This window comes from Stenella coeruleoalba, assembly GCF_951394435.1.
Source record: "Stenella coeruleoalba genome assembly, chromosome: 8".
Classification (NCBI taxonomy): Eukaryota; Metazoa; Chordata; class Mammalia; order Artiodactyla; family Delphinidae; genus Stenella; species Stenella coeruleoalba.
This window is the reverse complement of record NC_137154.1, coordinates 23,281,203-23,347,063: the sequence shown is the minus strand read 5'-3', so window position 1 is coordinate 23,347,063 and position 65,861 is coordinate 23,281,203. Positions and strand designations below refer to the sequence as shown.

Below are 65,861 nucleotides of genomic sequence, written 5' to 3'. Positions count from 1 at the left end.
TTCTCTAGAGAATGACTCTCTGCAAACGGGATCTGCCTTACCCTGGAGGTTCTGCCTGCAACCCCTAAGTGGCCCACAGTCAATGACTGACTGATATGGGTGCCAAAGACAAGTCTCCTTTCCTCAAGGGGAGACAACTTAAAGTTAGACTTTCCCTGAAGCTATCTCCTTGCTCAGTTCTTTCCCTTCCGTCTCCTGCTACCCTCACGTCCTTACTGCATTTCCTGAGAAGTACTCCCTCAAAAAAATCATGTGAACTTGAATCTTGTCCAAGATTCTGCTTCTAGGGATGCTACCTATGACAATAGCTACTATAAATCATAACTCTCAGGCTCCTAAGATTGTGGCCGTGCCCTGCAGCTGCTGAAAGCTGTAGAGGGGTGTCATTTTGAGATGATGCTAGCATAGCAATGGATGAGTTCCCCAAACCAAAAGGCTGCAAAAAGTTTCTCCCAAGTTCTGTTCTTGAAACTGTTGAGAGAGAACAGGAATGTCATTCAGGAGAGAAGACAGGGCAAAGGAGAAAAGGATGATGGGAAGGGAAACTGCTGAGAATAGACTCAGCCAGGAGAGTTCTGGAGGGCCCTGTTGGGTTGGCCACATTCCATAGAAGCAGCCTTTCTCATGACATTTCTCTCTACTAGTACTTGCAACACTCTGAGCTAAGGACTCCTCGAGGGACTTCTCCAGTGAAGAAAAGGATTGCTTCATTTCTGAATGTCCTGTTTCTTTTCCCGTTGGAAGAGCCAGCTCAGGCTCCCATCCCAGTGAGAGGCCAGTTTGGCCAGGCTGAGATTTGCTTCCTGTCCCCAAAGAAATCCAGCGCCTTCCGTCACTGCCACGGATCAGAGCTTTGGCAAGTAACAGAAGAAAGAGTAGAGGGGCACCTGGAACACCCAACTGTACAGGCTTATAATGTTCATGAAGCTTCTCTAGGAGTAAAGAAAAGATTATCCCAGGCCGGTTCAGGAGAGGTCATGGTCCAGCAACAAAGCTCAGATTTTTGGAAGGCCAGCTGAGCCCTGGGTTATAGACTAGAGTCCATGTGATATGGCTGTAAAAGAGCCCAGATTGGGAAAGAGGAAGCCAGGCTTCCTCCAGCTTAGTCACTAAGAAATTGGGACTGATAATGCTAAGGATGATGATAGTGATGATGACGATAGCTATCACCGATTGAACATTTACTATGTGCCAAGTACTGTGCTAACTACTTTATGGATGTTCTCTATTAAAGCCCCTACAGCATAGGCATGATTAGCCCCATTTCACAGATGAGGAAAGTGAGGCTACATAAACACGCCAATGGTCTATAGCTAGGAAAGATACAGAACCAGGATTTAACCTTGGTTTGCCGCTGTATTGCCTCTAATTCATTTTAAATTATGGTACCAATTTCCTCATCTGCAAAAAGGCCCGGCTAAACTTCAAATATTTGCCCTCTGAGGTCCTTTCCGGTCTTACAGTCTAGAATGATCTCTATCCTCCTCACCGAGATGAGAGGAAAGTCTGGGATCAGGAGGGTAAGCAACCAGAAAGGGGATACTGCATTCCAGCTGAACTTTTCACTCAGATGAAGACAATTTGGAAATTCCACGGCCCCTCCCTCTGTGAGCAGTATGTTATCCAGGCCTGGAAAACATCTGAGAAGTGACAGAAGGCGTTGGAGAATTCCAGGAGAGCCAGGTCATGCCACAAAACGAGTATACCTCACACAACAGCAGCTCTATATATTTGCCTTTTTTTTTCCTTCACTGGAGGCCTCTAGATTTTTCCAGACAATATTTGGAAGGCTAAAATCTGATTACCTCAAATCACAGACAAAAATAGATCTTGGGGTTTTTCATATTCATTCTGACCCAATCAAGTGCATTGGAGGAATGCAATAACGTTTTATTTGTCTGCTCTCTGGAATTCAGAAGAATTTAAAGTCATTGCTTTTAAATGTTTGAGAGTAAAAACAGTATTCATATTGGATGGCTTTATTCTCCTTATACTGTTTTTGGACAAGCAGTGTGGACCCAACTAACCCTCCTGAATTTCAGCCTCTGTGTCTCAGTTTTTCTTATAATGACAAGAGAATTAAAGATGGCCTCTCACCGCCTCAGTAGGACGATGAATAAACGAAACTTAAAAAATTACCAGGAAGGAAAGTATTATTTTCCAGGGACTCCACAGTCCTCTCTTCTGGCAGGGCCCACGTCAACTGTGTGGGCATCTCCACCCATGCCTTCCTGTCTGGGCTGAGAGGTAACGAGCCGGGAGAGCACCTCATGAAAGTTTCCTTGGAGGTGCCTGAACCTTCTGTCACCTGTGGTTCTTTGAAGTACAGAGTCCTGGCTTCCTGTTTATGTCACTATGCCTAGAAGTAGAGGTGCCAGAAGGTTTCATGCCTTAGGTGGTAGCCACAGAGCTCTTCCTTTGCAGAGACACTACCCTTTACGTCTCTATAATCTTCCATTGCGGGGGGAAGGGAGTGTAGCTAATGGCAACCACTAATGTAGCTAGTGGTTCTTGGGGTAGGTGGAGAGATTTCTCGTGACTTCCTGTAACTTCTTCCGTCAAACTTCTTCTTCTTTGCATCATAGCAAACAACCTGCTGATGCTGGGTAGAGTTGCTGGGCCTAGCGCATTGTTGGTTAAAGAAGAGGTCAAAGACTTAGCAGGTCCTCTCTGGCTACCGTCAGAGCTGTACTCAAAGGCCGTACCATGTGAGCCTGAGGAAAGAAGGCTTCAGCTTTCAATTTAAATTCCCCTTTTAAAAATGCTCTGTGTTCCTGCCAGAGAGATGGACTCCATTAAACAGCCAGCAGCGTGTGGATCACCAGGCGGTCCAACAGTGTCCACAAGTGGGCCCACTGAAGGAGCCATGGACAAATAGGTAGAAGAGTTGAATAGGAACTTTTCAGTCATGTGCACACACACACATACACAGAGAGATACACAGACGCACAAATACATAATTTTTTTTATTGCATCTAGGAGCAATGCCCAGGAAACATATAAAAACGTTCATAGCAGCACTATTTGACATCTGAAGACAACCGGGAATGAGGCAAATGTCCACTGGCAGGAAAGTGAATAACCAAAGTGTGGCACATTTCACATACTATGTAATTATACGGCCGTGAAAATGAATGAACCACAGCTACTTGTAACAACATGAATGAACTGAGAAACACATTAGGTAGAAAAGAGACATGTTGGAAAAGACCACATGCGGTACGATACCCTTTTTTATAAAGCTCAGTAATAAGCAAAGCTTGTGGAGTCATGCATGCGTGTGAGATAAAAATATTTTTTAAAGCAGAAGAATGATAAACACAAAATTCCCATAGCAGTTTCCCATGGGGAGTAAAGCAGCTTAATGGGATAAGGAAGGAGTACAAAGGTCAAGGGAAGTTATTGGTGATGCTTTAATTTTCCCACTGGCTAATAGATTCGTATGATTCTATATCATGTGGCATCATGACTTAGATGTAGGTTACATATATTCTTTTGTATGTATATGACGTTAAAATAATCAGATTAAAAAATAAAACTATCTGTAGTCATGATGACTTACCCAGCTGATGGAATTCAAATTTCAGAGTTCAAAAGTTTAGAAATTATCTACTTCAAACCCCTAATTTTACGTATGTCAAAATGACTTGCAAATTGCAAAGGGACTTGACCACATTTGCACAACTCTTTAGTGACTGTGCAGAGATCAGAACTCTTGCCTACTGGTTCCTAGTCTACAATTCCTCCTTCCATTCTCACCCCCAAAATAATAGTAATTCTTCTTCTTCCTCTTTTTCTTCTTCTTCTTTAAGTTGAAGCAACATACAAGTGGCCTTACATGACAGTGGGTGGATTAAACACCTCTGTTCCAGAAGACAGGGTAAGAAATTAGAACATGGGGATCATACTCCCTGAACAAGCAAAGTCAAGCTTCTCTTGGCCTGTGTCCTCTTTTGAAGTAGTTGATAATGATCAAATTGTATCCATACGAATGTGTTAAGTTTCCCTTGACTCTGATTTGTGGCTCTTTGCTACTTTAAGACCAAATGGCAGCCCAGAAACTCACCGACAAGCATATTTTCTGTAAGTAAGATTTTAATAACATTTTGAATATGGGTGTGATCTACGCTTGATTCCAAAGGGATAAGGAAAAGTGCCTTTTCAAAGGAAGCGTCCATTTTCACCAACAATTTACATAAATTGCTGACACTGGTGAAAGAAATTGTGATGTATCACATACATGTATTTTATTTAGTTAAAATCAAATATTTGCTTCCTTTCCTCCCAAAAAACAATGAGAGAGAACAATTCAACTAATCCAAGCCATTCTATTCAATATGTGGGTGCCCTGGAGCGTGAACAGAAAACCTGTCACTCTCTCAGTGGGGCTCCTTTCCTGTAATATACACCTTTCACTGCATGAAAATCTTATGCTGACTGTGATCCTACTTTTGAAGACCATGCATTTTATTTCTACAACGTGACTGCTAAATGCTCGTCACTTACTTCCATAGCAATGATTTTCTCAATACTAGAGAAAAACTTGCTGTGTTGGACAAATGAAAAGACTATATGTTTGTATACTATCCTTTATGAATGATTTAAGGAATTTTTGACGGCCTAATAGTCATTAGAGCTGTTCATCAACTCTTTCCAGTTTTACTCCTGGGCATCTGGTAAGGTTGCACTTTCCTGTCTCTCTGAAGTTAGGTAGAGCCATGTGACTAGTTCTGGCCTTTGATAAATGAGCACAAGTGAGGCATACGACATTCGGAAGGAAGCTTTAGGAGGCAGTGTAAGATGTGCCATGTTCTCTTATTCCTGCATTTGGCAAGTGCAGAAGCATAAGGGGGAAGGGTCTCCCTCAGACCCCCCCAGAGAGGACGGCGTGGAACAGAGTCCCCCAGTCAAACTATGATGGACATATCACATGAGCAAGAAATCAACCTCAGTTGCTTTAGGCTCCTGAGATTTGGGGGATAACACATACTGACTGTTCACAAGGATAATTTTGATTATACACCATTTTTATTGAACTCATAACTTTTTTTTTTTTTTTTTTTTGTGGTACGCGGGCCTCTCACTGTCGTGGCCTCTCCCGTCGCGGAGCACAGGCTCCGGACACGCAGGCTCAGCGGCCATGGCTCACAGGCCCAGCCGCTCCGCGGCATGTGGGAATCTTCCCGGACCCGTGTCCCCTGCATCGGCAGGCGGACTCTCAACCACTGCGCCACCAGGGAAGCCCCAACTCATAACTTTATAGCATAAGATGTGATTCCACCATATATTTAGGCTTCCTAGAAAATATTCATTTAGACACTGTAGGTTTTGATCCACAAACTTCTCCAAAAGGAGCACTGGAGACACCATGTAACCAACACTAGTTTAAAATTGGAGTTGAAGGAGAGGCAACAACCAAGAGAAATTGGAATCCACATTTATTGATGAGAGATATATACATAAAAGTTAAAACACTTAGTGAAATATTGGATTTACAGATTATTTCCCGTATATAAAGAATATGCAGTTATTGTACACATGTAATGTTACAGTAATCAGTCCACATGGTAAGAAAGCTTAGAAAGCTAAAGGTGAGAACAAAATACTTCAACTACCCAAAATGTGCTTTGCCAGCAAGGCATTTCCTAGTACCATATGTAAGAAACACCCCCAAAATTAGTTGAAGTTTTTATCTTTTTTCATTCATTAGTCTTTAAACACTATGTGCTATGTGAGGGAAACAATTATTCTTATCTTTCATTCTGGACACAAAAAGAATCTTCAAAGGGAATCCAGCCTAAAGGTTAGCTTTCTTTCGGTAAGGTTTCATCCTGAATTTGACGGGAGTTGAAGAAGCCACATTTTCAGGAAAAAAAAAATGTGCCTGTTCCCATTTACATTCCTTCACTCCAATCATTGGAGAAGACACTGAAAATTAACGTGCTCTGTGCCCTCAGAGGATCTCTTAAGCTTCACTCCTCTTGTGAAAAGAGAGGGGCACTCAGTGTTCCCAGCTGCACATGGCCATCCTTCTCTGTCCTTACAGAGGAAAAAGGGGTTACAGGAACTATAGAGCCCACAGCATTCCATTTAGTGATAATTAGACAGGCTGTGTGTTTTGGAGTCAGGTATGTAATTGCATTGAACCTCCTCTTCCACTGCTTGAAACACACACACAAAGCCTACTAGGTAGAGGTCCTACTCCCTTCACATATGTGGGATCTGTGCTTCACCAGTTGTTTTTTTTTCTTTTGCAACCCCAAAGCTGTACACTGACCATCCTTGTGCTTCTCTTATCTTTCTAGAGACAACTGTGCAATTTACTACCAGAAGTGTGCTTTTGTGGGGTTTTGCCTACACGGCAGTTAGTCAGTGAATGTCTTTCCTACACCGTGACTCAAGAAACCAAGGAGGACGAGGCTCTTCAGAACCTTTAAGTCATGAGCATCATGGTCAGTATTTGGCAACCAAAGAGACAGACCTTTTCCTAAGGATATAATGCTAACATGCTCATGCTGAGAAGGAGACGAGCCTTTTGTCTCTGTGAGCCCAATCCGTCAAGTGAAGGAGGGCTGCAGATAAATGTCCTCATTCTAAATCTACCTAAGCCTAGATAATCAAAAGTTCCACAGTTGCACTCATTGGGCACTACATAGACTTCAGATGCCCTTTCACTAAGAATCATGACACATACCCAACCCTCCTTTGCCCCGAATTGCACAATTACAAAGATACTAGACACACACAGACTTTCAAACAATCATCGGTACAAAGGATTCATAGATAAGTTCTTCACTGATATACATTCCCAAGTCACTTTAAGAAAGAGGAAAAATTATTCACTACTAGTTATCTAGGAAGGAAAATTGGGTTTTCAAAACAACAATCAACATGTCTACTGCACTTAGATGAACGGCCAAAAATAACATTTAAATTAAATTACAATACATCTATATACCATTTCACTGAAATTACACATAGATACCTACATTATAGCTACACAAAGTGCATAGGCATTGTTCTTCATGCGTGAACCAAGTGTTACTGTGTACACACAAGAACTTCATGCTTGACAGCTATCTGCACTTGAAAATCACAGATACAGTCGTTGCCAGTTGAGGGCACATCTAATCTGTTTGCTTAATGAGGAGCGGGTTCAAATACACACCGGTACACTTTCTATGTAACTATTTTCCTAAAACATAGCAAAAATACTAGCCCTACAACCATATCAGAAAGCGTGTTTGGTGGAAGGAAGACCCTCCCTTGTCTTTGCAGTAGTTATTGATTTGCCTTTTGGGGAAATTTACATAGATTGTTACTCACCTGAGGACAGGATCTACCTGGGCTGCTTCTAAACAATTTCAATGTGACTCTAAGCCCCAGTGATGGAGTATTGCTTCAGAGCTGGTACCAGTATTTTTTTTTCTTAAAAATATGTGCTCAATTCACATAACAATGTGACATTTACTACCAATTTGCTTGGCAAGAACGAACTGCGACAAATCTGTCCTGATTTGCTTCCTTGCACTCACCCTCAATCTCTCTATTCAAAGTTTTCCTAAGCCAATTTTCACGTAAATTATTAGGAAGGCATGGGAGGTTCTGACATAGAAATGATCCAACTATTATCACCTTATTTCTCATTTTCTTGGAGAAAAGCAAAATTAGAATGCTTAGCTAGAAAAACAAGACCTGGTGTCAAAAATAAGGAGTCAGGGGACTTCCCTGGTGGTGCAGTGGTTAAGAATCCGCCTGCCAATGCAGGGGACACGGGTTCGATCCCTGGTCTGGGAAGATCCCACATGCCACAGAGCAACTAAACCCGTGCGCCACAACTACTGAGCCTGCGCTCTAGAGCCCGCGAGCCACAACTACTGAAGCCCGCATGCCACAAGTACTGAAGCCTGTGCGCCTAGAGTCAGCGCTCCACAACAAAAGAAGCCACCACAATGAGAAGCCCGCACACCGCGACAAAGAGTAGCCCCCGCTCACGGCAACTAGAGAAAGCCCAGCAATGAAGACCCAACGCAGCCAAAAATAAATAAATGAATTAATTTAAAAAAAAAATAATAAGGAGTCAGCACCATTCCTTGAGTTCAAAAGACTAATCGTTTAAATGCATATCCTAACCAGCTAAGGGATTGAAGTGACTCCTTGCTCTTAATGGTCATTTTGTTCATTGCATCGCAAAGGACTGGGTTCTTAAATTTTTCAAATGTGGCTGTATGCTCAGGAAACAACTGACAGCTCTAAATTGCTGTAGAAACGTCTTGTGCTCTAATTAGTTGTAATTCTACGTATGTGGTTATATAGAAAATACCATAAGAAGATATCTGTCTGCAAAATTACAGATACTAAATAGATCAATTCAGTCTACACTGAGTTCTTTATGGTTTATGAAGAATAGATACAAACCTAACCTATAACATCATTAAAGGCTAAATCAATATTAACCATATAATATCCAGGACTCTAAATATGTTTTCTCATGCTCTTTATAAATAATAGCAAAGAAGCCCACGGATTTGTTTAAAAAAGAATGTAAGGTTGGACCGGAGGAATTTGGGGGTAGATGCAATACTGATCAGAGGGCAATATGTTGTCCCTGGTAACATAGATTTTTACCAGGAAGCCAAAATATATCCGTGGGCAGCAAGACCAAATTAGATTCACAGTTTGCCAGCTCTCTCCTCAAGCCATAGAAAACAAATAGAAAAACGATATACAAAAATCCTCACAAAAGTAGTTTTTTATATACAAATCTCTGTAGTGACCAGATAACCTGATCTGTCTTGTGCAACATGGAAATGCAATGCTGAGGTTTCCCAGGGGAAGGAGGAAGGGAAGGAGTGAAGGTCATTTATGGAAAGATCTGGATGCCAAAGGATGAGTTCCTAGTAAGGAGAATAACTCTCCTGGAGAAGTGAGCAACCACAGTGCCAGCGTTCTGATCATACACTTCAGAGAATTTGCTCCATGGAGGCGAAAACTCAGAGATATGCTAGACTAACTTCCTTGGCTAGTGTGTGCATCTCTTTCCTACCGAAGGCAGCAGGCTGTTTCTAGGCAGCTAAATGGTTGCCATGAGAAGAAACGGAGCCCCAGAAGGAGCGAGTCTCCTGCTGCATCATCCCCATCCCCACAGGGAACGATGACAAGGGTCACAGTCAGCTGTTACGTTCCAACACTCACCCAGGGATGGGAGGTGTCTCCGGAGGAACTGGAGACCTGTTGCTACCCAGGCTCTAGGTCAACTGCTGACTGCAAGGTAGAGGGATCTGTTCCAGTAGCAGGTTTTATCCTCAGCACAAAAGGGCCCTGTATAATAATCAGAAGGACTTCAAAAAATATCAAAATGGATATTTGCACCAGAAGTAAGAAGGTGAGGCAAAGCTGGACATGGAAAAATAAAGGAAAAAAAAAGCTGATCAGAAATTACTCAGGATATTATTTAGAGTGAATGAAAGAAGAACTTGAGGGCTTCTCTTACTTTTCCATACATTCTTATATGGATCCGCTAAGAAATATCTTTTTCTTGATGCTCTAGTGTCAGGTCTTCTGCACTAAAAGTTTAAACGAACAAACAAACACTAACTCGATCCTTTTAGTACTAGCTTTACATCCCTCTGCTCCACATCTACAGAGCTGAAGTCTTCTCTGGCAATAAAGGTGCTCACGAAACAATAATACCAAATGTATTGCGTATTTAGCAGAAGTTTGGACAAAGAACAAGGATGCAAACGTGGCCCATTGCAGCAGTACCAGAACGTGCAAGAGATTGTTCAAAGGCCATGGCCAGTCGCATGCACCTTGCAGACAGACCATGCATTTGATCCAGCCTAGAAACTCTGGGCATTGAAAAAGGCAATGATCACCAATACAAGTCTATTCTTGTAAGACAGACCTTCTCCACCTGTGATGTGATGCCCACAGTAATAGCAAACCAAGAGGAAAATTTGAAAATGAACTCAACCAAATATCTCTGCATACCTCTCCAGAGAAAGGAGTTGGCCCGGGCCCACCCTGTGCATGGATGTACGTGTCTGCGTACCAGTGGAAAGGGAATATTTACAGACAGTCGCTGTTTTAGTGTAAGTCTTCCACCAGTTTCATGAGTGTTCAAGTTGATTTGCCAGATGCTCCCAAATTCCCATACTGGGTCGGCAATTAGGACTGTTTGGAGGAAACTGTGTGTTTAGGGTATTCGGGGTGGGCCCTGTTGCCACAAGAGGAATGATGCAAGACCTTGAGGGAGGCCAGAGGCTCACCCTGGCCCCTCATGATGACTCTGGCAGCATTTTTCCCTGAGCTGAATGGCTACTTCTATTAGGACAGTGCCTTAGGCAAAGGCCAGTTTTATAAAAGGAGGTTTGTTTGTATCCCCAAATACCAAACTGTGGATGAACGTGGCCATCTTCCAAGCTTGTTGTAAAACTTCAGATGAAGAGAGAGCCTTGAATCGAATTTCCCCCAAAGGGGATGAGAAAAATCCAAATTGATTATTCATTGTTGTGGGCCCCTCTGACCTACAATATAAATAGCTAATGTGTTATAGCAGTAAGCCTCTTATGAAAGAAGAAATTAAAGTAGAGATCATTATATGGTGGTTTCATAGGGCTATATGGGGGTTTTAATCATTTAATCCAGCACTTCACTTTTTTTTTCTTCAGTGGAGCTTGTGTGTAAAGTGACTTGTGTAAGTTATATGAATAAAAATGGGCAGAGTCTAAGTCAAAAGTTTCTCCACCCAACTGCATTATTTCTCCTCACCTCTAGGTCATTCCCTGAATTAGCTGTGCTGTGCGGTGAAATAAGACACTACTCAGTTAAGATTCCCTGTCATCTATTCTAAAACCGACCCTCGCGCTAACTTGGATGGTCATTTATTAAACTGTCTCTTAAGCAGCAATAATGATGGTTGGAATAAGAAGGGAGGAGAAGGAAGAGTGGAAATTGGGTTTTCTTTTCAGAAAAATCATAAGCAACTGATGCCTGGACAGCTTTGAACTCACTCCATCCAAGGAGACAAATCTGTCTACAAGGCAACGTCCCTGGCTTGGCACTCAGCGGTCCTTCTCGGTTTTAGCCAGAAATTACCAGATACTGAGACCATTTATCTTCTCTGACAACTAGATTTACAAAACTCTCACTTCAGAATTCCTTCAAGCCTTTTGTTTTTAAACTTAATCTTTTTAGGCCCCTAGACGGTCATATCTTATTTAAAGAGCAAGTATTACAATAATTGGAAAATCCCATTTGTTCCTTTTTCTTGGCTTGGAGTGAATTTATTTGGAGAAAAAGCAAAGCCAAACCAGCAACCCACACAATTGTATGGCCCCAAGCACTGAAGAGCAGCGAAGTGGGAAGAGCCACCTCCACTGGGTGTAACCGCTGAGCATTTAGTCATCACACCAGGCAAGAGCTGCTGAGGCTTGTTTATGAGGAGTCTGAACTATGGAGAATTCTCTCTGAGCATGTGGGTACCTATTTGGATTCACTGCCATATTTCTAATAGCTACTTGGTTCAGATCATGGAGATCTGTATTAGCTACATGATTGCCTTAATCCTCTGACCTTCTTTGCATGGAAAATATAGCACAGACAGAACCCTTGATTCAGACAAAAGTGAAATATTGTACCGTAACTTTTGCTATTGGGAACAAAGGGAAGTGTGGTATTTGCAAAAGTGTGGCAGGCTTGGGTTTCCTTTTGGGGACCCAGTAGGTGAGTTATCCAACTCCAAAGGGGCTTCTTGACTAGATATAAACTTGCAAATGACATATTTCTCTGTGCACGAGTGGAAATGACCTGAGACCCTCTATTCAACCAGTCGTTGGGATTCCTGACCTTACCTACCAGGAGTACATCTCCCCATAATCTGAATTTACGCTAAGCCTTTCTCAGCTTCCACCAGTTCAAATCCAAAAGCTAGGCATTTTGGCAACCTTTCTTTAGACTTTCCTGAACATCCAAAGCTGATGAGTAGTTAAAGAGAAGTAAATATTTATATTTTTTGGAACATGGCCACTTCTGCAGGCAACGAGGCTCTAGGTTGTGTTTCCACACACAATAGGAAGTGAAGAATCAAACCTGACAGCTACCTGGCTCAAAACTCATCATCTGAAGTTTTATATTGAAGATCTGCGTGATTTAGTTGATTGCCTTGATTGTCTGATGCTCTCTGCATGGGAGGCACATCCTCAAAGATCTAAGGTAAAGCTTTGCCTTGAGTGTGATTCTTTTCACTGATAGGACTTGATTCATTGAATTGTAATAGGTAATCAAATGATGGCTCCACTTGGGTTTCCCAAAAGACATAAATGAGAAAGGAGAGAATAAAAGTCTACCTCGTTGGGTTTCTCCTGACAATTCTGATTCCTAAAAATAGTGAATGAGTTCATAAAAAACGGTGTTGCCAACGCCCTGACTTAACAGAACCTAAGGGATGCAGTGTATGTACCTGGCCTGCCATGTCTGTATACAAGTATAACATTTATGCATGGTCAAACATTAATGGACTGTTACAAGCGTTCATATTTGTGTTGGACCTATTAAAATAAATCTATGCATATAACGGACAGGCTATAATATCCTGTTTAGAAAATGGCTGTTAGAGGTATATTCTGGATCTACTTGTTCTGTTTATGGCACATATGCTGGGCAAGGAGAACCCCAGTGGGTATGGCATGAGAAGAATGAATGAGGCCTAAAAAAAACAGAGGACACAGTCACACGTCAGCTCTACATACATCCTGGGTTTTCAGGCTAGTCCTGAACTTGAGACATTGCTTATTTTTACTGATTTGTTGAACTTCCAGATGAACTGATTTCCTAAGTATATTCTCACGAAACTTATTGCATAGATTCAAACCTGAAAAACCTGCTTTGCTAAGCTGTGCACCTAGTTTCTTCTGAACATGCTGTCCCCTTATATATTTGTAGGTTAACTCGATAACTAGAAAAAAGCTGAAGACAAACAAACAGGGAAGACTTTTAGGCAGAGTCTTCGGAAGACGATCCTGAGACCACTCCTCTGAGTAACATGCCAGTGTGTAAAAGTGCTAAGCTGGCATTAAACAGCAAAACCACAAGCTCCTAGATGCCTTGCCTAAATCCTTCTCCTCACCATAAAAAAGCTCTTGGGAGCACCACTTAACGATGATCCTTAACAGCTTCACAGTTAAACCCAGGAACTGTCCCTTTGACCCACAACATCTGCTGTAAAGGATGCATTTTCCACTACAACATTTCAGCATGCCCTTGGCCACCCTCTTAACTGTCCATCTAATGAAAATGAAGACAAATGTATTTAAAAAAAAAAAAAAGCAAAAACTACTTAATACTGCTCAACACTGATTCTTATCTCCCCCCCCACAAAAAAAACCCACTAGAGTTTAAGAGACAAAACTACTAGAATCTCATGTCTCTTGTGTGTTCCAAAGGTATCTGATTTGGAAGAGAAAAGTCACAAGGAGAGGGTAATAAAGGGCATGTATGTCCATAAACACCCTCTCCTAAGAAAATCTGGACTCTATGACTCTTCCTGAATATCTCAGCACCCATCTGCTGGCAGCAGATAAACACCTTACCCTCACATTGGACCAAGGTTCTACACACGTCAAATGTGCTTATTTCTCAATGATTCATGCTCAAGTCCTCAGCGAACTCCTAAAGCCAGCAACCTTAGGAAAATACTGTGGGTTATTCAACAGAAAATGTTGAAAAATGTAGCTTGGAGGTGCCTACAGCATGCAAGGCACCGACTGGGCTATTCCAATTCTATTATGTATTCCCTCAAACTTCCACAGCCTTGAGAAGATTCCATCTGTGAAGTCCTGTTGAGCCATCCTTTGTTCCTACTTCATGGTTCAAGGCTACCTTGACTTTGCCATAAGAATGTCACCTTTATAGGATTTTGCACCTATGTTTGTTTTCTGTTCCTTTCCACAGAGAAGACTGGGGGGAAAAGATGGGCTCTGCTTCCAACTGTGTCCTGTAACTGGTTTTAGGTGCTGTGATATAATATAACAAAAAGCTTTCTGCATATTAGATAACTAAGAGTGTTTTGGTTTTGTTTTTATCGTGAGATTAGTATTAAAAGAGGCACAGCCAACCCGACTACCCTCCATCTGTGAGGACAGTAGAATGATTAAGCCTTCTAGTCTGATGAGAACATGACTGAAATAAGTTGGGAATTAAGAACGTCTTTTTTTGGTAGAGACCCAAATAAGAATTGTATGAACGAAACAAAGACACTGAAGCCTAGACCAAATAATCTCACTTGATGTCACTATGGCAGGTGATGCAAACGAAACACAAACAAATTGGAATCTTTGAATCTGGTTAAAATTTATGCTGACTGTGCTCTCTTACGTTTGTCAATATATACAGAAGTTATATGTAAATTACATCCTAATCCCTTATCAAATTTAGAGCAAATGATGAAACCTACTTTGAAATTCAACAATTATTCCCATAAACTAGATGGGGTAGAGCAGAGACTCAGTGGGTTCCGTAACCGGCTACCTTTAAGATACAGCTCCCACTATGACTCTCTTTGAAACATTTAGCCATTTAACTTAAAGCGTATACGGAAGAGAAATTGTACCTTAAGATGGGTACTTTGTTTTAATCAACACAAGGACATACGCTACAAGACATTTAAGGGGATTTACTTCCGAAGGCTTCTAGCAGAATCTCTTGTGTGTTACAAGGTGAAGCATGGAGAACATTGGAAGGAGTAACACACTGACTGTCTGCTCATGAATCCAAATCCCTGGAATGTGCCACACGGCTTTAGTCGTGTCCCCTGGGAAGAGACCATCCACGGTTCTGCATCTTGAGAGAAAAGGGAAGCTGGCAAGAACGCGTCTTCAATTCAAACTGATTCCTCCAGCGACATCCATTCAAACAATAATACAAGTGAGAAAATTAGATGGTTACCAAGCATTATTTGGCAAAGACACAGCACCGTGCCTATCACTGACTCACAACAGATCCTCTAAGCCTCAGCTAACAGATTAAGTAAACATAGAAATTTTTTTTTTTTTAAAGAAAACTTGTTTATATCCTCTTTTACCATAAGATACGCTGGGGAGTTTATTCAAGAATTTGCTGACAGTCATATCCTTATTTTTCACGTTTCCAAGGTTCTTCTTCAACACTGCAGTCGGCTGACTTTCCGCTGGCTGCCAGAGTTACCTGAAAATAATTATCATCAATATCCAGCTTACGGGCCATGAACCAGAAAACCACTGGGGGGTTATGTGGAGGACCACCAGACCCAGGTTCTACTACACGACTTCAATATTAATTTTAAACGTTGTTCCTTCCAAATCGATTTTGAACTGGTCTTAGTTTTCAACACTGATTTGCGAACATTAAAAAAAATAATACATATTTGCCTTGGGGGGTATTGAGCGACTAGAGATACTTTGCAAGTTGGGGGATAAATAACTTCTACTATGATTTTAGGGTTATGAGGGTGTCTCGTTACCCATAGACCCCCCACACAACAATGCAGTCCTGAAAACATAGTGCCCTTGTGCTACTCCAAACAACCACAGAGAAAAAAAAATCCAGAACTAGGCAGCTAGCTCTACTCATGCATGTGAAAGGTTCAGTTGCAATGAGGCCAGGTGGAGTTTATGCACATCCAATTTTCAAATCATGATGGTCTGGCTCTACCATATAAACTATCCAGGCTTTAAAAATTAAAAAGGAAAGGAGGGAATTAAAAGGCTGAAATCAGTATCTCTAAATTATGTCATTGCAGACATTTATTAATCAGCTATAATCTCCAGACTGTCCGTATTATGCTTCCCTGGCTCTCAGCGAACTGAACCCTTACACAGAGTGGGAAGTTTTCCCCTCCACATCTAAGTCGTTTTCCTAGCTTACCTTCCATCTGTCTGTCCTCAACGTCATGTGCAAACTTAAACCCACGACTGATATTCCACATAATGGAGAGACTGGATTTATGGAAGCATTAGAATATGGAGACATGACAAACGCAGCAATGTTTGAAAGAAATCTGGCCTTCCTTCTTACCCAAATGGAAGTGAGAGGCATGCATTATGAACGCACACAACATGCTAGGAACAGAAAACCTTTCACGAAGCAAGCAAATGAAAATAAAAACTACTCATTCCTCCGGTCCCCATGAGGCCCCCGCATTGTTTTTTTTTTTTAAGACCGTGCAACAAGCAAATGAAAGCATCCCATGCAGTTCTTCTGATTAAAATTAAAAACATTGCATAACTTCAAACTACGGTTACAAGGCAAGAGTTTGAAAATAGAGAGACCAACATGACAGAACAATGCTTAGAATGGTTAAAGTTGTGACCAGAGCGGCAGCAAACTTGTTTCCCCTTCAGTGAACTGTCAGGAAAGACAGCCAGGGACAAACTATCTGCCTGGAGCAAGCTGCCTCTTCACCATGACCTTGAATGTACCTATTTGGCTTTCAGTGATGAACCAGATCAATAGCTGTGCAACATTATGAATCATGGTGCCTTTGGAAAACCAGACAGAGCTCAGGTGGCAGGGGCAGGGAGGCTGTTGTTTTCAAATACCGAGACCTGTGTCTCTGAAGTAGCTGGGACTGCAGCTTTTTTGGCATTTCCTTTTTCTGGCTGGATTAAAGGAAGCAGGGACTCCGCTCCCCCAGTCTATTCCACCCGGCTCCGTCCCAACACCTGGGTAATGGAAGAGCCAAAAGGGAAGAACTGGCAGTAAGCAGTGATGTCTCCCAACTCAGCTTTTAAAACAGTGAGACTGAGAATGGACCAGAAGGAGGTTCAAAGGCAGGAGTAGATGGGACACAGATATTCTGGGAAAGCCTTCAAATTCATCTCCACAGCTCTGACTGCCTCCTTTGCATATAGGTGTCAACTCAGTTAACTGGTCTAGAGCGAGAAGGGTCGACTGGCCTCGCCTCACAATCTTCACTGAGCTGAACCCATCACTTCACTAAAAACTGCAAACCGCCAAAGAGTTACTAAACCAATATGGCCGTTTCATCATTTCCATGATCTGCTCAGTTTCACCATTTGACCATCTAAACACTAATTCACCGAGTTTGCAGGTGGTTGGTTTGGTGGTCGATTACCTAGAAAGACTGAGCCACTATCTCTATCAAACTGTCCAGCAAAGAAGGTTATCTGAATTAAAGCATGGGGTCGAGATGCTAAACGTATACACTCAATAAATACTTCTGAACAGCCTACTGCATGCCTGGCCCTGCTTTAGGGCACAGCAGTGATAAACAGGGACACAGTCTCTCTCATGGGCTTACTTCACAGTGATAGAGACAGCTGACCAACATTTCCCTTTAGGGACTGAACTGTTTGCTAAAATAAACGAAGCACATCTGTCCTGATGTGCTTGATATGCTTTAAGGAAAAAAAAAGGTGCAGGAAGTCTGAAATCTAAAGACATCTCCATGCCTATGCACTTTCCTCAAAACTTGTCCTACACAATATCGTTAAGAAGCCTCTCCTGAGACGCTCCAAAAGGGCCGCACCAAAGGCAGTTAACCACGAGGACTCTTCTCATATATAACTGCAAAGTTAAAGAATATATGTGGTGATTTTATTTTGTTTCCTACTACTATTTTTCCTCATAGGGAAGTAATTGCGATCAAGCTGTTATCTCCACTATACAACTGCACGTTCATTTGGCTGTCCTCCAGTGCCTAACTCAGGGCTTTGCCGATTATGGGCACTCAATAAAACTTGACTAATAATCAAAATATAGGAGGTCATAGGAATAAGATGGGGGTGCTCAATTAAACCCCACAAGGCACACGATGAATACTTGTTAAATATAATAGAGCATAAAGCTATTCCATGGAATGTTGACCCTTGTTTACCAAAACTAACATTTTGATGCAGAATAAGCCAGCACAATCATCGAGATGTGGAAAACACGAACTTTCCAGGAGAATGGCGTATACCATTTAGGTGCGTCTGAATTTCTAACAATTTTAATTGTTTTCACTGAGCCACTTAATTTATGCAATTGCCTCTTGATGGGCGGGGTCCCTCCCTAATTTGCATCAGAGCCCTGGTTTACCCACACATGTAGCTTATACAGAGGGGATGAACCAAAGATGGTGGCTGCACCTATGATACGGTCCAGTAGAGGGGGTTGCTTCTGTGTCATCCTTCGTCGTCTGGCAGAAGCCACGGCATATAGTTGGAATGACCCAGAAATAACATAGGGAGAAATTAACTATTAAATGAGATCCATCAACAGGAGTCAAAAAGGTATCAGAAATCTGTGTTCGGTTCAGATTGGCCTCAGTTGCCACTTACAACCCTTAAGAGTTGACACTGCTCACCTGCCAGGGTTTCTCCAAGTTTGCTTCACTCTGGTCATGACACTTTGACAATGTCAAGTTAGTTACAATGAAGGCTGGACAGAGCCCATCAAGCTTGAAGACTTAGCATCCAACAGCTTGGAAAAGAGTCCGGAACATCCATGCTTCAGGAAGAATGGTGCTGCCAGGCAGTATGTGACATATAGTGTTTTTTTAAAGCCATCTACGGATAACTGTCCTGAAGGAGAGTTATTCTTTACTTGAAATTGCTTCCCCATTCGTGGGGCAAAGTGATTGCCAGGTGAAAACTCACCTTCCCACAAAAATAATGAAGAGAAAGAGAGCTGCACAAAGTCATGTGGGTACGCTTTTGACCAATACATGATGTACAGCAAGAAGGAATACTTGTGCTATGTAAATCAAATGATTCTGGGTATCTCTCTTGATGTTTCACTCGAACAGAATATTTGAAAGCCAGCAAGGCCCTAGAAACCACAAATTCTTGAGCGTAATATTCAAAGAAAACTGATTGAATTTGTGAAGTGGGCGGATGGGGGAGTCAAAATGATTGTTTTATATCACGTGGATAAAACAAGCAACCGATTGGCTCTTTCACCGTTAGACTTGTGGATTTCCTGCCACGTTAGACACAGAGTTAGATGATCTGGGACTCACAGACGCTTGAGTTACATGATTCTTTAGAAAAATAAATGTGACAATAATACATGCAGGGCTTTGTGTTTGCTTTAAGACATTGAGCATGCACTGCTATATACAGGTCTCGATATCCAGGAATGGGAACGGTACCTTGCACTCATCTACTATGACAGAGTTGTGTGCAGCATAGACACATTGGTTGGAGTTGTTTTCCCTGTGGTTCTTCATGTCATCATAAATGGACTGAGTCTTGGTCATTTCAATATCTTCATGCACTCGGTGCTGGGAGTCAATGGTGTCCAGCTCAGACTTGGAGAGGTGATAGACAATCCCAGCCCCAAAAGAGTCTCCCACAACATTGACGGATGTTCTCATCCTGTCCCTGGGGACAAAGAACAGGACATGTTTAGTGAGGAAGCAGTACGATGTGATGGTTGAGAGGTCAAAGGTCTAGAACGGAGAGACCTGGGGTTGAGTTCTGGCTCTACCTTTCCCTCTGCCTGGTCTGGGGCAAGTGACTTAACTTTTAGGAGCCTTGATTTCCTTGTTTGTCAACTGGAGATAACAATCATACTTCTCTCATAAGCTCGTATGAAAATTAAATGAGACAATGTATGTAAATTGCTTAGCAAAATGTCTAATGAACGGTAAGCGCCCAATAAACAACTGGAAAAGAGAAAGGAGGAGGAGGGGAGGAAGAATTAGAGGGAAATAATGTGTCCGGATCTCAGAATTAGCTCCCAGACTGCAGCCATTCCTAGCTGTGTCCAGCAAGTCCTCTTGATTTAAACTGTTCTTCGAAGATTCCAGATTACCTCCACTTATTTTATTTACTAATTCTACAGGAAAGTGCAACCACCTGTGAATTCCCCCATAGTAGAAAATTCATCTTTTTTGTAAGGATCAAAACAACACTGCCTTCCCCCTGGGCCCCAGTCTGTCCCTAGCACACACATACACAGACACAGCTGTTGGGTAAGAAACCCAGTCACAATTTCCTCCCTGACCTATATGTGTAGTGCCTATGCGCTCTCTGTTAATTAAAAAAAAAATAAAATCTTCCAGAGGGCCTCTTGAACCAAGAAGGGTTGAGAAAAATCCTTCCTCAAATCTTGTTTCTCAGGTTCTGGCTTGAAAAAAATAGGATGGTTGATAACATCCCCTCTTAGAACGTCAGCACCAGGAAAACTAATTAAGTTCTTAAGAGTAAGTTGTAGTCTCTCACCCATAAGTTTAAATCAGTGTGAAGAGTCCTTTTGACCAGGCTTATGAGACACTCAAAGCTCTAAAAGGAAGGATGCTGGAAAACCACAAAGAAAAGAAAGAAAAAGAAGGAGTTTAGGTAAAAATGCTGCTGAGACATCTTAGTTCAGGGCACGCTAGTCTTCAATTTAAAATAAATAAATAGGGCTTCCCTGGTGGCACAGTGGTCGAGAGTCCACCTGCCGATGCAGGGGACACGGGTTCGTGCCCCGGTCCGGGAAGATCCCACATGCCGCGGAGCGGCTGGGCCCGTGCGCCATGGCCACTGAGCCTGTGCATCCGGAGCCTGTGCTCCACAACGGGAGAGGCCACAAGAGTGAGAGGCCTGCGTACCACAAAAAAATAAAATAAAATAAAATAAATAAATAAATAAAGGAAGATACTAGAATTGGTTTAAGGCAAAGTGGAAACCTGAATAGGTTCTTGGAACTAAGGCCTAAAATAAATTCTAGTTGCTATGATGAAATCTATTTCTCATTAGCGAATAGTAATTATGAAGTTGTACTAGGAGGAGTCTGGCCTGGTTCTCTTGCAAGGAACTTGGGAGCCAGCTGGCCTTCTGGTTTCAAGCAGGAAGATGCTGTCCATGAAAAAATAAAGATCAAAGCCCAGCTTCCACTCTCAGGGGCATCTCTCCATCTGAGAAGGCTCTTCCCCTCCCTTCCGCTTTAGAGAATCTGCCTCAGCGTGATAGTCTTAACATGAATGAAGACTGGGTCTTGAGGTCATCCACAGAATCAGGCTCTTGAAATCAAGATCACTAAGAAGCCCCAGTATAAGGAGGTGAGCAGGAATATGTATGAAGAAAAGCATGGACTCTGGAGGCAGGCTGACCTGGATGAAATGCCAGCTCTTCCCCTTACCCGTTGGACAACCTTGATCATACTTAACATTTGTGAGCCCTGGTTGTCTCATTCATAAAATGGAAATAATAAAAGTGTTCCCTACATAAGGGTTTTTGTGAACAAAATGCTTAGCACAGTTCCAGACATTTAATAAGAACTCACAAAACATTAATTTTACATGATGTATACTTTTAATATCACTATTAATCTTATCAAGTCAATTCATATATATTTTTGGCAGCTCCTAGGTAGAACATCCAAACATGCCTGCTTAAGCTACTCTCTACCCTGAAGACATCAACCCTATTTATAGCCCAATTCCTGTGGCAGCAAACCCAACTAAACAGCTGAGTTATTTGTTCATCGTGCAGTTGTAGTCTACTTTGTTGCTTTTCAACTATACTTTCCATCCCTCCTGGCCTGTGCTCTGAGCCATGCACCCAACACCCCTGATCAATTGCTAAATTCCAAAGAGCACTAAAGTCTTGGAGAGGAATGCTTTCAATACTCACTTATCTCATGGCCCAGAAGAATCTGCCTTACTGGCAAGTAGAGGGACCAAAGGTAATGGTGGTGGTGATGATGATGGTAGCTAACTTTTATTTGTATAGGAATATACCTTATAGATATTACCTCTATATCCTCATTTAATCCTCACCACAACTCTATAAGAAGGACTATTATCCACATTTAAGAGATGGAAACACTGAGGCCCAAAGAGAATAAGTGGCTTCCCAAAGTCACACACCCTAGTAGAGTCACAGAACCATATTTGGACACAGGCAACGTGACTCCAGAATCCCCGAACAGATGAACTGGTTTGCAAGGCAGAAAGAGAGACACAGATGTAGAGAACAAACACGTGGACACCAAGTGGGGAAAGCAGGGGCCGGGTGGCGGTGGTGGGATGAATTGGGAGATTGGGATTGACATGTATACACTAATATGTATAAAACAGATAATAAGAACCTGCTGTATAAAAATAAATAAATAAATAAAATTAAACTAAAAAAAAAAGGATCCACTGTCTGCCACGTGACGCAAAGCACCCAGGAGCCAGGCAGTCCCGATTCTGAATCTAGCTCAGCCACGTACGAACGGTGTGACCTGGGTGACTTCCCCAACCAGAATTTTTCTCATCCAGTCAAAATACCTACTTTACAAAACTTGGGGAAGATAATGCCAGTTCCTGATCCACAGCTCATACTCATTATGTGCTGTCTCCTGCCCCTTTTGGAGATAAGCATCACTCATATCACATCACGGGGACAAAAGCACAAAATACTATGCTCAAGGGTTAATTACTTTTCCAGTGTAATTAAGCCATTTCCACTCAAATGAGTGATACAAGTTCACAAACTCCCCCTTCCTCAACTCTTGGCTTTCTCTGACACCAAACTCCACTCTCCCGAGCCGTCACTGAACCACGTTTGGGGAACAGCATTTCTGGGTGAGCTCTCTCCAGACGGGCACGATGCTCATGTCTCTTCCATACGCTCAGGTCTCTTTGAATTTGAAGAGGAACTCTAGCCAATGGAAACAGTCACCAGGACAGTAACGGATGGAAGACAGAGTGGGGTGAAATCAAAGCAGACTAAGGTTTGATGCCCAAATCAACACACAAAGGGCCCTGGACTTAGGGCTAAAACCCTAACCCAAGTGTTCTAACTCTCTCTCTTCTTACCTGAGCATGAAATAGGGAATGAGGCTAATTCCAACTTCACAAGAAGTTGCGAGGGTTAAGTGAAATGAGAGACACAATGGGAATGCCTTAAATACTCATTAAAGATTGCGGGAGCACATAAGCCTGAAAATGGCTACGTGGAAACAAGAGAAGAATGTGGACTCTAATACTTGCTGAGTTCTTTGTTAGTTCATTGATTCATTCAACAGGTGTATAACGAGCATCTTAGTGTGTGCGCTATGCCAGGTGTCCAAGCAGTAAAGAGCAAGAAAAGACCCTTTCTTTGTTCTCTTTTCTGGTAGGACCCACACTCTCTTTACTTGTCTGTATCCCCCACTAGAGCAAGATAAATATTCTAATAGGAATAAGTGCTGCGTGTTCTTGGGTTTTGTAGGCAGGACAGTTTATCTACACTTGGGCCCCAGCAAAGGCTTGAACAGAAGTGTCTTGAGTCAGGCGCTAAGGGTGGGTCTGAGATAATGAGCTAGAGAAAAGAGAGAACTAATACGTGTGAAATCTAAGAGGTGGGCGCCCTCAGGAGTGTTCAGGATGACTAGTGAGTACAGTGAGAGGCAGCAAGTAAGGACTGACCAAATCATGTATAGCCTTATCAGTCAAGTGCAGGAGTTAGAACCTTATCCCGTGTGTGACAAGGAGCCATGGAAGGGAAGGATCACGCTTGTTCCATTATAAAAGATGGCAAGACTGAAAGAGCAAAAGCCACTTAGTGAAGATGTGGGGAATACGGAGAAAGATGAACTTGAGAGACATTTAGGAGACAGAATTACAGGACTTGAGGACTGATTGGTTATAGAGAATAAAAAAGAAAAAGAGTCAAGAATTCCTCCCGAGTTTCTGGTTTGGACAACCAGTGGACAGGGCTACCACATGTAGGGGACACAACTCGTTGGGGTGAGAAAGATTCTGGTATCATGTCCCGCAAGTGGTTGGGAATACGGACTAAAGGTCAGGAGAGACAGCTGAGCTACAGGTAGGAAATTAGGAGTCAACACCTAGAGAGGCCATGGATGGGTGCCAAGGCAGGTTCAGCTCATCCCTGGGGAGAAGTAGAGTGAGACAAGCAGACAATCTAGTCTAGAACCCTGAGGGACACCAACATTTAAGGACTGGGCAAAGGAGTAAGAGCCTGCAAAGGTGGCAGGAAATTAGAAGAGCCTGGGGGAAGAGTGTTTCAAAAATAGAGGTGTGAAGGACAATACCCATGATTGCCTGGAGGTCGGGTGAGATAAGGGAAACCAGTGTCTCTTGGTTTCAGCAACGAAGAGGCCATGATTGACCTGGCAAGGGTAGCTTCGATACAGAGGCAGGGACAACAGAAGCCTGCTCTCCATCGCTAGAAACTTGAATGAGAGATGAGGAAGAGGGCGTACTATGTAGAATCAACTTATTCAAGAAGACTGACTGAGACGGCGAGGAGACGGAACGGTAGACAGAGGCAGACGGAAGACAGAAATTTCAGTTTGCTTTTGAGGCCACAGGGGAATATCTGACCAACTCTGGGGAAGTCCGATTCTGGCCAAAAGCAGGATATGGGGATTTATGGTTCACATGTGGAAAATTTCTCCACAGGCAAATACTTTCATTTTCTCTCCCAACAGCCCTGACCCGTTCATGAAACCCTGCTGACCTCCGGAGTTTTTAGGCTGCTTGGTAAGAAGAATTTTAGAGGGCTTGCTGTTATTCTTGGGTCTGGATGTGGTGTGTCAGGACCTTGAGAAGGGGACAGAGGTGAAGGCAGAATCTTTAACTGAATGAATTCACTACAGATGACATAGCTATTCTTTGGGGACTACCGGGAATCAGAACCAAGAGGGGAGCTTGACGAAGCCCCTTCACGCTGCGGCACCGGGTCTGGTGCCCTGGAAGAAAAACATTTGCCAAGGTGCTCTCTCTCCTTCTCCTCTCAGTCTAAATCTTCTGGCAGGAAGATGGTGGGATTGTCTGGAAGTCCTGCTCACAGACGAACAGAACCAAGGGGGCAGGGTCACTCAAGATTCATCTGGTCCCTGGTATTGGAGTGAACCACGTGAAATTCCCATTTTAATGAGTCCAGAAAGGCCGACTATTGGCAATTTCATACGAGTCAGCTTAATATTCATAGAAACAGATCACTGTGTCTGCGTCTCAGAATGCAGGGTGCACAGTGTGGCAGGTGGGTCGCCTGAGGCCCCAGACCTTGAGAAGGCTGGCACGGTTCCGGGCAGCTGCGAGCTCAAACCACATGGGATTAGGGAAGGGAAGAAGGACCCACAGAAGCATTGGTTAAGAGTGTGAATTTTGGACTCAAGCCTGGATTGCAATCCTGGCTCCAGCAGGATTAGCTGGGAAAACAGCTTTTTCCACTCAGTTTTCTCATTTGTAATACACGGAAAGTCATGTCCACCTGCAAGCATGTGGACAAGGTAACAACGGCTAACCCATATGGAGCGCCTGTCCTCTGAGAGGTCCTCAGCCAAACTCTGCCTACAAAAGGCTTCACAGGGCGCCTGACCCAAACTCAGCGCTCAACCTTAACTGCTCACCGCCATCATCATCATTAGTCCAAGCGAAAAGGGGAGCAAGTCACTTCCTATCTTACTCCTCCATCACGTCTTATACGTTCCTCTTTTGCACCTAGCGCTGTGGGGATTTTTTGACCACATCTATCCCCATTACTAGACTATTAGCCCTTTGAGAGTCGATACCACATTCGTTTATGACATGGGTAGGACCTGGGGGAAGGAGGTAGGCAGGTATGTGAAGGACGCAGGGTGGGGATGGATCATTATTTAAGAAGTGGCAGATTAACTCTAGAAGGAGAACTGTCTTTTGTTTAGCGAACATCCAGTTGGATATTTTGGTGGTGAAAAGTTAGGATGCAGGACAAGATCTAGAAGAAGGAGAGAGACGCCGAGAGACACAAGATTCCCTTGCAGAGGAGAATGAGAGAGGTGTCTTGAAGCTGGGGGAAGACACAGAGGAGGAGAGCCAGGAAGCCCAGCGAGGCAGGCAGAGACTGGAACTAAACAGGTGTAGGGAGAGGTTCCCCGTGTGGGGGACACTAAAGGATTTTTTTTTAAAGAAAATAAATGCCTATTATTAACATTTTACTTTCTGTAAATTAGTATTAGCAGTGATTACTTTAGAGAAACAAGACCTGAAATTATAGGGGTGGAAAAATTTTCCCTTCCTCCCTTCTAGATTCTTTGGCTGGTCTAATAATTATATTGAAAATTTAATTTTGTACATATACAATCGCTTCTCGGCCTTACGGCTAAGATCAAGTGTAATTTTGTACATATAGGAAAATTTAATTTTGTACATACCTGAGCCTTATAAAAATAGGAGACTCAAAAGCAGTCAGGCAGTTGAGGTTTATATCCCATCCTAAGCTAAGGAAGGGGATAAGGGTCTGGGGCTTGAAAGGGGGGCGGGGAAACAATTCACAGGAAGAGCAAATATTCGGTAAAAAAATGTTTGCCCTGCCACGCAGGTAAGTCTCTCTGGTGAAAAAGTTCTCTCTGGTAATAGCATTCTTCCTGGTATAGTCCTCCTTTCTAAATTCTTGTAGGCAGTTAAGGGGAGGTAAAAAGCTTGTCTTGAGTCTGCTGGGTCTTGACTGCTTTCAGCTTAAAATAACCCACATGCCAACTGGCATTTTGCAGGGAGTCGCATATTCTGCTCCTTTTCAAGATTCAATTGTAGGTGAAGGGAGACTTCTCTTTCTCATTTTATAACTCTCCCGAGCTTGGTCCCTCCTCTCCCTTCCAGGAGCACATATTTCTTTTGTGAGCATTAAAACATGATTTCGCTGTGTGGAACTATCGCCCCGCCTCCACCCCACCCCCCGATGGGCAATTACACTGTGTTGAGTCAGGGACATTTTAGCAGGGGAAGAAAAGACTTAGTCGAAAAGGATAAGGATGTCATGCTAAGGATGACAGAGAAAGAAGATGAGGTAAGATGCAGAAAAACGGAGAAATCAGTGGAAATAGGAAATCAAAGCAAAAGGCTTAAACATGAGCCCCTAGACTCTTCAGAGATAGGGTAGATGTAGGGATTGGTGTCCACCAGACATGGAATGAGGGTTAAATCAGTTATGTGTGTCTTAAATAAGAGAACGAGAACACAGATGGGCAAGCCTGGAACATCTAAGAAATAGCTGGATTGTCTGACTTTCAATTCCAGTTCAGCCCTTTAATATCTACTAAACTGAGATAAGTTTCTTGGCTCTCAGCCTCAGTTTTCTCAACTGTAAAACAGGGATAATATTACTAGCTGCCTCAAAATTTGCTGCAACTTTTTAAACAAGTCTGTGTAAAGTGCTTAGAACAATGTCTGACGATGAAGGGGCACTCACTGAGCATTAGCTGTCAGAGTCCTGTGTCCTTTTGATCTAGTTTCATTGCATGGACGCACATGATGTCAACCGGTGCTCAAAAAAGAGTAGAGATGCTCATATACTACAGTCAGGAGCTGCTGCTCCCTAATTCTGGTCCATTGCTTCTGGAAGTCAGGTCCCTGGACCAATCATCAGCATCCCCTGGGAACCTGTTAGAAAAGCTACTTCTCGGGCCCCTCCCCAGATCTCCTGAATCTCCAGGAGGTTTTGGTGCACGCTTGAGTTTGCGAACCAATGCTCCATTCCATCCTGGGAGGCTAATGAGGGAGCCTCTGAGTGCCCGCTGCAGGGTGGAGGCGCCCTCAGGCTTCCTTATAAGTGCCGTCTCAAGTATACCCCCTCATGAGCAAATATGTCCCCAGGAACAATCTCACTAGCAGTCCCATGTGATAAGTGGGCCATAGATGCACTTGGCTTTCCTTTTCCCAGACCCAGTTATTTATCATCTCTTCCTGGTATTGGCCCACAGTTCTCCTTCCATCCTGAATCCTTCAGAGAGAGAGGGGTGTCACAAGATCTCATAAACACCTGCCAAGGACTCCTGTTACAAAGGGCTTCTTAGATTCTGGGGAAGGTTCTGTTTTTACCAGCCCCACCCATCCGGTGTTCTAGGACTCGGATACTTTTCAGGGCTCAGAATCTTGGTTTCCACCATGACATTTACAGAGCAGCTAAGCCTGTTCATTGAAAAACGTCCAGGGCTCGGCGGGCAGTAATGAGGCTGGCTGATCTCCAGCAGCTGGCAAACACTCTGGCACGTTAAATGTCACTGCGGGCTTTGTTTGGTTTTAAATTGAAAAGTTGAAAGCTTACAAATTGAAAGCTTACAAACCTTGCCTGGGGAGGAAAAGAAACGCCCCCCTGTTCTTTGTCTCTGCTCTCCCTCCACAGACTACGTGTCACCAGGGAATCCCTGCACCCCCTCTCTCAACTCATGCCCCTGCCCCACTCACACGCTGATGGGCACCCAACAGCCACGGCGCCCATGACCAAGAGCGTGTTTCCAGAACTCCTCTTGCTGGTGACAAAGAATGTGGAACCATTCCTAATTCAAAGCAGATCTGACCTAGCTACAGACCCCTATGCACACTTTCCCAGGATCCTCTACCCTCCCTTCTTCTTTGCTTCTGAAAAGGAACGTTCATGCTTATTGTATACAAACATCCGTCACCAGCAGAAGCCTAGTCTGGGTCTTAAAACTAGAAGGGCACTCAAGGGCATGGGGTCTAGACTGTGCTTTCAAGCCGGTAAGTTACTGTTCCCATTGTACACACGACACAGCTGAATCCAGAGAGTGAGTAACTCGCCCGCAGCCCCACAGCGACCAGGTGCAGAGCTCAGACCCAGGGCTCCTGCCTCTGCCTTTCTTCCCTTGATCACGGTGCCTCTTTCCATCTGAGATCAGACCCCAGAACTCGAGGCGAGCCTTCAATCACTCTTCCCTTTCCAGCTGCAGCCTGGGGTAGAGTTTTCTCAAATGCAATTTCATCAGTAGAGTTAATCCAAATGTATCATCATTTTCTTGTTGTTCTGCCAGCACGTTTCAGCCCCGGAGTTGAGACGCCCTGCTCTGGGTGCAAGTGTGAGCACCTGAGCGCCCATTCGCTAACATTTAGGTCAGGAGGAGACAGGGTCTGGAATGTTTCATGAGGTGACTCTCCTCCAACAGGCTTGGAAGCACGTGACTGTCAGAAAGACAGGGCCCACAGTGAATGACCTGGGGGGGTGGGGCTGGAGGACTTGAATTCTAAGAGTGGCTGAGACCTTGATTGTATCCCATTTGTCCCCACTTAACCTGTTTGTTTTGTTTTGTTTTAGTCCTGGGAGAGGGGAAAAACCAGGTCAAACAAAAAATTCTCTGATTAGCATGTAGAACCGGGGGTGACCCGAATCGGTCTGTTTTCCCCAACGTCTCTGACTCTGGACCCCTCTGTTCCTCCTCCCCACTGTTAGATCTGCTGGGTACCAACTAGGATGCTGTGTGAGGTGGCGTGAAGGGCCCTGACCTGGCCACACAAGCTCCCCTGTGCCTTTTGATGCCCAGTTTCCTCATCTGTTAAACACACCATAGTGATCTTTAAGGATTAACTTTAAACTGATGTAAAGAGCATGGATGGGGAGGGGGAAGGGTAAGCTGTGACAAAGCGAGAGAGAGGCATGGACATATATACGCTACCAAACGTAAAATAGATAGCTAGTGGGAAGCAGCCACATAGCACAGGGAGATCAGCTTGGGGCTTTGTGACCGCCTAGAGGGGTGGGATAGGGAGGGAGGGAGGGAGGGAGATGCAAGAGGGAAGAGATATGGGAACATATGTTTATGTATAACTGATTCACTTTGTTATAAAGCAGAAACTAACACACCATTGTAAAGCAATTATACTCCAATAAAGATGTTAAAAAAAAAAAAAAGAGCATGGTGGTACCACCAAATATCTGCTCCTTTCCTTCATTCCTGATAACACAAGTACATTTTTCCACTTAAATGCATTTGCATTATAATGGAGGCAGCATCTATAATAATAACTGTTAAAGAGATGAATCTCTAATGGTGGATTTCAAGCCTCAGCAACAAGCCCAAGAAGAGAATAGGCAATGTAATCGGAGCAGGCAAAGGACCCTCGATGACAACGAAAGTTCAAGGGGCAAAGAGGCAGGGGGCTCAGTAAGCCGAAGCCACAAGGGAAGCAGCTGGGACTTTAATAGCTTCCTCTGTCTTTCTTCATGTGTAGAAAGGCCCCTGGTTATCACGCAGCAGCTCTGTGGGTGACTTTTAGCATGCATTTATTGAGCTCCTGCCGTGTGCTCTGTCCCCAAGCGGTTGCCACTGTCTTCATTTCCTCTTTGTCCTCCTCCTAACCAAATCCAACCCCACCCCTCTGTCTCCATCCTATTCCCTCCAAATCCTTCCACGATTCACTGCCACCGAATCTCAGCTGCCCCCATGACTGCCCTGTCTGAATGGACCTCATGAGAAAGATTGCCCCTTGGGGCCAGCGTAGGGCACAGAGGGCAACCAAGGTGGCGCTGAGGACCCTGCCATCCCCGCCTGAGAGAGACAGGCAGGGACAGATAAGAGTCATTTCCTTTGCTCGTCACCTTCCCACTAAAGGCATTTCCAGAGCATTTCTCTGGTGACGGAAGAACCAGTCAGGAAGATCCGTGCCCTTCCTCGCAGCCCTCCTGAGTTGAACAGATTCAGTGCACTTCTCAGTTCTAACCTAAACTTCAACAGCAAGCAAGCTTTCTGGAAAGACCAGGCTTCCTTCTAGCCTTCCCAGATGTCCTTCTTCCCTTCAGTCACTTGCACGTTTCTCTCTTTGGAAGGGTGGTTGTAGAAGAGTGCAACTTGTTTTAGCATCGAGGAAACTCAAGTCCATAAAATGTGGCTTCTGGCTCTTAAAATCTTTGTCAATAAATGTCAGAAAGATTGCTAATGGAATGTAGGGTAATAAAAAGAAAATAAGTGTGAGCACTTTGGCCTTGGATCTCTGCACTTGTTACTCCGAGCCTCTGACTTTGAAGCCAATGGCATCCCCCAGCTCCTGTCACTTAGCTCCAGTGCTGGACCAGAAGTATCAGTGTACATCCCATAGAATATCAGAGCCCCAGTGAGACCTTAGCAAGAATTGATTCCAACCTCCTTTTGGGGGACCATCTGGCTAGACTGACCCACCTTTGGGAATGGGCTGAGAGTCCCACACTAGGACAATGCCCTTCACTGGGAAAGGGAGCTGGGCTATGTATACACTGTCAAGTTCAAGCATCTCTGCATGGCCTCAAGGCTGTCCATCTTGCCTCACCTTTTACCACTCCTTGCCTTACACTTTGTGCTCCAACAATATCAAACCACTCATAGGTCCCCATACGATTTGTCGCCTCAGTGCCTTTGTGCGGGCTGGCCTTGACCAGAAAGTCCTATTGCCCCCAACACAGTTATGGACACCTGGGTAACTTCTACTTACCCGTTATGATCCAGCTCAGCTGTCACTGCCTTTAGAAGCTTGAATGCGGCCATGATTATGAATTGGTGGCCTCCAAAGCCAAGCAGACCTAGGGCCCAATCTCCACTCATTCTCCCTAAACCTCAGGCTTCTTATCTATAAAATGGCGGTTGCTAGAGGCAGCAGCTGGCGCATCGTAGGCCCTCAAACTCAGCAGCCATCTTCCTTGTTTTCTGACTTCTCCACTCTGCCCTTCCATCCTAGTCTGGGATGTGTGTCTGTCTCCATCGCTATTCTTCTATGTGTGTGCTCTTTTAAAATCTACTTTGTTGAAGTGTAATTTACATACAATAAAATGTACCCATTTTAAGCGTGTGGTATGGTGAGTTTCGACAAATGTGGACACCTGTGCATACCTGTGTACGTGGAACATTTCTATCCCTCCTAAAGCTTTCTTTGTGCCCTTCCCAGTCAATCCTCATGCCTCTACTTCTGGGCCCAGGCAACCATGATCTCTTTCTATTGCTAGAGATTATATTGTCTTTCCTAGAGCATCATAGAAATGGAATCATACCGTATATATTCCTTTGTGCTTCGTTCACTCAGCATAGTGCCTTGAGATCCTTTGCCTGCTTTGGTAAGGGTCCCTTATAGCACAGGCTCCGGATGCGCAGGCTCAGCGGCCATGGCTCACGGGCCCAGCTGCTCCGCCGCATGTGGGATCTTCCCGGACTGGGGCACGAACCCGTGTCCCCTGCATCGGCAGGCGGACTCTCAACCACTGCGCCACCAGGGCAGCCCCCATTATAGCGTTGCTTTTAACTTTGTCTTATAATTTACCTGCTTCCTCCGCTAGACTCTGAAGCCCTCAAAGATTCTTTTCCTTCTCTGGTTCCCAAATAAGCACTCAGCAGATGTTGGAAGGAAGAAAGGAGGAGGGAAACAGGGGAGTTCTCAGGGGGATTGGTGAAGATCCTGGCTGCAGCCCTGCATCTTGTCCACCCCTGGGAGGCAGTGTTCACATCCCCAGCAGAAGCACACACACAGACACTTACAGCAGCCAGTCCACAGCCACCAGCAGGCTGATGTCCTCGGTCGGCAAGCCCACAGCCGTCAGAATGAGGAGCATGGTGACGAGCCCGGCACTGGGGATACTGGCTGCCCCAACGCTGGCCAGCGTGGCCGTGAGGCTGTGAGAACAGAAAAGGCCGGGTCAAGGGAAGAGAAAGTGGTCTTGGCAAAACCATCCCTGGCAGGCAATTCTCGGCTCTCATTTCTGCCGGCAATCATAAAATCCCCTTCTCCTCCCAAGGAATAAAGAAATCTGGAGGACCAAGACCCAGGAAATAGGGTCTATTTGGATGCTGCTTAACCTTGGTGGAAACTCATAAATTCATGGATGAGAGTCTCACCCCCATCACGACATCCAGTTCACTGGATATATCACAGGGCTCAAACAAGGTAAGCATGGCTCTAAAAGCAGGCAAGGAAATATTAAAGAAGAAAAACAAGTCACCCTTAATCCTTCCACAGGAACACCACAGCATTCATTTCTGCTTACCCCTTTACGTCTCTGTGAGAAGCAGAGACTTCTAGTCTGCGTGGCAAGAGTCTGAGAAGGTTGCCAATGTTAACATGAGAACTCATAACAGCGAGTATCCAGACTCAGCTGAGTGGACATCGGGGGAACAAACCAAAAGAATTCCAAAGGGCATTAAGGTTCAGATGCCTGGACGTTCCACCATGGGCTGGAAGATACATTATTCAGAAAGAGGGTGCCAAGACATGACAATAAAATAACAGGAGGCTTTCCTTCTGAAGCATCTCATCCCTTGCTTTCCAAGCAATGCCTAGGGCATACTCAGCACCATTTTGAAGTCGTCTCCGGAAGAGGGTTTAATCTAGGGTTCAAGGGCCCTGTCTAGACACCAGAGGGCCTCTGTGGTCCAGCAAAGGGCAGTGACTTTTTCTCCTCTTTTCTGGATGTTAATTATAAAAGCTATCATCATTTCTAAATGGAAGGAGGCTTAGGAAAACATGGATTTGCAACTTGCTTTTCTAGCTGCTGAAAAGAAAAAAGGGGCTGCTTTCTTTGTGGTTATATGATTCCAGAATTTTTTTGGTAGGTCTTCGGGCTTGAAACTAAGAATCAGACTCCCAAACTGGTTTGCCAACTGGTGTGTCCAAGCTCAGAATCCTGGTCTTACGGTCAAGAGGAACCCAAATTTACCTACTCTTACATATGAGGAAAGAAAGGTCCTGGGAGGTCTTGTGTTTTGCACTGGTTTTTCCACATTGCCATCCTTCCCACATTTAGGCTTTCACAGAATAGACACTTCCACTAGGTGGGATCTAGAACCCATCTTTGCTTTTCCCCTGCTCCATTAACATGGAGTTGTTGTCAGGGTTTAAAGAACTCCATTTTGGTGGGAGATCCATCTAGGTCATAGGAGGTAGTAGCGTGTAGTGGTTATCAGTGAAGGTTCTAGAGTTGAATGACCTAGGTTCAAATCCCAACTCTGCCACTTAACCACATGACTTTGGGCAACTTACTTAACCTCTTTGTGCCTTGATTTTCTTATCTGTAGAAAAGAAGATAACAATGGTGTCTCACTTGTAGAGGCATCAGGAGCTCAGAAATAAAGCACTTAGAAGAGGCCAGCACATTGCAACCGGAGCTGCTTTGCAATGAAAACATCCTTAGTCCTGAGAGATGGCAGGTGGGAATTCTCAGTCATTTTCCCAAGATGGATAGAACACCAGGGAAGGGGAGCTTCCCAAGTTCCAATGATCTTGGCCTAGGCAATTTTGTTTACATCAGTTGCTTCTATTACATGAGTCACTCTTACACATCCCTGTGTACTGTGGCCACATTGTCTTGTTACCCCTTGGTTGTGTGAGACAAAATCCTATAAAGAAATCTTCCTGGTGGCTGGTTCTCTTTCTGTTCCTCCATCCCAATTATACCCTCACCTGACCACAGGTGGAGTGTCTGGGGCATTGTAAGTCCTGTGAAAGCTCCCTGGGCGGTGATCTCCCCATGTCCTTTTATCCCCTTCTGCTTTTCCTGTCCTTCCCTGACTCATTTCCCTATGGCTGGTTCTTGGATGTTGTACAAGTTACCACACACACACATTAATCACAGCAGAATGTCACAGTAACCCTGCAAGGTACATACGGTAGTACCACTGATTGGAAGGGTGGAGAAACTTAGGGTCACACAGCTTGAACATGGTCTGCTGGGATTTGAACACTTGTCTGCTTGATTCCAATACCACACTGGCTTTTGATGTCCCTTGATTCCTCCTCACATTGAAAACGCTATGACTTAATGAATTTGCTGAGAATTCCTGGCCACTGTTCTCCTGCCTGCAGGGAAATGAAAAGATGAGGAATGTACTTGGAAGCACAGCAATGAAGCTGGACTTGGCTATATTTTTCTGACTGAATTGAAGACATTGAACTACATACACTCCATGGAGAGGGGGCGGTCCCCCCAGAGACAGCCCTTGTGACATGTACAGATATGGCAGATTCAGCTGAAGTTGCCAGGGGCACAAGTATTAAATATATTTGGCCAACTTTATCCTTTGTCCAGTGAAAATTCTCAGTCGTATCATTGTTAAAATAAAGGATAAATTTAAATAATCCAAGCACAGTCTCAACCACCTGGTCACTCCCTGGTACATCCTCCCACCTCTATGTCCTCATCTAATGGTGTGAGCTTGATGCGAAGCATGGTTGCTTCATCAATGGGGAGAATTCAGGGCCATTAAGAAGCTCTATTTGTCTTTGAATTTTAAAGCAAGGGAGATTGGCAGTCTCACATGCAATCTGTCAGGACAGGACTTAGATGGCTTGATAACCTGACCCAAAGCACGTTTTCCACTGAGTAACATCACGGCACTCACTATATCATAGTCACATTTTTCTTTCATATCCTAGGAGTACTGTATTTTATTAAGCATCAGTAATAGTAATAATACTAGTAGCTAACATTTATTGACAGGTGACTATGCTCTCAGCCACACTAGAATATATGATTATTGTACCCATTATACAGGAAACTGAGGCTCCCCTACAGTACTGCTATGGGCTGAGTTGTGTCCCCCCTGAATTCATTTGTTCAAGCCCTCACCTCCAGTGTGATGGTGTTTGGAGATACAGCCTTGGGAAGTAATTAGGTCATGAAGGTAGAGCCCTCATGATGGGATTAGTGTCCTTATAAGCAGAGATGTAAGAGAGCTCGCTCTCTCTCTCCATGCACCAAGGTAGGGCCATGTGAGCAAACATCTAGAAGGCAGTCATATGCAAGCCAGGAAGAGGACATTCACCAGGAGCTGAACGCGCCGGCCCCTTAATCTTGGACTTCCCAGCCTCCAGAACTGTGAGAAGTAAACATCTGCTGTTTGAGCCATAGTCTATGGTATTTTGTTACAGCAGCCCGAGCTGACTGAGACAAGTACATACCTCATAGGGTGGTTGTGAGGATTAGATAAATTAATGTATGTAAGTAGGTGTGATCTTTAAGTTTGCAGAGAAGCGATGTGTTTTTAGTGACGTCTTGGAAAAGTATTCTTTCTGAATTTTTTAAAATGATGAATACATATGGTAAAAAATACCTTTAGTAAAAACAACAAAAAATATTTGCTGTTTATTTGTAATATAATGTTATGCTATATTGAGGAATCTCTTCCTCCCCGTATTTCATCATTTTTGCCGTCACTCCTCGGAATGCTGAAGGGAACATATTTTAATGAAAGAGAAATTGGATCCAGAGTCAGTCGATGTTGGCCCCAGTGACAGCCCTGCTGGCTCGTTACTGATGGTATTACAGCCTCAGACAAACTACCATGCCCCTTGAAGCCTGTGCTTCCTCATCTATTAAATAATAGAAATAACTGCCTTGCAATGTCACAGGATTGTTAAAAATCAAATAATATCAAATTTCTGAAGCCATTTCACATGGGCAATACAAACATAAGGCATTAATATGAGCCTGATTCCTTCTGAACCAATCTTCCCTTTGAGCCTGCCAGTAGTTCCTCTTCTCCTTTACTTCCCTCACCATTCTTCTAACCGGAGAACAGCAGTTCAAGTGGCCTCTGTGAAATGGAGTTAGCGTGGAAGGGGATAAGGTCAAAAGTTGTTTCAGTGCTTCAACCACCCATTTCACTCACCTTACGGTCACAATCTGGCCTCCATCTAGGATGACGCCATTCATCTGGGCTATAAAGATGGCGGCTACGGCTTCATAAAGGGCTGTACCGTCCATGTTAATGGTTGCTCCAACTGGTAGGACAAATCTGGTTACACGCTTATCAATCCCCAGATTTTCTTCTAGGCAACGGAAGGTGACGGGCAAAGTTCCGGCACTAAGGGGCAAAGAGAGAGAGAGAGACAAGAGTTATGTCCATTTTAGAGAAGCAAGACAAAGCACAAACCGAAATGCCACCACAAAGCTTTCGTTCTTTTGTTCCAATCAATGTGACTTGAAAAAAGCAGTGTCTGGAGCTAAATTAAAAACCATCGATTTGCCATATAGGCCATTACAGAGTATTGAGTAGAGTTCTGTACTCCAGTAAAAATTTAAAAAATAAAATCCAAATAAAATTTAATTCTAATAATAAAGATAAAAAAGCCCATTGATTTGGGGTCTCAAATACAATCTTATTAACATGGTAATAGTCAGCAACATATTTTTGTTGGTTCTAGCTTTTGAGATCTACTCAGAGCTTCAAGTTCTCCTTTCCCTTTAGTCATTGTTTCCATCTTGGATTAAATATTGAAGCCCATGTGATTGCCCACATCAATTGGGCTGCCAAAATAAAGTGTCAGAAAAGGATCAGCTACCAACAGTAAGATGGAATGAGGAATTCTTGAATGACCCATAATTTCATGCTAGAAACACTGTTTCCAACAAGATGACTACACGGGTTGTATCTAGCCCCTGGGAATTGCCCTGAGCCAGGCCTGCTAATGTTGAGAAGGCTGGACAAATATGTTAATGACCATTTAGCAAGAGTCCAAGCTTCTAGCAATTCACTGGGGACCCTCACAGACAGTCCAGCTCCCTGATAAATGGTCATTGCCAATTCTACAGTCTCTCCAATGACATAGGGCAGAAAAGCCTGTGCTCTGGAGCTAATCAAAGACCCAACATGGAGTGACTTCACCCCCACTCCTCCCAGGCATGGGATGGGAATTCACGACCATATGAATCAATTTCAAAGGCCAGAGCTCCTGACATGTTCTGTGCCTTCTAAAACAGGAGACCTATAAGAGTAAGTGTTGCTGAAAGCCAGAATATTATTTCCATGTGGATAGAGGTGATAGGAGGGCAGGCAGATTTGCTTCAAAGTTTAAGTGATATGGAAAGCAATGTAGAACATTCCAACCGCCATGGGAGTACCTTGTGGTCCATTCTCTTCTCTCTTATTCAAACGTTAGCAAACTGTCCCCAGTGCAGACAGCACATTTTTCTCTCTTGCATTTACAGCCTTAGTCATAGCTCCCTCCTTCTACTTGTCAGAATTAGGGCTCCAGCCAAGCTGGACAAAGACATCTGCAGAGGTGTCAGTTTCTCAGAGAGTGGGACAGGACCGTCAGCTGCAGGCACGCTAAGTAAAATGCAGATTCCAGGGCCCACGCAGAACCATAAAAGTCCCTAAAGTTCTAAAATTAGGGTCTCCTAGATCTGCATGTTATCAACCCATGGACCCACAAGCCCTATTAACAACCTTAGGGAAACCAGAGTCATCTTACTGGAACATTCTTTGTGATTTTAGGTCAAGGGTCTTTCTCATGCCTCCTCTTTGGTCTTAGGTGGGGAGAAGAAATGGATGCTTGGAGATCTCTCATTACCAAAGCCTTATAAACCCAGGGAGAAAAGTTGGAGTCTGGCCTCATTCACATGCTGGGCTGCCATCGTACCTGGCTTGCTGCCCCAGCTGTTTTAATGAGAAGTAGTGTCCCTTTATTCCTCTCTCACACACTCCCAGCCCTTTCCTAAGACCCCTTTGAGGTTACCAGGACACCATGACTAGCCTGAAATGGCAGCAAGGCTATGGTTGGCAGCTGAATTCTCATCGGTATGAATCTAAGGACACTGCTGGGAGGACTGGAACATATCCATTATCATTACTGCATTCATTTTCCCACAGTGTCATCAAAGGGTCTTTAGACAATTCAACAGATTGGAAGAAACAACTGGTAAGGCATGAAAATATTCTTAATGTCACTACCGGACAGGCTTTGTGTCTTAAAAATCCATATGTACCCCATCAGTCCAAACTGGGACTTGAGAATTTTAACTCTTTCCTGTGTTAACAGGCTGACATTCTGACATTGTTTTTTTGGTTCCTGCCTCAGTGGCCATATGACAGTCTTCAAACGAATAATAACTGTCTGGTACTTGAGATTCTTCTTGTTTTTATCCAGATTAGTTTTAACAGCGCACTCGGAAGTCAGAGGGATGCAGAGAGACGTGTCGCAGACCATCCCCACTCCATTCAGCTGCCCTGACACCAGCCTCTGTGCCTATTGAGAAAACGGGGTCAACCCTTCCCCTGCACATCCCCATTCAGTCCAACGTCTGAGGAGGTGGAAAGTATATTTAGCACTGGCTGTCCCAGGGCTTTTCCCCTGTGGTCATAAGGGCAAATAAACCCTGAGTTAATTCTTAGTACGTGACTCCTGCTACAGTGACTTTTTTTAAAAAGAAATTCCTCATCTAGGCAAGAGCCACATTTTAACCAAAGATTAAAACCATATTTTTTTTTCAGATGAAATACAGGGCAAGGGGGAGATATGAGTCTAATGCTTGTGGTCTTGGTCAGATAACCCAAGATTTTGTCTTTGATTTAAATATGATTTTGGGTTTCCCCTATGCTTTTAAGATTTACCTTTGTCTTATAAAGGGGCTAGGATAATTGTCTAGTCATTCAAAAGAAAAGATAATGATAATATTTTGAAATAGTGTAGTATCAAAACCATAAAGGTATTGGAAGAAAATATAAAGTTATATTTTATAATCTTTGGCAGAAAAGATATCCCTCAGCAAAATCAAAGTTCTAAATACCAAAGGAAAACACTGACGACTTTGACTACATACAAATTAAAACCTGCTAGTGGCAAAAAGCGCTGTAAGGGCTTCCCTGGTGGTGCAGTGGTTGAGAGTCCGCCTGCCGATGCAGGGGACACGGGTTCGTGCCCCGGTCCGGGAAGATCCCACATGCCGCAGAGCAGCTGGGCCCGTGAGCCGTGGCCGCTGTGCCTGGGCTCCGCAACGGGAGAGGACACAGCAGTGAGAGCCCGCGTACCGCAAAAAAAAAAAAAAAAAAAAAAAAAAAAAGCGCTGTAAGTTTTTCAGACAAATGTCAAGTGAAGGGGGACACTATTTACAACATATGACACATGAGTTGATATTTCTATACATGTAGAGAGCTGAAAACCAATCAGGAAAGGATAAACACCCCAACAGGAAATTAAGCTCACAAACAATTCACAGGGCAGAAGAGGGGAGGGAAGGATGGTCAAAAAGAACATAAAAAAGATGTCTCCCCTCACTAGTAATCAAAATAATGCAAATTCAGTGAGATCACTTTTCACCAATAGGATTTGAAAGTATTAAAGTGACAGATAATGTTCAGTGTTGATGAGCAGGTGGATAAAGGCACACTCGTACCCAGTTTGTGGGTACATAAATGAGTGTACTTTTCTAAATAGTAATCTGGTGACATGTTTCAAAACCATCAGGGTGCTTACCACTGGATTCAGAAATTCCACTTCTAGAAATTTATCCCGAGGGGATCACCAAACATCCTTGCAGAAATGTATTTACAAGGATGCTTGTCACTGCCCTGTTTAATAGACAAGGTTTAAATGTACATTTGGGGTGGGGGATGTATTGTAGTACCTACAGTATATTATTATGAAGTTTAAAAATAGTAGTAATAGATATGTAGTAATAGATATAGTAAGAGCTATATTAATAGATATAACATAACTTTTATGATATGTTGACCAGTGAAAATAGCAGTGTACAATATCTATACATAATAAGAACTGGAAATGTACATAACTGTAAAGATTAACAAAAAGGTTACTACCAGTTATCAGTGGTGTTGCCCATTCTTCTTCCTCCAAAATTTTATACACTGTCTGAACTTTTTCATAATGACCAAATACCATGCTCATAACCAGAAAACAAAAATAAAACTAAACATGATTGTTTTTATTTTTGAAAAAAAAGTTAACTTTTTCACCAAAATGAGAAAATCTTTATGGATAGAGATACTTAGCGATAAGAAATGTATAGGACCAAGAAGGAAAAAGAAAATTTTGAAGTGTTTCCCTTCATCTTGGGAAACTGAATGCAGAATCTAGATCTCCCGAATTGTATAGATTTTCGCTTTTTCTGAAACCTCACACTCTACTAGTACAGAATTCTCACTGATTTGCAAGATGGAAATATAATTTGGCTTTCCCAGGTTGTCACCACTATTGGCCTGTTAGGTCACTTAAGAAAAACCTGACTGACTGCTCAGTAGTTTTGGAAAAAAAAAAAAAAGCAGTCTCCCTGTGTCACAGAGCGGCTGCCTCCCTGGCAGTGAGTGGTCATGGGTTCTGTAACAAGGACCTGCCAACCTGTGACTCCAGAGATAACGCTGAGCTATGGGTTGCAGAGTTTACTTGCCTCCCTGCCACCTGCTTTATGGCCTCAGTCTTTGTTTTGTGACCCAAGGATACACATGCAGAAATAAAAGCAACTATTGCAGGCTGAAAGAATAAAACTCTTTTAGTCTTTGAAATTCTACATTGCTGGCTGTTTCTTATGTATCTGTTTTTGTTGGGTTGTTGGTTTTATTTTTGCTAAATTCAGTCCAAGATGATATCAAAAAAAAAAAAAAAAAGAGGTTTTTTTTTGCTTGCACATCTCTGGAGTCCTCACTGGCCTCTGGGAGGAACTGGGACTAGGTAATGAAGAAGGAACTGACTCTCGGTCAATGTTAAGTCAAATCAATGCCAACCTGACTTTCCTCAAAGTCAATGGGGCAGAGTAGTTCCATTACAGGTTCAAAGACTTGTCTGATTTCCGGTTTGTCTGAAAAATCTCACCTAACCTACCGTTTACCCTGCAAAACCTTGTTCTCCTACTTTTGAAAAATTATTCCAGTACAGTGATATAATAGCCTTTCTCAAATCACAAGTGAGAGAATTTCTTAAATAAAATAACATCCTGTTACACCCTTTTGGAAAACACTTAAAACTGAACTGATGCTATATGTGGCAAATTATGTCTAGAGATGAATAGCATGTATTCACCTGGGAAACAATATGAGATCATAGTTCCAAGACAGTTACATACCAGCAAAAAGTTCATCAGAAAGCTTAAAAGTTCCTAAAAGGAGTGAAGAATCTAAAATGTTCCACTTTTTCAAAAATATTTTAAACATATGTGAAAAGCGTTCTCACTGAACGCTGTGATGGGAAGGTTTTGAAAAAGAGGAAGTGACAAAGAAGGAAAAGGAATGAGCAGAGAGAAACAACAGTGATTTCTTGTGTTCTCTACCTGGAAGCGGTACCCAGGGCAGTGATCCAAGCTTGGAAAATTCCAGCAAAAAAAGAGAAAGGGTTTTTCCTGGTCACTAGAAAGTAAATCAAGGGGAGAAAGATGCCCCCATGGATGATGAGGCCGACAATCACCGTGATCATGTACATCCCCAGTTGTCTAGCAACCACCTCTAAGTCCTTGATGGCAATGATCTTCCCACAAATTAGGCAGGCGATACCTAGGGGAGAGTACCTGAAAAACATAAAAGAAAAAAAAAAAGCATTGAAGAGCTGGTGATGGGATTCAGAATTGAAATCAGGGCCCTCCTTCATACCACACCCTGAGGAAAACCCTTTGCATTCTTGTAGAGTGTTGCCAAAAGAGGACTATGAGATTCAATAGATGCTATAGTTTGCTTCCGACTAACTGCATTATCTGAAATATTTCCTATGGACCTGGTGGCCCCTGCTTTGATGAAAAATCCCAAGGCAAACTTTGTTGCTCAGGTAATTTTTTAGGGCTAAAGGAGACATGATTTACCACCTCTTAAGTAAGCACCAAGATAAAAGTTGAGAGACACCCAGGTTACATCTTTGAGAATCTTATTTGATTTCTCTGTTCCAGATCTCCTTCCTTGAAAATTGAGAATAAACTTAGAGCTTCTCAGAAAGCTCATTAGAGTTTCACCAATTTACAAACACTGGTGTTTGCAGATAGTGCTTTGTTTTTGCCTTGGAAGGAATCTAGGAAATACATTGAGAGAGAGAGAGAGAGAGAGAGAGAGAGAGAGAGAGAGAGAGAGGGAGAGAGCTGCCCAAACAAGAAAACCATCTGAGCCAAGAAGCATGTTTAGAAAAATGTGGTTTTATTCTTCCAAGTCTGAAAGTGTTTCTTTCCATACCTACTCCAAGAGTAACGCTGGCTGCCATCCATCGTGTTTCAAGAATATGGGGACACATCCACACACTTAATTCTTACAAAAACCCTAAAACCAAGGAATCATTATGCCTGTTTGGCAAACGAGGAAATTGAGGTTTGGAAAAGTTAAATAACTGGCCCAAGACCATGAAAACAGGAAGGAGGAGGAGAAGAATCTCAGATCTGTGAAACTCTGCCACTGGGGGTTTTCATCCCTGTCAACCAAACCACTTCCTTGAAGGAGCAATTGTAGCTTTCTGTACATAAGCAGACAATTTGTTCTCTACCAATCTATCCTAAAATAGACTTATTTTATATTTCTATATTATTATTATTTTATAGCACGCTTGGAAACAATCTACTGTTGTCCTCACTCTTGAGTCAGCTAACCACGCTCTCTCTCGTCTTGGGTATACTTTCTGTTTGGCAACACCCTTTTTTTATTGCCTAATCCGGTGGTGTTAGAGCATGAACTTGTTCAGCCTGTAACACTTCTGACTGAAATGAAAATGTTTGTGGGAACGTGGACACCTTATTAAGAATTATGAACATATTTGAAAGAAAGACTGTGGGGCAAATGAAGTCACGCTCCCAGCCTGGGGAGGGGAGTCAGGAAAAAGAGAGGGCCAGCAAGCAGATTGGGTGGCTTTTGTTTTTTCAGTTGTTTGGAGCAAAAGCACTTCCTGGGTTAAAGCAAAGCCATGAGGAGTAGACGAGAGTCATATACACGATTACACGAGACACGGAGCTTGTCCAGCCACTTACCAGCTATATGACCTTGGTTAGTGACTTATTCCCGTTTTACAGATGTGCAAGTCGAGGCGTAGAGAGGCTACCTGCAACCTCATGGGATTGCTGTGAGGATTAAGTTTTTGAACATGCATAGGTACGCGCTATCAAAAGTCCCTCCCCCATCCCTGTCAGTGCCATTAGTTCTCTGACTTCTGACACAGGAGTCCCTTGCAGGTTCTATTTTCACACATCTACCCCATGTCCCCTCATCACCTATGCGTCATGAGTCAAGTCTGAGTTGAAGAGGTTTACTAAGGCATCTCACAGGCTACTGCCACCCAACTGTGCATGTTTTTATGCGCAAACTATTTTTTCAAGAGGAATCTTCTCCTGAAAGAGCTGATTTGTAACTGACACTAAGTAGCTGGTGTCAGTTACGTGAGCGTGGCTACTCTCCCTGAGGAGCATCTAGCCTGTAGTCTCCGTTTCTCCATTCCTGGAGGTGAAGCCTGGCGATGTTTGAGGGCTGCTTTCCCGGGAATTAGGGAGTCAAGTCATTAAACCTTCGGCTTTCCCACCATTTTATATTATCTTGCGGTGCCCATAGTCACAACATCTCATAGATCCGTCGGGTGGTCTCAGGGGCCAGCTCTGTGTTCCCTGCGATTGTAGACAACTAAGCAGAATGCACTTTCTGATAAAACCAACAAGCATCCAGCTTCATAAAGCAGGAGACTAATTCTTTCCCAAGCACCAGTTGCCCCTTAAAGATGTCCAGAAAAACGCAAATACGAGCTGTTTTGGGTGCCATTCAATTTTCCTGCTCTTCTAGGACAAGCGATTTGTAGAATGGAGAGAAAATGTGTTCAAGGCTCTTTGCCAAGCAAGACCAGCTATAGAGACCCCTGGAGGACACATCTGCCGGAGCCCAATGTTAAAGAGAGGTGACAGGTTATCTCCAGAGCACTCAGCTCACTGGGAGAAACCTGAGTCCCCACTATCAACGGACAGTGTCATTCAAAGGCCGGAAGGTAGAGTGTTAGGGTAAATAAATATGGCAAGCAGGGGCCCTAGTTAACCCAAACACTTTGGTCTCTGGAGCTAGAATGAGCCTTAATTAGGACAGGGAAAGAGACTTTGTTCTATGATGTTTTTTAGGGTCATGACTTCCCTGCACCTGTTTTCAAAGCAGGTAGCTTAAGCCTCCACTCAGGAGCTGGAGCTTCTGAGTTCCTGGGTTTCCATATGAACGAATTACCTTGTTGAAAATATACTCAATGGAAAAGAAAAGGCAAATGTTCAGGGCTCAAAGTCACCATTTAAAGTTTCTGAGATGAAGCAAACAAAGCCATAAACTAAAGTGCATAAAGAGGCTGAGAGCTCCCTTGAGTGTTCTGAAGCCAAGTGATGGCCAGTAATTGTTGGACCAGTTTCTAAGTTAGAAGGACATAACTACAGAGCTGGGAGAGGGAATGGCTCCCTTGCTGCCCTGAGACTGGCTATATCCTCAGCTCTGGGCTTCATTTTCAAAGCCACTGATTCATCCAGGACTGGCCTGTGGCATCTTTTTCTTACTGTTGCATCACCCATTCTTGCCTCTGCCCACTTTGCGCCTCAGTCCTTGTCATCCTAAGGTTCCAGCCAAGATGCCCCCTCAGGTCTGCTCTCTACTCCACAAACAGACTCGTCCACAGCACTAACATACCCTGAACTCAGTCAGTGCGTCCATAGACTTCTGCCTCAGAATTACCTGGCCTGCCTGAAACAACATGGATCCCCTGGACCCACCACATACCTATCGAGTTAGAATTTCCTGGAGCTGGCCTTGGGACATTTATATTTCAAACAAGTTCCTGGGTAATTCTGATGCGTTTGGAAATCAATGTTTCCAAATAAATCAATGTTTCCAGGAATAAAATCTGATCTGCAGCTGATGAAATACAGATAGTCCTTGGTTAGTCTTTGGAAACCATTTACTTTATTTAGCTGCATCTTATTCAAGGCCTTTGGTTTTAACCCACTAAAGTGATAAATTTGGGACTTTCAGGCATAGGACAGATGGTGGGCCAGACACCTGGAGTGGAGGTAAGTGGAGGGACTTTCTCAGTCCTGCCATAAAGCCACTCTGGTTCTGTCCCACATGTTGCCAACAGCAACACCACTCTGCCAGTTTGGGACAGATTTCGAGAGAACTTAGAGTTGGAAGTCTGTCAATAAAGACTTAAACATGGGCTTTCCTGGTGGCGCAGTGGTTGAGAGTCCACCTGCCGATGCAGGGGACATGGGTTTGTGCCCCGGTCCGGGAAGATGCCACATGCCGCGGAGCAGCTGGGCCCGTGAGCCATGGCCGCTGAGCCTGCGCGTCCGGAACCTGTGCTCCGCAACAGGAGAGGCCACAAGAGTGAGAGGCCCGTGTACCGCAAAAAAAAATAAAAATAAAAAAAATAAAGACTTAAACATACATTCCAAGAGTTACCTAAGGTGCTCTCGGTACTCAGGGTAAGGAAGTAACACAAATCTCCGTATTCCCAGTCCACTTAGGGAAAGATTCTGGCTATCCAAGGAGTGACTTTTGCTGGGAGTTACCATATGAGGATTAGAACTTTTCATCAGGATAGAGTGAAAGTCAGTTCATGGAGCCTCCAGGCTCCATTATATCACCAGTGCCTAAAATTGTTGTCAGCATGGCAGAGGTGCTCAAAAGTATTTAGGAAGTGAAGGAATGAATGGATGGATGGGTGGACTGGTGGATGGATGGATGGTGGTGGTGGTGGGTTAACTGGGAGGGAGAATTGAAAGAGTGAGCAGAGATTTCACTTCTCACTTTATGTTTCTATGTTGGTGAGATTATGAAAAGTTTTACTTTCTATTTAAGTTTTGCAAATTTTGAAAAACATGTTTTAAAGTACTTTGTGAAAAAATGAGGATATGAAAATCACACCGAAATGAAGGTTTTTCTTATTTTTTGGTGATTCAGAGGGCTTTGCGGGGGCTTCCCTGGTGGCACGGTGGTTGGGAGTCCGCCTGCCGATGCAGGGGACACGGGTTCGTGCCCCGGTCCGGGAAGATCCCACATGCCGCGGAGCGGCTGGGCCCGTGAGCTGTGGCTGCTGGGCCTGCGCATCCGGAGCCTGTGCCCCATAACGGGGGAGGCCACAGCAGTGAGAGGCCCACGTACCGCAAAAAAAACAAAAACAAAAACAGAGGGCTTTGCGGGATTCTTAAGGAATTCACAAATACAGAGAAGCAAAGGGTTACAGATTGAATTGATAATAATGGTAATTACAGTGTAACAACAATAATAATGCTAGTTCATACAAAATGCTCAGACAGGTCCTGGCACATAGGAAATGCTCTATAACTGTTGGTCACAATTTCACTTAATTCTCACAGCAGCCCTATGATATGGATTCTATGATCAATCCATTTCACAGATCAGGATGAGGGGTTTAGAGTGTTTCTAACTTACCTAAAGTCACACAGCTAGTAAGAGGAGGATCCTGGGTTCAATCCAGTCTGAGGTCAGATGGAAGTTGATTAAGGTAATGCTTCTCTATAATTCCAATTACTTAGGCTGTGCAATGAGTTAATCTCTGTGCTTAGTTTTCTCCTCTGGAAAATAGGGCTCACCAAAGTACCTATTTTTGCTAGGTATTATTGTGAAAAATAAATGAGTCAATGCATGTAAAGTATTGGAATAGTATTAAGCATACAGCAGGAATCTGGTAAATCTTAGTTGTGATTTAATAATAATTATAATATTATTATCTTCTCGATAATAGGTACAGGACAGTAATTGAAAAAGTATTGAGCATATAGCAAGAATTTAATAATTCTGTTATAATCTTATAATAATTATTGTTAGAATAATAGTAATCTCCTCAAAGATGCATTTTGCTATTACTACCCTTCTTACTACCACGTAGAGAAGACTATGAAAGAACTCTGATGATTTAAGCTTTGAGGGTGTCAGTTAAGGAGTGGTTGGTTGTTTTATCCAGAACCTTCTCACACACATCGTTTTCACTTGTTGATGAGGCAGCTAAGGAATGAAAGAAATGTGTAGGATTGGCATCTCACGTCATATTACATCCTCCGGACTGTTAGCCTAGATGAGGTAACCCAACAGCTGTCAGAAACTGTTCCATGGGTCTTATTCCTGACTCACAATTGCTCTTCATCTCTTGGGATATGATGCTAAATCTTTAGGAGATTTGGTTTCATGAAGAGGAAACTTCTCGATCCACACCCACTCCATCCCTGCAGAGAAGGGAGGCTACACTTTATCCCATGACTCATCTGATTTCCTAGAAGATTCCCTCTGCTCCAAGGGCTCAGTGGAAATGACAGTGGTATGGATAAAGGAAGGAATCTTCATACATTACCCACATCGCTGGCGTCATTAGACAGAAAAATGGACTGCCTATCTAGAGCTAGGGTGCTCACTCGGCTAGGAATTTCAGGAAATGAAGGCAGATCCTAAGGTTTAAAACCAAGAGGCCTATTCTGCTTCATGTATTACCATTTATTAATCTCTCAGCAAGCTCAGAATGGATTTAAAAATATTTTTACAGCATGACCTCGTGTGTGACTTGAAATCTTCACACAAAAGAAATATTCAGAAATCTAGCATTGACTGGGAAGTTGAAGAATCAGTACAATAATCGAAAAGAACACACTACGGCACTAGCATCCTTTCCATGTTTCTAAAGTACAAGAAAGCAATGACCAACACCAGCCTGACCTATTAAATACGGTTCGTGAAATCACGGGAAACATCTTCGTGATCTAGGACCCTGGGGCCTTCAGCGAGCCCCTCGCTCCTCAAGTTTCCATAAGAATTTACTACTGGCACCTCATCACGTTTGGAGACAAAATACAAGAGAACAGATTGTGCCCTTGTAAGTTGGGAGGAAGGGTCAAGGAAAGGAAGAAGAGAGAACGCAGGTGGAATTTCAGGGGAAGACACGTGGAATCGGAGGAGGACCAGAGGCGGAGTGGGGAGGCTGGTGGGGAGCACAGGGAATCTGTAATGCGGAATTCCTGGGGCAAATAGAGCACACATGTGGTTTGGCCTTATTTCTAGGCAGGCATACGGGACCGTCATAGGGGTCTGAAATGAACGTATGTAAAAATCTTTCTGTCTGAGAGATACCGGACACGAGAAGTTTCCAGTGACTGGAGATGACACAACTTCCTTGGTGAAGGAGAGAACACCTGTGCTCTGGGCTTCCCTATACTTCAGAACCACTGACCATAAACACACATGAAATGAAGTGGAGACAATATTGCTTACATGATTCAAACAACAACAAAAACCCCCCACCCGCTTACATATCAAAGGTTTTGATATCAGCATAAACCCCAGCTCTTCCTCTCCCTAGCGCTACACTCTTAAGCAAGTTAACTCACCTCAGTGAGCCTCAGTTGCCTTTTCTGTCCCATGGGGACCATAACACCATCTTTGCAGGGTTGTGGGGATTACATTTGATAGGTATGAAGCACTCTCATGGCTCTTGGCAGATAAGAGGAAATCAATAAAAGATAGTTTTTATGATGATGGTGGTCACGATGATGTTAAAGAATCAGGATTTAGTGTCTCTGGACCAGTTTTCTCTGCTGTAAAACCAGAGAGTGGGACCAGATTTCCAAGAGCACTTACAATTCTAACCTTTTGTGATTTCACTTTTTCTTGCACGGCCTGAGAACTGCCTTTTCTTTTTATATGAGTCACGAGTAACCCAGGTCTAAGGTGCATTGCTTTTGGACACCAGAATACTGGCGCAATGGTTCTCCCAGACACCCTGGGTCATGCCCTATCCCTGAGATCTTGGCCCTGTCTTGGTGTAGTGTATCCTGATACCGCTCACCTTCAGGATTACTAATTGGGTTTTTCAGCTTTTCTGTCCTTTCTTTCTTTCTTTTTTTTTTTTTTTAACGTCTTTTCTTCCAGGGCAGGGATGGAAGGGGCCATCCCTTTTTATGTAAGGGGCCAAGTACTAAATATTTTAGGTTTTACAGGCTACGCAGTCTTGGTCACAGCTACTCAACTCTGTCTTTTTGCACAAAAGTAACCCTTGACAATACATGAACAAATAGGTATGGTTGGGTTCCAACAAAACTATTTATGGGCACTGGATGTGAATTTCACATAATTTTCACGTGTGGTGGAATATTACTTCTCTTTTGATTTTTTTTTTCAGTCAAATAAAAACATAAAACCCATTCTTAATTCACGGGCCATACAAAACAAACGGCAGATAAGATTTGGCCCACAGGCTATAGTTTTCCAGCCCAGTTTCTAGTGAAAGCTCCAAAAAAGAGATTTGCATCCCTTTCTCAAAGTCTTTCTGGAGAGCCCTTTGCTTGGTTCACGCCTGCCCACTCTTTCCTGCTGGGAGGGCTCCAGTGTCCTCTGGCGACCCCAAGGCCATCTCACACGCCACCACCGTGAAGTAAGAACAAGCCCACTTACCACATGATCATGATCACTAGCTTCATTACAATCTCATTCAAAATGTTGAAGAATTCCACCATCAGCTTGGCCTGCTCGCCCATCTTCCCCATGGCAATGCCAAAAGCAATGAAAAACCCTATCAGACCTGTTGGGTGAATCACAGGACACAGAAGGACAAATTACCAAGTATGTGTTTCTTCTCCCTTGTTCGTTACTATCCCCCGTGTGTGGAGCCACATTCTTACCACCTGTTACCCTATGAATTAGGCATTAAAAGACAAAAGCATTACGTTTCACACTTCTCCCCTGGATGATTATGGCTTTCCTGAATACTTTCCATACAAGCAAGTTGAACTGTAAGCAGGTTAGTTCCTTGCAGAAAAGGAATTCATTTTCATTCCAAACTGAAAAGTACTCTCTTCTCTCTCCTCCTCACTTACGAAATCATGTGGAAGCAGATTCCATTAGTACACAGATTAAAGAAGGAAGCCTTGTTGGGACTTGGGGATTATCATGCAAACTTTGGAGCCAATATTAGAATAGCAGAGACCAATTAGCCAATTCAGTCTCTGCCAGGGTTATGTCTGTATTAGTTTGGTGTTATCCCAAGTTCATGCGTGGCTGGTGTGTTTCACTCTAGGAAAATCCTAAACATAAAATATTTTTCCTGTTGCTGTGTGCCTAATTGGAGAAGGAGGAAGAATCTCGAAAAATCCAAGGGAAAGCAATGAAAAATCCAAAACAGTTGGGAAACCCCAAATGACCCAATTTGTTTGGATTTAACCTGTTATTTATTAATTCATCATCATTGTTTCCATGGTCAAAATGGTTAGAATGCTTTCTTTTTTATTGTGGTTTTTTTTTTTCAGGATCATAAAGTGAGAACATAGTCTTTGTTACTTCCTAGCCCCTTGGCCCTCTTCTCCCTTCACTTGATATCCCTTGACTTCCATCTAAATGCAGCCCCCCTCCCCCCAGCCCCCAGGCTCAATCTAATCCCAGGCCAGCAGGATTTGAGGAACCCTGTCGCCAGGTCTTGATGCTGGCATCAAATTGCACTAGGTCCTGGACCAAGCCCAACAGCCAACCTTGGGTCTTATTTCTATGTTACCTTTTACCTCATTCCCTGAGTATCTGTCCAGGGAACCTGCCTGATACGGTAGCTCCTCCTAGGCAAGACCTGGCTTCTCTCTCCCCAGAATAGTTTCTCTGGCTCCACTCTGTCCCACCCCTCTTCCTCAGCCTCTCACCCTGGAGTCTCACCCAGACCCTCCCAGGGACTGGGGCACACTACATGGCTAACGGATGTCCCTGTTACTGCCTGAAGGCTCTCTGGATTTCTGATAACCAGTCGTCATGCGCCCCCCAGCTCCCAATCTGTTATTGCCAATCTTGGGGCTCCAACGCTGAAGGCTTGCATGGACTATAAATCAATGTCATTGTCCCCTTGGCAACAGTCCCTTGCTTGCCCATCTGACTTTTTCTCTGACCTGCAGTACGGGCCATCCACTCTTCCCTCTCTCTCCCTCCTCTCCTTACACCTACCCTGTCCCAGTTTGGCAGACTTCATTTCCGGTCCCTCCCTATTCCATCCAATTTCCTATTGCGTCCGTCCTTTTATGCCTGCAGTCTTGAGCTGTATCAAAGTAAATGATAGCATTATAATATGATTCTCTTAGGGGAAAATTCTTTCTAAACCTCTGCTTTTACCTTTTCTCTAGTCACCGAAACCACTCACCTCCCACACCAAGCACACGTCAACCCAGACTGTTCAACTACCCTTTGCTCCCCTCAGCAAAAAAAATCTAGCACTTGCACTGAAATTGTTAATCCTCGGGAGTTAATATTTCCCCTTTTTAGCTCTTGGCCAGAAAGCTTAACTAGTGACTTATAAGTGAGTTATTGGCCATAAACACAAAGGCTTAATGAGAATTAGCATGACCTAGAATCAGAGTGACAGAAGAGAGTGACCTAGTTCTGTGGTAATGGAGGAAATCAAATTCAGGCTCTCGTCAAGCCCATGGAGAGGAGTTTGCTAGGTGTGTGGTGAACATTCTGGCTGAGAATAGCTAGTATCACTTGGTTAATTCCATTTGGAAATTTTAAGAGAAAATGTTCAAGGTCTCAAGGTCCCCAAGAACTAGAATAAAATAGCTTCCCTGGCAGGGTCACCAGAAACGGGCCATCTCTATGAGTGTAAGAGAGAGATGTTGAAAGGAGCTGTCTCACACAGGAGTTGATTTAAGTGGTTGGGATTGAAGTAGAGCCCGGAGCAGTCTGGAGGTTTTGGGGGTAAAGAAATGAGTCTTTAAAGAAGTGGGGGGCCAGAGCCAGGATTTTTATCTTCACTCTTGCAATGCTTGATCCTTGGGACTTTCCAAAGCCAAAAAACAAACCAAAACCAAAAAAAAAAAAAAAAAGGCCACCATCTCTGCCCTTGGAAGACAATGGAAAGAACCTTATTTCAGCCATGATTTGTAAATGGGAAGTTTCTCAACAATCTAACTTCCCTTAGCTTTCCAGAGCTTCAATTTGCACTTGGAAACCCACAGCCAGCTTGTGCATTTCCCTCTGTAAACACTGCCTCATTGAAGTCGCTGGAACAGGGGTGTTTCATTTGAACAAAGCCCTCTTAGACTTGGTCACTGGGGTTGAGAGAGTCCTGAATTGTGTTGAAACTCCCTGGTACAGCCAAAGGTCATGTGACTTCCCAGAATCCACCAGAACTCTGGAAATGACCACAAAAGTCTTCTGAATGATTCACCCCAAAGCACTGGCCCCATTACGCATGGCCACAGTAGAAAATAGTGGGGCCACTTTGACCATAGGGTCTGTGGGGCAAGGGGATTTGGGAATGCCTGAAAGGGTCACAGATATCTGGACAGTGGGAGAGAAGAGCCACTCAGGGTTGGATGCTGAGGATATCTGCAAACCCTCCTTCTCAGAGGAACTCTCCTATCTTCTCCTCACTCCCTCCTCCTCTCGCCTCTCACTGGTTATCAGCAATGTTTATTGATCTTCCGTTGCCTGGCAACCTGGTCAGCTTATCTCTTCCCTCACTCTCTGCTTCCTGCCGGGTCAAAGAAAAAGACACTTTTCACTGGTCAGGCAATCCTTCTCCCTCCGCCTCTGTTTCTCCACCGTTCTGGATAAGTAAGGAGAACGGTTACCAAATTTAGAACAAACAAAAAGCACTCCCAGGTAAAATCTGAACTTCAGAAAAACAATGAAAAACATTTTTTAGTACAAGTATATCCCATGCAATACTTGGGACATACTTAACACTTGAAAATTATTTGTTGTTTATCTGAAATTCACATGAAACTGGGCACCCTGTATTTTATCTGATGCCCCTATCAAAGAGACAAGGGCATTTGATCTCCTAGATGGTAAAGTGAGCTCAACCTTTTCTAAACAGCTCTCATTCAAATCCTTAGAAATCTCGCTTGCATGGATCAACATACTTCTTCCACATAGATTTCCCATTTCTCGCAGCTTATGACCAAATGTCTTGTCTTGGGACACCATTCTAACAGTGGATGGGGGTTATTATGGGTGGGGGAGTGAACCCGGAGGGTGGATGGGGAGTAGAGTGAGCAAACTGGAGTCACCACACAATGGGGAGTCTCTATCCCCTGTGGGGTGTTTTCTACCGAGCCGCTTAGCACTCCACCCCCGGCCATTAATGATGACAGCGGCTCACACGATAAAGCATATGGCGCGTACCATCGTGCCTACGTGCGCAATCTCATTGAATCCTCACAACGATCTACAGGAGAAATGCCAACCCCATGCCCGCTTTACAGATGAATCTTGAGAAGTGGAGGAGGCAGCCCACGATTAGATAACCGGTGAGTGGTCCATAAGGGATCCAAACTGGATACAAACCAGTCTAACGTCAGAGCCAGAGAACCCCTGGGATGACACTCTCAGAAGGTTCCAAGCTCACTGAAATCCCAGAAAGTTAAGCCAGACAGTCTCCTTTTGACAAGCTCGTTCTGGCACCAGCGCCAACACGTTCGCTCCTGATAGCACTGCATTTGTTTACAGACTGTGAGGGCTGGGGAGGGACAGCCCCCATGCCTAGCATAGTCCTGGGACAGACACAAGGGCGCCTCAAAAAGAAACGCTTAGGAAATGAAAGGATTGGACGTGTAACTTCATGAAATGGAGAGTCAGAGAGAGTGACTTGCCAACACCACGCAGAAAGTGGGGGCAAGTGCCCTGTGAACGTCAGTCCCCTCGCTTCGCCCATACCCCAGTCCAGCTGCCACGTCCCCACGTGCTGTTGCTCCTGCCGTCTCCCTCGCCCCTCCCCTCTCAGTTTTCAGTCCCAGTGACCCTCGAATTCGCTCCCCAGAGACAGCCTCTTGCTCCACCTACAGGACAGCAGGGCGATCGGCTTTCTGAGAAGGAAGCCAGGATGCCTAGGTGCTGACCTGCAGGGAAAGCTGGCCACGTGGCCCCGGCAGAGGCACCTCCCCCAAGGAGATGAAGCCCAGTGTGCCTACCTAAGACATTCATGCCGTCCTTGAACTCCAGGCCCTTCTTGATAACCACCTGCGTCTCCTCAGGCGGCTCAGTCACAGTCTCATTCAACAGCGAGAGGACAGCATTGGTGGCATTGCTGTCCTCGTCTGATGGAGTGGCCACCAGGACTTTCTTTGTCACTGTTTGAATCTAATGGAGTGGGGAAAAAAAACCATAAAGATGAGAGGTTTGGTGTAAAAGGTCACCAAAAGCCTGGCCGCTTACATAAATGTTTGAATTCCCAATATGTCAAAAATATTATAATTAAGAAATGGCCAAACAAGTTTATGAAATCGGGGAATATTTTATATGTTTGTGCTTGACAGAGTGACGCTTCATGGCACAAATGCAGTGGGAGACGACTGTCCTCACCCCACGATAATGACAGGATTTATAACATTCCTTTGTAACTACTATAAGCAGTGTGATTGGTAATGGGACCCAAGCTTCAAGTTGAGGGATGCCTGTCTGCTTGTTTCATTCCCATGGAGATAGTAGCAAATGTGAGACCCAGCTGGATGCCCTGCTAGCCCCTGTGGAGGGTCCTGGATCTGGTCACGAACAGGAGGGCAGGGGTCTTGTTGGAAGTCAGATCAGCACCTCATGATCCAGGTGATTTCCTTCTCCCTGCCTGGTTCCTGTCGCACGGAATCTTCACAGGCCCACTCTCACTGAGGCTCCTCCCAGAGCCTGGCTCTGCTGGGAAGCTCCATGTAGCTGCCAGATGTGCCAGCTGCCAGCAGCCCCCAAGGCAGGGTCACTGGCTCATATGCCATAGGTAAGGTGGGAAGACACCCACTCCTTCGGGGCGGTGGTGCCAAGCCTTGCTCAATGTTCCCCAAGCATCCCTGTGCAAACGGCCCCCTAAGAAGCTCTCACGCTACTCCTCGACATCTGGGGCGGCCACCCTATTTTTAAAGGTGCCAGGCACCCTGCATGCTGTGAAAACTCATGTCTAAGCCCCGAGAAACACTACCTCCAGGGGCATTAAAACAGAAGTCATGCAGAATCCTAGAACGTCAGTGCAGGCACACAGTCGGTGACAGATGGCTGAAGCCTGAATAGATACAGAAGAGGGGGCATGGAGAAGTCAAGTGGCTCATCAGACGTCGTAGAATTATTGGGAGAACTGGGACCTCAACTCAGATGCACTGACCACCGCTGAGGTCTTTCACCACCTGTGCTGCCTGATAAACTCTATGGACCCAACCGTACAGCAGCTGGGCCCGAGAGTAAGTAAGGCTGACCTGACCAGTTCTCCTAACTGGGAGAGAGGGAAGCATAGCATTCCCTGAGGCAAGGCACTTGTGCAGGGAGAAGGGCAGCCCCAGCTGAATGGGAACGGGCAGTTCATTGGTCCCCTTGGTCTGGGCAACGCTGGCACAAAGAGAGAACGCAGGAAGGATCTGAAGGGAAGCTTCCATGAACAACAGAGTCACCCTCCTGGGGACAAAGTGGGGATCAGAGCCAACTGTAGGCCTATCCTGAGAAGGCTAAAGAAGCCAAAGTTCAAGTTCAAAGGAGTAACGGCCATGGGCCTGAATAAATGGTGCTTCCAGGATCAGGGGGGCGGCCAGCTGCTCCACCTTTGACAACTATTACTTCTTGTGTCAACAGGAGCCCCTCAAGGCTCACAGGGCTGAGTAACTAACCCCAGGACAGACAGCTAGTAGTTTACTGAAGCAGCATTCAAAATGAGTTATGTTCAGCTCCAAAATCTAGCTTCCAGAGAGCACGGCTCAGCGGCTGAGTTGAAGGTTGGACGACAGGCCGGGTTCTCTGAGTTCTCAGTTCAAGCCTGTTTGGGTTGAAGAACCCCAGCTGGCTGCCAACTCCAGTCCCAGCCACCAGGGTCTCTCACCTTAAAACCTGCAAAAGCCTGCTCACTGACTCATCTCCTCTTCCTGGCTACCTGCGATCCCCAGGTAGGTAGCTACCTGGAGCTCTGTCTATATCCAGAGCTACCAGGTTGATTTTTTAAAAATAGAAAAACAGGGCTTCCCTGGTGGCGCAGTGGTTGAGAGTCCACCTGCCGATGCAGGGGACACGGGTTCGTGCCCCGGTCCGGGAAGATCCCACATGCCGCGGAGCGGCTGGGCCCATGAGCCATGGCCGCTGAACCTGTGCGTCCGGAGCCTGTGCTCCGCAACAGGAGAGGCCACAACAGTAAGAGGCCCGCGTACCGCAAAAATAAATAAATAAATAAATAAAATAGAAATAGAAAAACAGTCATCTCCTTGCCTGAACTCTTAGAATAAGAACCAGAGTTTGACCCTGGCCTGCCAGGTCCGCCTGCACCCACTCCACTCCCCAAGCAGCAGCCTTGCTTCTCTTCTCACCAAGTGCTTGCCAACCTCCATGAGCCTCTGCCCCTGCTTAGCGGGCTCTTCCCCCAGTTCTCCTCAGGCTGGATCACTCTTTTTTTTTTTTTAATAAACTTATTTATTTTATTTATTTATTTTTGGCTGCGTTTGGGTCTTCGTTGCTGCGCACCAGCTTTCTCTAGTTGCTGGAGAGCGGGGGCTGCTCTTCGTTGCGGTGCGCGGGCGTCTCGTTGCGGTGGCTTCTCTTGTTGCAGAGCACGGGCTCTAGGTGCACGGGCTTCGGTAGTTGCAGCACGTGGGCTCGGTAGTTGTGTCTCACGGGCTCTAGAGCGCAGGCTCAGTAGTTGTCGCGCACGGGCTTAGTTGCTCCGCGGCATGTGGGATCTTCCCAGACCAGGGCTTGAGCCCGTGTCCCCTGCATTGACAGGTGGATTCTTAACCACTGTGCCTCCAGGGAAGCCCCGGGCTGGCTCATTCTGACCCCTTATCATCTCAGCTCAGACGTCTCCCCCAGTTACTAGCCCATCAGCCTGCTCCAGCTCTCAGAGTGCACTTACCTTAATTTTTAAGTACCTTGTGCGTTTACCTGACATTTGTTCTGGTCTATCTCCCCGCAGTCCCTGAATGTAAGTCAGCTCCACTGAGCAGGGAGCCCGCCTGGTTCATTCTCTGTGGCGTCCTGTGCACCCAAATATCGGCCAAAGGAGCAAACCCAGTTCAGTGAATTCCCCGGAAGAAAGGACCCCATGTGGTCACTCTCACTGGGCCTGATGAATGTGGTCAGGCCACACCTGACAGCCCGTTGCCACCTTGGAAACCTCACCATGGTTCAGAGTCAGCCCGGAGCAGTGAACAGGAGGCCTCCCTGCTCTCAGAGACACAGGTCCTGCCACCTTGTGGGGGGAGCCTCTGCACTGGAGACAGCACGCCTTTCTCTTTATGTCTCTGTGTCTAACTCTGGTCCTGAAGCTCCCTCCACCCAAGAGAGGTTATTTGAAACCACTCCCAGCTGTACCCCAAGGGCACGGAAGGCACCACCCAGCACCCTTTCTCTCTGGTAATTCCATGTCACCGTCAAAGAGTTCCCTTTCCTCCAACCCTCTTCAAGGCCCTCCTAAGCCTGCCGACTGCACCTAGTTTAAGCTTCCTTTCCTCTGGGCTGCCAGGAGTCTGGCTTAAGGAAGCTGCACCCTCCCTCACCCTGCGGTCACATATTCCACATGATTATTTCTCTGAGTGTCCTAACCCAAAGGACCATGTCCTTGGGCTTCTAGCTGGAGGACTAAGGGCTCACTCCTCAGATGAATTTTGTCAGTGGAGGGGTGGGTCCAGGGCAGGGCTGAGGCAGGGAATGGCGTGGTCCTCTATTCTAGTGTCCCCCAGTGCCCCTTGCCCTGGGGGACACTAGAGATTGCCCATCGACCAGACAGGTCAGGGAGCACAAGCATGGCTGACACCACAGGAACTGACCGCAGCCCAGAGCAACAGCTCTGAGCGCTGCCTGCTTCTCTCTTCTGCCTCACTGACTCAGACGAAAGGGACTCCTTCCTGCATGCAGCGTGGGCGTGATGGGGCACAGAAGGGAGGCCCAAACCTGTCCCTCCCCGTCCTTCCGATGCTACCCCTACCCCCAGACTCCTACCAGCTCAGCCTCCAGCTGCTACAGCTCCAGGGCGCTCTTTCCAAAACGTTAAGAATAGCCTTGGCACCCGGTTGCGCCTATCACCCCAGAGCAAAGCAAACTCGCCTTTCCAAGCAGGCTGGCTGAGGGGCGGGCACATTGCACAGAGAGGGTACCGGTAAGCACCCCTTCCCTAGCCTGTTTCTACTCACTCCCCACCCAACTTCCCCTGCCTGGAATGTTTCCTTTAATACAGCTCCTTGCTACAAGTGCCTCTGAAGTGGTATTGGAAATCAGAGACCATATTCCGGATTTATCCAGAGTCAACTGGGCTCAGCAGTGATGGGCAATGGCACTTTGGGGGCAGCTGGGAGTGCAGACTTTTCTTCTCTGTGACCTGTTTCCTCAATGTATTCTTCTGTGATTCCCTGGAAATGGTTGAAGGAGGTTCCTTGATTCTAGTTTACTTCCAACCAGAGTTAATGTGAACTGAGGTGTATTCGAACCTAAACTTAGGTCTAGACAACAGGCTGGTGAGGGGGGCCTGGGCAGCTAACTCAGTGGTTCCACTTGAGAGAGGCTGGGATCTGGGACCCGGGATATCTGGGACTCTTTGCTGCAGTGCTTGCACCTGGCCAGACAGCAGGATACAAAGAAACGATAAGGGACTAAAAATAACTGCGTGCATGCGCAGTTGGGGCAAATTATGAACAACCAGATACAAAAAGACCCAAAACCCAACTGCCACTTCTGAGGTGTCTGGAGCAAAAGCAAAAGCTGCGCACGGCACACCAAGGGGGTGGGCACGCCACCCCTCCCGCCTAAGCCCTGGACCCATCCTCACCCTCACCCCATTTAAGGGACCAGCTTGCCGGCCCTGCCCCCCACCCCCAGGGAGGGAGCGAGGGAAGCTGTTAACCTGTTTTCGCTGTACGGCAGCACAAGTCCAAAAAAGTCTTGCCTGAACTTCTCATCTGGCCTCTTATCAATTTCTATTGATTAAAGAGTCCAAGAACCCTGGTCGGTAACACACCCAGCAGAATCAACTGGTTTTAAGAGTCGTGTGTTAAAAACTAGATATGCCTGTGTGCAGCTGGTAGGAACATATATATCGATACAAATTTTGTAAGGCTATTTTTGCAACATCCAGCAAATTCAAAATATCAACTCTTTGGCAGGACAGTTTTGCTTCTAGAATTTATCCTTTAGAAATACTACACGACAATGAAAAACGAAAGAGAGAGATGACGCTAAAACACTGTTAAACGAAAAGGCAAGGTGTAACGCAGTGTGTACGATGCAGCACCACCAGAGCTGAATTTTTTTTAATTTTATGCACACGCGTATGTGACAAAGAAAATATATAGGAGGAAACATGAGTAGCTCTAGGGAAGCGACGTGGGGACTTGAATTTTTACTTTATGTGCATCTATAAACTTTCCAAAATCCTCATGTATTACTACCAGAATTTGACAAATACCCAGTCCCCGGGCCCACCCTGGAGATTCTGATTCTGTAGAGCACGTGCATTTTTAAATGGACCACATGTGGTTTTGTTATACTGCTAAGATCAAGAACCACTGAGTACTCTAGAGAGTTGTGGGCAAGGGTGATCAAAATGTCCCCTTGGACGACACAGAGACAAGAACCAAAGAGAAGAAAAAGAGATCAAAGAAAAAAAGGAGACGAGGGACCCCAGAGCTAAATGTTATGAAGTGGACTGCAAAAGAAAGGGAAGGTTAAGAAAACAAAGACAACACGACTCCAATCCTAAACTCCTGCCCCAGATGACCCCATACAACCCCTAGGCAGAGTATAAATATGAAAAAAGTTACCCCCCAGAGCTGATTTGTTGAAACAGTCTCTAAGTTACCACCTTTGTAACTTAGGAGTTTGGAGAACAATGGATATCAGAACTCTAGGTTACCTGCTGAAAACAGGCTTGGACAAGGTTTTCAGGGAAGAGATTTCGAATAAGGTCCAGAAAGGCATCCAGGCTGGACACTTCATCGTTCTTCTGCCCAGGCCCCAGCTGCTTCTTGAGTTTGGGGTTCCCCGGGTGGATAGCCAAGACCAGGATGACCCCCAGCACTGCAGCGATGATGGTCGTGGACATGTAATATACCATAGCTCTCGTGCCTAAGCGGCCACTGGCTTTAGCATCCAGGCCTGACAACCCTGGATGGAAAAGAGATCCAGAATTATTCGTTCTATTATTTTCCTGTTACTAGCCCCTCTCTGCATACCTATAACCAACCCTCGGCTTCGTATTACTCAAACGTATTAATGGTTAATTAAAGCTTCTTCACCTGAATATTTGGTCAATTCCACAGTTTACAATTCAATTTTCCAAGGATATTTTTGAGATTCTAGAGAACTGGGGAGAGTCGGAGAACATCTGGTTCAGGGTTTATAAACTGGTTGGTGACTACTTTTTGTCAGTCTGCAATAGTGAGTTAAAATTGAATACTCTCTTCAATTTTTAATTCTGAGATTATGTCCTTCCCAATTATTTGATATTAAGATATCCTTTCTTCATGAAGTGGTGGTCCTGGTACATGCTAGGTTTTTTTGTTGGTTTTAATGTCCTCGCTTAGGAAAATAAAAGATTGGTAGCCCTGTGTATTCAAAACGTCTTTTGAATACATTACTGGTCATGAAATCAAAAGTCTGGAAAAGTGATTCTAGCACAGCCTTCTCATTCCCCTGAGGTGAAACTTGATGGACACCACATTTTCTGATCTCAAGTAGGGATGTGAGAACAGGTGCACAAAACACCCAGCATGGGTGGGAGCTTCATCTATATTTCAGGAGCTTCTGTGATGGTTAGCGGAAATTCCAAGCAAGTCACAAAAACTCCAGCCTTCATTGGGTTTTTTTTCCAGTAGTTTCTTCAGTTTTTCTACTTCCTGGTTTCAGTTCCTGCTTTTACTAGACTGAGAGATGCAACCCTTTCTGGGCATCAGTCTTTTTTGCCGTGGGGGAGGAAGTTATTACTGATGTTAATAATTCTCTGAATGAAGCTGACCCACATGTGACACGTTTCGCCTTACAACCTGAAGTCTAATTCTGGCCAACGGAAGTGAGCTTTCCTTACCAGGTTGGCCAGTGTACAATCTGTTAAACAGGCATGGAGAACAAATTTGCTCTGGTTTAAAAAGGAGCATTTAAAGTAAAACATAGCTTCACTCAATCTGGGGCTGAATGATAAGATCCTCCTGACACTGAGTCCTAGCTCTTTCCCTCACTGGATTCACTGATCAACCAGCTATGAGACTGCAGCATCTGAATCTCTTGGAGTTACCAGAGCTTCACTACCTTCATAAGGTGGATGGTCCAGAGGTACAGCTTTCTCAAGGTCACCCAGCCTGTTGGCACCCAGATATAAACCAAAGCCCAGTTCTTCATCCCTAACTCAGAGCTTAGTCTCTAAACTTCATCAATTTATACCTTGTTTGAATAATATTAATTGGTAAGCCCAGGGAGGGGAAAAAAATTCTTTCAAATAAAACAGCTCTTTCAGCCAAAAGACAAGTGAACATGACCTATACATTAAGGGTACCTTTCTTCTGAAAAACTCGAAGGGTTTCATATCTAGTATTTCATTTATTTTTAATACCCACTTCCCTCTACACCCAATTAAGTAGTAAAGAGAAAATTTCTTTTTCTATTTGTTACCTTTATTTGTCAGTTTCTGAACAAATACAATTTGGGAAATGAGAAAAGTATACATTAAAAATTAAAATCACTAGATATGATCACTTTTAACATGCGGCTATTTCCTTTTTATCTTTTGTTGCTAGACAGACAGATGGACCAACCAATAGATGGCAAACTCTATTTTTAGGGTTGCTTATCCCAATTTTAGAGACAGGAAAAACCAAGGCTCTGAAGTGAAATGACACAGATGATCACATTCACTGATTCAACCAAATTGAGAATCTATGGTCAATCCAAAAGCTGGAGTGGGAGTATGACCCGCTTTGGCCCGGTGCCACAGAGGTGGTCTTACCTGTGATTAAACTGGAGATGATTAGAGGCAGAATGAGCATTTTTAGCATCCTCATGAGTATATCCCCTGGGAAGGCTATTAACATAACCACATCAGGGTGGATAGGAGATGCCAAGCGAAGAAGCCCTCCACATACTGCCCCCAGGATGACACCTATAAGAGAGAAGGAAAAATATGAATTTAGCTTTTGCCCTCATCAAATGAATAGCTCTAGAGATGTAGTTCAATGACATTGACCTTCCTCATACTTCTCCATCATCAGATGATGACTAACACATAACAAAAATACCATTAGAAAAGTGAAGTTGATTTCGATGACTCGTGAGAAAATACTTTGTATCTCCAACTATTCTAAAAGGCAGCACTAGAAGAGTCAAGAAGAGCCTTCTCAAGGCTTTGTGGGAAATATAACCTGGCAACTTGACTCTGACTTCTTTGAGGATATCATCCACTTGCAGAGTCACAGATTGTCAGCAGAAATAATCCACAGTGCCAGATACTGCTTCTCTTCACAGCCTAGGCTGGCCACATTCCATGGTGTTTAATGTTTTTCTTCCCTTTTGAACTGAATACCAGATAAAAGGAACATTTAAGTGACCAAGCTGGGGTGTTTTCTTTATTCTTCTATTTTCTTTGACTTCTGATAATTTCCCCATGGCTTATCCTCAAGAAGTTTTGTCTTTGACTTCTATGTCCTTGTACATGATCTTGAGACTTGCTGATCTTAGGAGAGGTCAAGGGGGGTGTCTAAAAATATATAATTTGGGAGGAAACAATTTGGGCAGAGATGCTAGCAGGAGCCTTTCACTTTGCATACGCAGGGATTCCACAAGAAAACCTTGGATCTCTCCAAACTGGTGGCCAACATAAACTACCTTCTGGAGTAAGAGGGAGAGGGAGGTCCTAGATATGTGGCTATGGTGTTAACGCCAGATATGCAAAGAGAGTAACATGGCCAAAAGCCTTATCTTTTTTTCTTCCACAGGTGAAAAACACACTTCTTCAAAACCTATGATGAATGAAATTTGCTTCTGTGGAGGGTAACCCTTGGAAAACCCTACCACACCTGTGGTCTTCTTCTATTAAGTGAACTGAGCTGGGGGACAAGTTCCCAGTCCTGACTCTAGTCCACCGACATCCAAGATGACTGACTCGAAGGAGAAGCCATGGACGATATGTGTGTGTGTGTGTGTGTGTGTGTGTGTGTGTGTGTGTGTGTGTGTGTAGATGGCTCTTCATTGCTTCACTGTATAGCCTCTTAAGAGTTGAAGAACAAGGAGGGGGAGTTGAGAAAGGAAAAGATGTGGTTGTCACTATAAGAAACCGCAATTTTCCCCATTTTCAATCAATCCTGGTTGAAAACCCAAGGCCAAGTCTGTATCAACAGTCACACGAAAGGATAACCAGAGCTTGGGTGAGGCCAGAGGCAGGGGAGTAAGGCTTTTGAGGTGGAGCTGGAGTGGATCAAGGCTTTGGGACAAGTCTCTTCCACACGGACCTCGTTAGCCAATGTGCTAACTGAATCTAAGTTAATGAGGTGCTTGAGGAAGGTCAGACCTTGGGAGCCCTGTTAGTGGGGTTTAGGGCAACTGTTGCCTTTTTCTGGACACAGGTACTTCTCTAAATGTGGTATACTGACCATCTGCTTTGGAATCACCTAGAAGGTTTGCTAAGATGCAGATTCCTAGGTCTCACTCCAAGTGGCCCAGAGTCTCTGTGAGTAGGGCCTGGGAACCTGCATGCTGACATACCCATGGGAAATGTACACGCATACTGAAATCTGAGAACCACAAGAATCCCAAGGGGGCAAACATGGCTAGGGCAGGTGGCAGGGAAGATGGCATCACTGAGGCAGCCGTGCCTGGGTAAAGGCAGAGTTAGGCAGAGCGTGTGGCTTGCTTTCCAGGGCGAGGGCTGGCTTCCAGAACCAGCTTCCACACTTAGCCAGGAGAGACCAGGGGAAGAGGGGAGGGTGGGGCAGGCCTGTCACCTACCGAACACGGTCAGCGTGAGCAGGAGATTCTTCCCCAGCTTGTCACACAAGCGCAGCCCCAGATGCCGGGGCTTCAGCTCCTCCGAGCTGAGGTGGCTGTCGTGCATCCGTACTTCCACCTGCTTGGGCATGTTGTTGGCACTAAAACAGAAGGGGAGGCAGTGCTTAGAGTCCACTGGGCATCTCTGCAGTTTGATGGTCTCAGGTTGTAGGAGGCGAAACAGCCTTCCCCAGGCACAGCTGGGAATCTGGAACCATGGGCAGAAAAGTAAAAACCAGGGCAATTCAGGGCACCCTGAATTCCAGTTTGCCTATAAGCAGGTTACTAGGACACACCAAACACCAACACGCCAAGTGCTTTTATCCCTATTATCTTGGATCATCACAGAAAAAGGCATCACATAGGCAGTGGGAGGTTTTTCCAAGAGTTGCCCACCATGGTAACTCTCTGAGGAAAGTATCTCTGCCCTGTTTTACAGAAAGTAATTTGCCCAGGGTCACAGGCTAAAAGGAATGGATAGTCAAACTCCATATATGCCTGGCTTCAAAACCTGAGCTCTTTCATTCTTGTATCAACAGCAAGAAGATGGCTTTTGAATAATCTAAGGCCAGGAGCGTCGCAGCCTAAGTCACCGCTAAATTAAATGCCTCTGAGCTCAAGCCTTCCCCATTCTGGACACAGAAAAGTCATAAATGCTAGCAGTCCAAGTTCTACCTCTCTTTTGGAAAAGATGGTTTATCTAGTAAAAAAAAATTCATTCCATTGTGGTTTTTAAAAGGTCACTTGCATTATCAGGACTCCTCTAAGCTGCCAATAGTCATGCTACCCCGTGTCAAAGAAGTATGGCTTTAAGAAGCACGCGATCACCTTCACCCGTAGAGGCACCCCAGCCCTCTTCCAGAAAAACCCCATGTGAACCCAAGCTATGCTAAGACTCTGCCAATGGAGCCCTTGCCAGGATAATGAGTATTATTTTTTCCAGCTATGTCACTTCCCAGGCCAGTAAGATTTCAAATTTAAGCTTGGGGACCAACATAGGAGGCCAAGTTTTCACTTTGACATCTTAGGACGCCTTTGTTAGCTGCCATTTACAACCACCGTCACGTGACAAACAAACAAAACAAGTTCTTTAACACCTAGAAAGACAAGTCACAGTCTCTGAATAAATGACGATACCTTCTCAGATAGGCAGGTGTCAGCTTCACCCAGATATTCTCACCACAGACTGGGGAGATCTTCCTTTGGAACCAACAGAACTCTTCAGGTTAGTGGTCTGGAATCACTGGTTATAATGGAAATGGTGTGGGTTTTGGAAACAGAGAGCCTGGGTTCAAATCATGACTCTATCGCTTGCTAGCTGTGTTGTTTATAGAAAGAAGCGCTCGAGGCCTACCTTGTGGAAGTTAAACATGATAATGTATGTTGGGGGCCTGGCATGGCAGCCAACACAAGTGGTTCCTTTCTCCAGGGAACATTCACGACAAGCATGACATTTAAGTTCGGGGACCCACCCAGTTGCACCATCGTTCTTTCAAGACACCAAGCTTAGCTTCCAGAGTCTCAGAGGCAAGACCAGGGACCCAACACAAGACTTACTT

The 65,861-nt window shown here is 44.5% G+C and overlaps 1 protein-coding gene across 1 annotated transcript; it reads right to left on the bottom strand.

Moving 5' to 3' along the window:
• Window positions 1–15,132: 15,132 nt before the first annotated feature.
• SLC1A2 (solute carrier family 1 member 2) lies at window positions 15,133–64,403 on the bottom strand (the record flags this gene model as incomplete). Its single annotated transcript, XM_079930133.1, has 10 exons — window positions 64,264–64,403; window positions 62,270–62,422; window positions 60,185–60,435; window positions 54,294–54,462; window positions 49,801–49,927; window positions 41,694–41,927; window positions 36,301–36,495; window positions 32,176–32,310; window positions 19,133–19,364; window positions 15,133–15,204 (listed from the first exon to the last, which is right to left on the bottom strand). Exons 1-10 carry the CDS (start codon window positions 64,391–64,393, stop codon window positions 15,133–15,135), a joined length of 1,698 nt encoding a protein of 565 aa, XP_079786259.1. The 5' UTR covers window positions 64,394–64,403.
• Between the last annotated feature and the right edge of the window lie 1,458 nt (window positions 64,404–65,861).